Genomic DNA, 66,672 nt, shown 5'->3' on the forward strand with positions numbered 1-66,672 from the left:
ACCTCTCCCAAAGTGTGGCCAGAGATATGGAAATGTCTGGAGAAGCCCTTGTGAAGATGCCACTTCATCGAAAGATGCCCTTGCTGGAGACCATCCCAGCCCTGAAGTAGAATTGGTAGAGCAGCACTGGGGATTTCGAGGTAGGATGGGACACCAGGAGGCAGAGGAAGGGACTCAACAGTGCCCTTCTAATTCATCCCAAGACAAGTGCACTGCTCCCAGCCTCTCTACCTCCAGGCAGCATAGCCAGGCACTCACCTGCATGGGGAGTCATGTTCTTTCCACCAGGGACTTTAAGATGAGGAGCTGCAGAGACAGCAACTGCAAGAGAGTATAGGGTGAAAATGTTCATTGCTTCCCTGGGCAGAGGAAGACCCGTCCTTGTCTCATGCCCTACTTGTCACAGGGAGGTCTCACAAAGAGGTGAGACACTCCTCTTGACCATACAGAAATGAGGGAATTCTCACAATGACCTGTCACCCCTCCTGGCATCTTCCTCTGAGCCCATTCTTTGAAAGCTTTCCATTCCCCACAATATATATAAATATTTATAAAGCTTTCCATTCCCCACAAACAGCAATACACTCTGCTGGAGTAGGATGCCCCTGACATCATTGAGGTGTGCCCCTAGGATCAAATCCATCCCTTCTCAAAGGCTAAGTCTTCTGCTGTGGACAAGAAAAGGGCTTCTGTGGGTTACTGGCTCAGAGGAGCAGACCCCACAGGGGCTCTCATCTCTCCACAGTGATCCATCCCACCTGAGATGTTCCTAAAGATGACCGCAGTCAAGAGGAGTGGGAACCTGCATACTTACCTAACTGCTGATAAAACTCTATTAGCTCTTGGACACTACGGCTCTCGATCCCAAGTTCTTAGCATAATGTTCATATGAAAAGAGATAAAAGAGGCAATTTAGCAAAGACCTTTCCCAAAGGAAAAACAAGAAATGATTAGCACAGCTTCTGGGGGAGAACATATGATGTTGGCAGGAAATGTGGGCCTGATAGCAATGCCATGGGTTTGGACCAATGTTTCCTACTGTGGAGCCCCACTCATGCTCTCAGGGCCATGAGGCTCTCTCAGCTGCCCCAGAGCCTAAGTGCAGCAGCCCATGGTATTTGCTAGGAAGGTTTCAGGGGGCTCATGTTGCTCCTTCCTTTGAGGACACTCTTACGAGAAGTTCGCAGGATGGTTTCCCTGTGGACCAGCTTTCGCTTTCAGGCAGTTGAAGGCCTGCTTGGGGATGGCTCTGCTCACCTGGCTCCTCCATATGTTCCACTATCTTCACAGAACAGGGTCTCTCCACAGCCTTCTGCATCCCTTCAGGAGTGCTCCTGGTCTTCACCGTCAATTTTGTTTCTGTGAAGAAACAAAAATTGCTGAGACGCTGATAGCACATCCTGGAAGTTGAGACCCCCTTTCTGCAATGAGGATGTCCAAAGACTCTGAAATTCTGTCCTTCCCAGGGGATTCCCACTTAGGTCTCTCTTGTGGGTGTGTGGTTGCCATATGTTCTCTTGTTTCACCTGGAGCAACAGTATGAGCCTCGGGCAGGTAATGAATGCCCATCCTTTTCCTTAGCTTTTGCTCTTCTCTGCGCAACAGGCTTTTCCCCTAGAAATATTAGACCAAGCTGGAGAATGGTCCAAGTGTGATCTGGGTGTTACCCAGGCACACGCTTCTTTGTGTGCCACCTCAATTCTTCCCCTTCCCAGAACAAGCTCTTTGAGACAGAGGTGTTCTCAACAGTGACCTGTGCTCAAAGACATGTCCAGTCTCTGTTCTGATGTAAGCTGATCTCTTCTGATTTTATAATCAGCTGAATGAAATGGTTAACATCACAGCTGAGCTCCACTCACATCTTGCTGCTCCTAAGGAAATCATTACTTTGATTAGCTCCTCACCTTACCCACAAGGACTTGGCTCTCCTCTGCAGCTGATGACCCTGATTAAAATTCAAAGGAAACCCATTCCTCACAAACCAAAGTCACATCCATAGAGGGGGATCCCAGGCATGCTAATTGCCAAGCCTTTCTCCAGGGAAGAACCTGTTTTGCAAGTGTTGTGGTTTAACCCGGCCGGCAGCTAAACGCCTCACAGCCTTTCACTCACCCTTCCCCCTCCCTCTCTGGGATGGGGGAGAGAAACGGGAAAGTGAAGCCTGTGAGTTGAGATAAAGACAGTTTGTTAAGACAGGAAAGTAATAATAACAATAATAATAATAACAATAATGATAATAATACTACTACTAATAATGGGTACGAAACAAGTGATGCACAGTGCAATTGCTCACCACCCACTGACCGATGCCCAGCCTATCCCCGAGCAGCTGGCCCCCCCACCCCAGCTAGCCACCCCTATATATATTGTTTAGCTTGACGTCAGATGGTATGGAATACCCCTTTGGCCAGTATGGGTCAGCTGTCCTGGGTCTGTCCCCTCCCAGCTCTTGCTGCACCCCCAGCCTGCCCGCTGGCAGGGCAGAACGAGAAGCTGGAAAGTCCTTGGCTTAGTGTAAGCACTGCTCTGCAACAATTAAAACATCAGCATGTTATCAGCACTCTTCTCATCCTAATCCAAAACATAGCATCCTACCAGCTACTAGGAGGAAAATTAACTCTATCCTAACTGAAACCAGGACAGCAAGCATCCCCCCTGGAAGGAGCAGAGGAAAGAGAAGATCTTGCCTTACAGCTGAGGGAAGAAGGCATTCCACACCGTCCAGGCTGTCCTGCTCTGTGCTGGGAAATTGCACTGCTTGGGAAGCTCTGCACACTGGTAGCCTGGGGTCCAACTTATTTACACAGGGAGATCTCATATGACAAAGAACTTGCTGGAGGTCCTTGGAAGTAAGAATTTCTGGAGCGGTAAGCTTCTTTCATTTCCCTGCTGTGAGCCCTCAGGCAGCCCTCCACACACTGTTCTTGCCAGGACAGATTTGCTTTGTGGGTAGTTCGGATGAGCCTTGGCCCTCCCCTGCAAGGCTGTCCAGGTTTTCTCTGGGATAGAGTTACTTTTCTTTCTGGTAGCTTGTCTGGTGCCGAGTTTTGGACTGAGGATGAAAATGGAGTTTGGGCTTTACCTATTCATCTCTCTTTATCTCAATGCACAAGTTCCTACACTCTTAGCTTTTGGATTCTCTCCTGCATCCCACTTGGGCAGAGTAAGTGCATGGCTGTGTGGTGTTTAGCTGTCAGCCAGGGTTAAAACACAACCAAGATGAGTCATGCCCTGACTGTATAGGACAGCAGAGCATTTGGGAAGCTCCTACCTGCAAGACGGGTTACAGTGGAGAAAGTGCACTAACTTGCTGGTGCAGGGAATGAATCTCACATGCAGTCTTGACCTGTTTATTTGATAGGACCCTCACACTAAGGAGAGAGATTCCTCCTTTGCTGTCTGAGCGAAAAGGAACAAGAGAAGTGACATGCCAACTGCCCAGCATCTTCACATGAGCTCATCATGGGAAAGCCTTCCACTACCCATCACAGCAGTACACTGTATTAGAATAGGACATGTATGATGTCAAAGATGCGTGCTTGATCCAGGACTTTGGTAGGGACTGTGTGTGGGACGGTGAAAGTTCCAGACAAGAACGTGGAAAAGTTCGTCAGGCATCTCTGCTAAGGCTAGCAACTATTTCGCTCGTGATCTGGCATCTTCTGCCAGTGTCCAGGAATGTCTGACCCTCGTCTCTCTTCCTCTATGCCTTCAAACGTTAGAGCTCTTCCTTGCCTTTGGTGTTCATTTTTGCATGGTGGTCCTTCCCGGAGGGTTAGTCAGCCCCCCCACGGGTTCTCTCCAGGGGCATGACCATTCCTGACACGTGCACAGGTATAGCTGACTGCAGAAGGGGGAAGTGCTGTGTGCTCAGGACAGCCGATAGGGAAGGCTCACTGTGCTCTTTCCAAGAGCAATGGCTTCATGATGCTGGGGTGGGCCTTTAGCATGATAGACCTCCACAGGTTCCTCCTTTCTGGCAGTGTCCCACACCAGCTGCCATCCCAGAAGGAGCAGCAAGTGCACAAAGAGAGCCGGGAGGGGGCGGAGGATGCCCAAGCCTTCCGTGCCAACGTGACCTCTCCCAAAGTGTGGCCAGAGAGGTGGAAATCTCTGGAGAAGCCCTTATGAAGATGCCAAATCTATGAAAGCTGGCCTTTCTGGAAACCTTCCCAGCAGTGAAGTATGACCCGTGAAGCAGCACTGGGGATTTTGAGGTAGGATGGGACACTAGGAGGTAGAGGAAGGGACCCAACAGTGTCCTTCTAATTCATCCCAAGACAAGTGCACTGCTCCCAGCCTCTCTGCTTCCCTTTGCCTCCAGACAGCATGCATGAAGGCAGGCTCTCACCTGCATGGGGAGTTTTCTTCCTTCTGTCCAGGACTGCCTGCTGAGGAGCTGCAGAGCTAGCACCTGCAAGAGAGTTTGGGGTTAAAAATGTCCATTGTTTCTCTGGTGGCCCCTAGGCATTTCTATGACAAATCCAAAGGTAGGGAACACCAGTTGGAACTCTGACCCTGTCTCACTGGCTCACTTGATCATGGTGCAGGTTCAGGGTCATCTGCCGTTGCTGGTGTGGCTGTTCTGACTTGCCACCTCCAAGGCCTGTATCCCCTCAGGGAAACCTTGTGGGCAATTAGAAAGACTCACCCTACATTGCTCAGAGTTCCTCTGCACAGTCACCGTGCACACCAGAGAAGAAGAAAACAAGTCAGGTCAAGACACATGAGTTAGAAGGCAGTGCCTTCTTGGACTGTCCACCTCAATGTGGCACAGCAGATGCCTCTGAGGGAGGTCTTGGATCATGCCCCTTCCAACTACCCCTAGCACCCCTCTGACTCTGGTAGGGATCATTGTCACCAGCCCAATCCTTGCACCTCACCAAATGAAGCAGGGCTGCTTGGTGAACCAGGCTCTCCACCTCCAGCCACCACTTCTCAGACTTCCCTCCACATCCCCTTCCCTCACTCTCGCTCCTACTCCAAAGCCTTCCGCCACAAACGACACCACCAGCAACACTATACCACTGCCCCAAAATCTCTGCATCATATGGTGTGCTCGACCTGCAGACAGATGTCCACACTCAGCATTCTCTTTCTTCAGGGACTCTCTAATAGACAGTGGGAAGGAAGGACACGTTGTTGAGCACCCCATCCCACAGAAGATGTATATACTCAGACTTATCAATCCACCCAATCCATCCCAATCCATCCTATTTTCTATGAGAAATAGTGTGGCCAACAGGACTAGGGAATAGATTGTCCCTCTGGTGAGGATGCAGCTTGAATACTGTGTTCAGTTTTGGGCCCCTCGCTACAAGAAGGAGGGTTTGTAGTGTCGGGGGGCTCATGCTGCTTTTTATTTTGTATATATTTTTTGTATATATTTTGTATATATATTTTTTGTATATAATATATATATCTAATAATATATAATATATATATTTTATATAATACATATATATAGTATATATTTTGTATATTTTTTTGCATATCATAGAATCATAGAATCATAGAATATCCTGAGTTGGAAGGGATGCATAATGATCATCAAGTCCAGCTCCTGGCACCACACAGGTCTGCCCAAAAGTTTAGACCATGTGACTAAGTGCACAGTCCAATTGTTTCTTAAATTCACACAGGCTTGGTTCAGTGACACTCCTCATCATACAGCAAAGGAAGGAAATCTCACAATGACCTGTCACCCCTCCCAGCATCTTCCTCTGAGCCTATTCTTTGAAAACTTTCCGCTTCCCACCACGGCAATACACTCTGCTCGAGTAGGATGCTCCTGACATCAGCGAGGTGTGATCCTAGCATGAAATCCATCCCTTCTCAAAGGCTAAGCCCTCTGCTGTTGGCTGGAAGGGCTTCTGTGGGTAACTAGCTCAGAGAAGTCTACCCCACAGGTGCTCACTTCTCTCCACAGTGATCCGTCCCACCCCAGATGTTTCCAAGGATGACCACGGTCAGGAGGAGTGGGATCCTGCATACTTACTTGGAGGCTGAAATCTTTTCCTTAGCTCTTGGATGCCTTGTTGCTTGCTTTCAGGTTCTTAGCACAATGTTCATATGAAAAGATAGAAAAGACAATATTTAGCCAAGACTTTTCCTGAAGGAAGAACAAGAAAGGATTTGCACAGCTTTTGGGGAAGAACAGGTCATGTCAACAGCCCAAGAATCCTAGGGTCCTGTGAAATATGCGCCTGATAGCAATGTCTTGGCTTTGGACCAATGTATCCTACCATTCATGATCATTCATGAGACCACTCATGATCTCAGGGCCATGATACTCTGTGAAGTGCCCCAGAGCCCACGTGCAGCCTCCCATGGTCTTTGCTGGGAAAGTTTCAGGGGACTCATGCTGCTCCTTCCTTTGAGGACACACTGAGGAGAAGTTCCCAGGATGGTTTCCCTGTGGACCAGCTTTTGCTTTCAGGCAGTTGAAGGCCTGCTTGGGGATTCCTCTGCTTACCTAGTTCCTTCTCCATCTTTTTCACTATCTTCACAAAAAAGGGTCTCTCCACACAACCTCCAGCATCGATTCAAGTGTGCTCCTATTGTTTGCCGCCACTTTCGTTTCTGTGAAGAAACAACAATAACCTGTGCTCAAAGACATGTCGTTTCTGTTCTGATGGAAGCTGATTTCTTCTGATTTTATAATTAGCTGATTACAAAATAAGTTCTTCTTCCAGAACTGCTCATCATGGTTCCTCTCCATGGCATTCAGTTTCCATCACCTGTAGCTGGCTGGAACAGGCTCTGTCTGAGAAAAGGCCGACACTGGTCTCATCCCTCAGAGGCCACCCCTGCATTCCCTGCAGGGGTGGAATTCCTAACAATGAATCAAACTCCAAGGATGTGTTTGTGAAATTGAATGTATGTGTCTGTATGTAGGCAACTGGTACGGAGCCATCTCAGAAGAATCTTCTCTGTGTCGTGTCTGAACTCTGATTTCCTGATATGTGCTTTGTGCAACCTGCAGGGGAGGCAGGAACTCTGGCTTCCACGAGATATTTCCTAAAATACACCACTTATATGTCATAACATCAATTTTCCAGACAGAAAAGGCAGCACAGAATTCCACCTAGTTACAGCACGAGATGGGAAGGCAAATTTGAAAGAAAGCCAGTCCCAGAGGACAGCACAGTCCCAGAGGATGCAATTGCACAAACTTCCTTGATCTAAAGAACAAGTGATGAAAATGTATAATGTATACATATGAGCAAACACATAAGAAGCAGGGCTGCAGCTCACAAGTGTGTTTTTATTGAAGGGAGGAAGAGGAACCCTGAAGAGGAGCCTCCAGAGTCCGGGTCTCGTGGATTACTGAGTCAGACCTGCCAGGCTCCTGAGGAGGTCTCCAGTAACCAAGGGCCTCCCAAAAGATGCCAGACCCCCATGGTAGAGATATGAACTGCACCCCTGCAGGTGAGTTAGTGGCTCTGCTTGCTCAAGCGTGTAAACCTCTGCACACAGTCCCAGGAAGGACATCCTGAGAAACATGTTCTCCTCATGGAGATACTTTAAGTCCCAGGCCCAGAGACATAAGTCCTCCTCAGGGCAATTAATGCCCAAAGTAACCATGACAGGAAAGAGCATGACAAAGGTAAGATACTTCCCATCTCAGTATTTCTGAAAGCAACAGAAACTCCCACAAACAGCTGACAAAAAGACCTGAAAATAACTTTGTGGAAACAGTTTCAAGCACAGTATCTTCTTCTGCAACCAGAGTTCCCACCCTGAGCAAGTGAAACTTTTCTGCAAGGTGAACTGACACTTTGAGGGAGAAATCCCCTATGAGAAATAGAGGAAAGAATTGTTCCCCTCATTGATTTTGCATTCATGCCTTGCCATGCCTTGGCTTACTTTTTGTCATGGACAAACAACCTATGATAGCAAGTGTGTGTACTTCTGATCGTCTTTCTTTTCACTCTTCCGTTTCATTTTCAAACCCGAAATTGAAAATGTCTTGAAATCCAATATATATATAAGCACTAGACATGCTTGAACACAGCTAGTGAAAGCTGTATTCCTTTAAACTTCTTAATAATTAATCAAGTTATTTATTTATTTTGCAATATTTATTTTTATATATTTATTAAATATTTTATATATTTATTAAATATTTCATTTTTTTCATCTTTCATTTCACCCTTTCGTTTTCATTTTCAAACTCGAAATTGAAAATGTCTTGAAATCCAATATGTATAAACACTAGACATGCATTAACACAGCTAGTTAAAGCTGTATTCCTTTAAACTTCTCAATAATTAATCACAGAATCACAGAATCATCTAGGTTGGAAGAGACCTCCAAGATCATCTAGTCCAACCTCTGACCTAACACTAACAAGTCCTCCACTAAACCATATCACTAAGCTCTAAATCTAAACGTCTTTTAAAGACCTCCAGGGATGGTTCCTGAACCACTTCCCAGGGCAGCCTATTCCAATGCCTAACAACTCTTTCAGTAAAGAAGTTCTTCCTAATATCAAGTTATTTATTTATTTTCCCATAGCCAGAAAGGAAGAGCAAAGGTAACCTAGCACACTCTACATTTTCAGGGATTTTTTTTTTTTTCCTGGAAACAGTACAACAGAGTGATACATTCTTAAAGAATAACTGTGGATATATACAAAAATGCCATAACGTACCTTCAGAAAATCCTCATCTCATCTGTGTCTCTCCTGAGCTGACTGGCTTTCACTTGCTGTATGACGGCGCAGTTACGGGCAGCCTTCAGTGCCCTTGGACTTTACACAGTTACAGGGAAGAAGGCTCTAAATAAAGCGTTGACACCTTGGCACCTGACCGGCAGAAGATTATTTACCACCCTTGGAAATCTCACCCTTGGATAAGATTTAGTGTTGTGACTCTCTTTCAGGAATGCCTACAGGCAACCTGAGGAAGAAAGGTTGTAGGACATACATGATGTGTGTGCTTGGAGTTATCTTGAATATGCCTCTGGTACCGATAACATATGAACGGCTCCTACCCAAGGAAGATTGGTCACTAAGAGCAAGATAGCTGTACTTTCGGGAACGGCTTACCCCTCTGATATCACCGTAGGAGACAAATCACTTTTTGAAAAGAAACCTCTTTATTGTGCATTGTTAGGGATGCCTCTGTTGGCCAGATAGGGCCATATCTGCCTTTTTCTGTTGTTCCCTTTACAGAACATCGTAGCACATTCAGTGGTGAAAGGGACTTTTTAGGTTCAGAATAATTTGTGAATCAGGTCTAAGAAGCTTTATCTTGCCTATGCAAGCAGTGATTTCCAGTAGTAGCATGTCAGCAGCTCTGTTCTAGATGTCTTCTGTAAATAAGAGAAGATTGTGCTCTTTTGAAAGTGACATGGGTTGCCACTTGTAGGTTTTATAGCCCTATCTGAAATCTACTGGTATTTACTGCCGTATCATACCTCCTCTTGAGGAACTATTTAAAGTACAAAAGTCATTTGTAACACTTATCAGGATTTCTTAGATTTTTTTTTCCTGGACTTTTGATGGTAATTTGATGAAATATTAACTTATGTTGTGGATTAGTCTGTCAGGCAGCTAAGCAACAGAGAGTCATTTGCTCAGTCCCTCCCTGAAGTGGGACAGGGGGGAGAATCTGGAAAAAGAAATGCAAAACTCATGAGCTGAAATGACGTTTAATAGGAAATAGAATGACAGAAAACAAGTGATGCACAAAGTAATTGCTTACCACCAGCCAGTCTCCGAGCAACTGCAGCCCCCTTGGACAAGTCCCTCCGGATTACATTGTTCAACATGATGTTGTGGAATATCCCTTTCATTAGTTTGGGTCAGCTGTCCTTGCTGTCTCCACTCCCAGCTTCTTGTGCATCCTCATCCTCCTCACAGGCAGGGCAGCAGAAAAAGCAGAAAATTCCTCGACTTGGTGTAAGCACTGCTTTGCAACATTTAAAACCTCAGAGTGTTATGAACATTATTCTTAACCTAAATCCAAAACACAGCACCGTACCAGCTACTAGGAAGAAAAATAACTATTCCAGTGGAGACCAGGACCTTTGGCAGCCTCATACCAACCTGACTTGCTTCTCCCCCCACAGCCTCCCACACCCCTTTCCCCATCCAGGGCACTAGAATTTTCTGTTCAGGAACATTAGCCCTTTAGAAAGCAGGAATATTTTTACAAGATAAGATCAGTAGCAAGTGTTAATATGTGAACTTAATGCAACAATACCTCCAGAGTTTTCAACAATTCTCGGTACAGAGTAGTTGTTGAGAACTAAGTGAGGTTTGTGTATTTGCTGTTGGTGCTCATTCTGAAGTTGTTTTTAGAAACATGATCATCAAGGAGATAGTAGGATACAGAGGGACTGGGATACACACATATGTAGGATGATATTGAGATTGGAATGAGCTTGAGATTGTCCACCAGTCCTTCTGTGGGACAGGCTGCTAAGAAATGTGTCTTCCCTCCCTACGGTCTTTTTACAGGTTCCCTGAAGGAGAATGGTGATTGAGGACATCTGCCTGGAGTCTGAGTATGCCAGCTAATGCAGAGGGATTTGGGTCACGGTATAGTGTTGCTGGTGGTGTTGTGTGTGGGGTAGGCTTTGCAGCAGGAGCGAGAGTGGGGGAAGGGGATGTGAAAGGAAGTCTGAGAAGTGGTGGCTGGAGGTGGAGAGTCTGGGTCACTGTTGTGGTTTAAACCTGGCAAGCAGCTAAACCGCTCACTCACTTTCCCCAAGTGGGATGGGGGAGAGAATCAGAGAGGCAAAAGTGGCCAGCCCGGGTCACCTATCTTGGCTCTGTCCCATCCCAGCTTCTGATGCACCACCCCACCTCCACCACCACCCACCCCCGCCCTGCTTCCAATTTGTGAAGGGGAAAAGGGCAGGCCTGCTTGAGAAGGGGAAAAGTTCTTGGCTCTGTATAAGCACTGTTCTGCAACAACTAAAACATTGGTGTGTTATCAGTACTATTTCATCAAAAAACCCACACACAGCATTGTGAGCCTCTATGAAGAACATTAACTCTGTCCCAGCCAAAACCATGACAGAGGCATAGTGTTAGGGAGCACTTGCAGGTGGGACCACTTGCATGCAAGAGACGCTTGGAGCAAGCCTTTTGCTCCCATAATCTTAATGTTTTATTTTTGAATCCATCTATTATATACATATATATGTATATATTTATTTATTGGCCCTGAGAATATGTTTTTGTAAAGATGAAAAGACAGTCATGAATGTTAAATGTAGGGAAGAGTGTATCAGGGATGGGGCACTCCTGGTCTCTTCTTTGCACAAGCATTCAGTCAGAATGACTGCAGGGATGGACTCATAGCTTTTGGACACCACTGCTGAGCGTGCTCCTTTGTGAGTGCTTAATGGACCTGATGCTGAGTCAAGACTTAAAGCAGTATCTCAGTTGAGCGAGTAACCCTGAGGAAAGGGAACTCCATGTGCTGGGATGTAGGGAGTGGCCAGGCTGAATCCCCCATGCAAGCAAGAAGGCCTAAGGGTGCTGTGTTACAGACATTGCATATTCTTGTGTGCAAGGGTCTGGCCAAGCAGAGGTGCCATATCCCTCAGCAGCTCAACTGCCAACAAGGGCACATCGCTGTCATGCCCATGCAGACAGACACATTGCAGGCCATGTGTGCCAGGCGTGGCCATTGCCTAGGGTTTTGGAGAGTTGCTGGGAGTGCAGTGGGGCTCTCCAGGTCTTGATGCTTTACTTCCCAGAGTCCAGGGAATATGGTATGTCTTTCTGCTTGCCCACAAGCTTTCCATGTGAAAGTGATAACATGCTTTGGAGAACATGACGAGGGCTGTTCCAGAAATGCCAAGCTCCTCATAGACAGCACCCTGATTGAGCCTGCCAGTGCCATAGTCTCAGTGTTCCAGCTTGTGCTCTTGAGTTTTGGCTTTGCCAAGGCAGTGCCTCTTCGCCACCTGTAGACTGTCTTTTACCTTTCCTTTCTGGAGCTGCAGGGCTCCACTAAGCAGAAACAGTGGACTACCTGTTATAAGTAAACAGTTGGTGTTTTCCCAGCTTGTTTTTTTCTTCTTTGTCATGGAAGATCTTCTGATTAGCTTTCTAGGCCTTTTTTCTTTAGGCCTTCTGATTAGCTTTCTGACCTGTAGAAGAGACATGCTACCATAGAAGATTATGATTTTCTACCAACAGCACAGTATGTTAGTTAGGTCACTGTACACTTGATCTCCTGAAAAAGACTCGTTATACTTTTCTTGTTTTCCACAGAATTGCTGCATGTACAACGATACAAAGGTAAGAAAAGAAACCAAATCGTGCTGGATTCTACTACTTGGAGCTTCAATGCAGTTCTTTAAAAATTTTGCCCTTCTCAGCTAATAGTTCTGAATTTAACAGCACATTAGTAAAAATAAATAAATAAATAAATGGAATGTCTTTTATTCATTTGCTATTCTGCAAATTTCACAAAGTCTTTGCTCACTGGAGCAAAATTCCTTTCTGGAATGTGAAACAATGTTATTTCTTCTCCAGAAGAAAAGGGTGATAATTTGAAAGAAAAAGAAAATTTGAAATTTGAAAGGGTGAGAATTTGAAAGAAAAAGATGAACACCTCATTTCAGGGTGTTTAGCTGGAGCATTTCTACTGCAAGGTGTACACTAACATAGTGTATTTCCAAACAGTCTTGGCCAATAGAATTTCTCCCCATTCTCATGTTAGAGGAGTTTATGATTCTAGTTATACTCTAGTTATATATAAGACAAGTTCAGTGCCAAAGCATGGCTCTTATCCTCTCGTCACCTCTATACAGTTTCTGTGATTAAGGCAAAGGCTTGTAATCTCCTCACATTCCTCTTTGAAGCTACAGACCATTTTCAAGACAGTGTCTCTATGAGTTGCTTTGCATTTTCTGATTGTTAGCCTCTCTCACAGAATGCCATAGATGAGAGACAAGGGATATGGGAGATCTGGAATGGCAGAAGGTGGAAGGATCCTGGTCAAAGAAACTTCCTAGGGCCCATCAGAGTGGAGATCAAGGCATGGCAGGGGAACAGTAAATGTGTAAGGTCAATGAATAGAAAGTTTAAAAGCCCTTTACTACTTAACTAATTACTTGCTTATTGCAGTTGATGTCACCCTTGATGCTGACACGGCTCATCCGAGGCTGCAAGTGTCAGAAGATGGGAAGAGTGTGACTGACACTGGTGCAATCAGAAGGGTGCCCAGCAAGAAGGAGAGATTTGATTCCCATGCCTTTCTGTTGGCAAAGGAAGGTTATGCATCTGGGAGACTCTACTGGGAAGTGAATGTTGGAAAGAGGAGAAACTGGATCTTGGGTGTTGCCCAGGAGACTGTGACACGCAAAGGAAAAGTGGTTCTGTCTCCTCAGAATGGCTTCTGGGCCATAGCATTAGCAGATGGGCGAGACTATTGGGCTTACACGGATCCTTGGACCCGTTTGACTGTGAGTGGTAGACCACAAAAGATTGGGATCTTCCTGGATATCTCAGCCAAGAAGCTGTCCTTTTACAATGTCGACGAGAAAAATCCTTTGTACGCTTTTTCCTTTGATAATGACTGCAGCCAGGAAGTGAAGCTCTTTCCTTTCTTCTCGATGGGTTCCACTGCAACAAAGGTTGACACTGAGCCTCTACAAATTGCACAGGGGTTTGATGATGATGAGAAGTGAAGGGATGAAGTGAGAATGCATGATTAATGTATGTCTGAAATCCAGAGCCTGAGGTCTGACTACACAGTATGTGCCAACACATTAAGATTGAATAGCTAACTCATAAAATATGCTTTCACCACTGCTTGCTAAGTCTTCTGTGAGCCATTTCTGTAGGAAGACCTGGACTTCAGGCTGCTAAGTCACTGGGTAGGGACAGTCACCAAGTATTCCAAGAGCCTACAGAAAGAAAAGAATTCTCAGACTGGGAAATTGGGAAATTAAAAATATTCAGTAGTGGATTTTTGTTTGTGTGTTTTGTGTACAAATCCTTCTGTTGGTGTGAATATGAGCATTGTTGTTTTTTGTTTGTTTGTTTTTCTGCAGACTGTACATCACAGAAAACATTTATGATATCTTTGAGCAAAAGGAGGTTACTGTTCTAGAGTGGAAGAGCTTTCTGATGAGCTGAAACCACCCTTCTTAAAAATACCTCTGACTTCTGTTTCTAGATGGTCACCAGTCATGGCAGGTCCTTCTATGTCATTTGCAAGTAAAGGGTGCCTCCTGAGAGCTACTTGCCTGACTTGTTGTCAGTGTTTCTTGAGGAGCTGCAGAAACCCCTTTCACTTGGGAAGGGTGTGAAATACAGTCCTACCCCACTGCTTTTGGAATGTAGTCCAAATAGTTCTGGGGAATTTGTAAAGTGTGAATATCCTCCCCTTTCTAGTGAGTAAGTGGTGCGTTAAAGGATAAGGAAGTTTGTCAGAACCTGACTTCCCTTGCATTCCAGGTTGTCCTTAGTTCAGAGGGGCTGGGGGCAGCTAGGCTTAGATTCTCAGTGTTGCCCAATTTGGCACTATATGTCCAGTCACATTCAATATATTAAATAATCATGATTGCAGATGCACAAATATCACAATACACTTTCAGTCTAGTAAATGAGCAGTGTAGTTTATTGAAGTGACAGGAGTACAGGTTCTTTTTCATTGATGGTGATTAATACACTGTCTGCAAAACACATGCAAATAATAAGAAAATGAAAAAGACAACCAACTACACACATGCTAACTTATGAAACAACACTATGGAGAATGTTATGTTTACCGGGGAAGCACTCAGTATGTGAGAAACAGTCTGCAGCCAATAACACAGGCTCAGGTGAGGATCTCAGTGAAGTAGCATTTTGATTTGTGATTGCAATGGCAGGTGTCCTGCAAGCAAGAGCGCACAGTGGAAGTGTATCATAGCGTTATATCCCCTATTACCTGATGTTTAATTCCTCCTGTTTCCCCAGTGGCTGAGTACTACATGTTCACAACCTGGTATTTGTTACCTGTATGTACAGTTTTATTTGACCAACCTTTAATTTCTCCTTTTTTTTTTTTTTTTTTTTTTTTGGACGGGAGGGGCCCATGATTTCGTAGATTCTTGTTCTTGCTGATTCTGTAACTGCTTCTTTTTTCTTAGCCACCCTCCTCATTTGGGGACAGTGGGACCTTCCGCTGTCCTCTTTATCTGCTTAACATACCCCTCGCCTTTATGACTGTGCAATCGGTTTGAATATGCAAGATTAGTGAAAGTTTACACTGCACAAATACAACTTTGATTCTTACAAGTGTAACTGAAAGTTCTGATCAACAAATAGGTGTCCCTGTGGGGGTGGAAGAGATGTTCAGCCCATCGACAGTCCCCAGAAGTCAGCGATATCCTTCCAACTTGTCTGCAACAGAGGCTTTTAAAGTGTGTGGACACAGCTGGTGAGCAAGCCAATCAGCGATAGTGCCCCCCTGGACATTTTGCTCATAAATAGGGAAGAACATTTAGGTGATGTGAAGGTTAGAGGTCATCTTGGACACATCGATCATGAATTAATGGAGTTTTTGACTCTTGGAAAAGTAAGGTGGGGGGGGGGGGGGCGGGGGGAGAAGTGGGGGTAGCAGAACTCTCACCCAGGACTTCCCAAATGCAGACTTTGACCTGTTAGGGAGACTGGTTGGCGGAGTCCTTTGGGAGGCAGTCCTGAAGGGCAAAGGAGACCAGGAAGGCTGGACACTCTCCAAGAAAGAAATCCCCACATGTTGAAAGATGAACCCGAAGACAAGAAAATCGGCTTGGCTGAAAAGAGAACTGTGCATAGAGGCCAGGAAGAAAAAAGAAGGTTTATGACCATTGGAAGAAAGGGAGGTCCACTCAGGAATACTATAAAAAAATGTAGGGAGGCTGTGCAGGAAATCAGCCATAGAATCAAAGAATTATAGAATGGTTTGGTTTGGAAGGGACTTTAAAGATCATTTCATTCCAACTCCCCTACCATGGGCAGGGACACCTACCGCTAAAGCAGATTGCTCAAAATCCCATCCAACCTGGATGCAATCTTTCTGCAGGCTGAACAACCCCAACTCTCTCAGCCTGTCTTCACAGGAGAGATGCTCCAGCCTCTTCATCATCTCTGTGGACCTTCTCTGGACTCGTTCTAATACTTCTGTGTCCTTCTTGTGCTGGGGGCCCCAGACCTGAACACACTGCTCCAGGTGGGGTCTCACAAGAGCAGAGCAGAGGGGGAGAATCCCCTCCCTCGACCTGCTGGCTACACTTCTTTTGATGCAGCCCAAGATATGGTTGGTTTTCTGGGCTGCAAGTGCACACGGCCAGCTCACACCAAGTTTCTCATAATCCAACACCACCAGGTCCTTCTCTTCAGGGCTACTTTCAATCCATTCTCCACCCAGCGTGTTTAGTTGTATTTAGGATTGCCCCAGACCGGATACAGTACCTTGCAATGGCCTTGTTCAACTTCATGAGGTTCACACTGGCCCACCTCTCAAACCTCTCCAGGTCCCTCTGGATTGTATCCATTCCCTCCAGCACGTTGACTGCACCACACAGCTTGGCGACATTGGCAAACTTCCTGAGGGTGCAATCAATTTCACTGTCCATGTCACCAACAAAGAAGTTAAACAGTGCCGGTCCCAATGCTTACCCCTGTAAGGAATGGTCCAGCAATTCTTGTCACTAAGGGATTTGAAGGGTTAACATTGAGGCCCGGGTTCAGGCGATAGGGGAACAAAGGGATTTTTTAGAGAAAAACTCCTGACTCTGCACGGGACGTGCAGTAGCTTCTGACATCCGGCCAAGAGACTACCAAATAAGGAGGAAGACCATGAGCCTTCAGCCTGAGTGACCCCCGAGAGACCACCAGAGACTGATACGCAGGCGCCCCTGGGAGGACTTCGGATTCAGGAAACCAATTATAATAACCCTGCCTCTTCTAGAAGTAGTAATGAATATGTCTAGGATACAAATTACTTTTTGATAAGAAACCTCTTTATTGTGCATTGTTAGGGATGCCTCTGTTGGCCAGATAGGGCCATATCTGCCTTTTTCTATTGTTCCCTTTACAGAACATCGTAGCACATTCAGTGGTGAAAGGGACCTTTTAGATTCAGAATAATTTGTGAATCACGTCTAAGAAGCTTTGTCTTGCCTATGCAAGCAGTGATTTCCAGTAGTAGCATGTCAGCAGCTGTGTTCTAGATGTCTTCTGTAAATAAGAGAAGATTGTCCTCCTTTGAGACTGACATGAGTTGCCACTTGTAATGTTTTATAGCCCTATCTGAAATCTACTGGTATTTATTGCCATATCATACCTCCTCTTGAGGAACTATTTAAAGTACAAAAGTCATTTGTAACACTTATCAGGATTTCTTAGATTTTTTTTTCCTGGACTTTTGATGGTAATTTGATGAAATATTAAATTGTGTTGTGGAATAGTCTGTCAGGCAGCTAAGCAACAGAGAGTCATTTGCTCAGTCCCTCCCTGAAGTGGGACGGGGGGAGAATCTGGAAAAAGAAATGCAAAACTCATGAGCTGAAATGATGTTTAATAGGAAATAAAAGAATGACGGAAAACAAGTGATGCAGAAAGTAATTGCTCACCACCAGCCAGTCCCCGAGCAACTGCAGCCCCCTTGGACAAATCCCTCCAGATTATATTGTTCAGCTTGATGTTGAACACCCAATCCAATAAAGGATTTTGATTATTTAATCTTTTCTTCAGTAACGGTTGGAGATTCTTCAACAGCCCGATGTAGGAGATCACGTTCTAGAGTATCTAAGGAACCCGAAGGTGCACAAGTCCTTGGCACCTAAGGACATGCATCCACAAGTCCTGAGGGAACTGGCAGATGGAATTGCTAAGCCACTGTCCATCATATCTGAGAAGTCGTGGCAGTCCAGTGAAGTGCACGCTGACTGGAAGAGGGAAAACAATGCCAAGACCCGGGGAACTGCAGGCCTTTCAGTCTCACCTCTGTGCCTGGCAAGATCATGCAGTAGATACTCCTAGAAACTATGCTAAGGCATATGGAAAACAAGGAGGTGACTGGTGACATCCATCGTGGATTCACTACAGGAATTCACTACACCGTACCTGACAAATCTGGTGGCCTTCTACCATGGGGTTGCAACACTGGAGGATAGAGGAAGAGCAACTGAGCAACATGAAGTTCAACAAGGCCAAGTGCAAGGTACTGTATCTGGTCTGGGGCAATCCTAAGTACAACTATACAGGTTGTGTGGAGAATGGATTGAAAGCAGCCCTGATGAGAAGGACCTGGTGGTGTTGGATTATGAGAAGCTTGGTGTGAGCTGGCAATGTGCATTTGCAGCCCAGAAAACTAACCGTGTCTTGGGCTGCATCAAAAGAAGCGTTGCCAGTAGGTTGAGGGAGGGGATTCTCCCCCTCTGCTCTGCTCTTGTGAGACCCCACCTGGAGCAGTGTGTTCAGGTCTGGGGCCCCCAGCACAAGAAGGACACAGAAGTATTAGAACGAGTCCAGAGGAGGTCCATAGAGATGATGAAGAGGCTGGAGCACCTCTCCTGTGAAGACAGGCTGAGAGAGCTGGGGTTGTTCAGCCTGCAGAAAGATTGCATCCAGGTTGGATGGGGTTTTGAGCAACCTGGTTTAGTGATAGGTGTCCCTGCCCATGGTAGAGGGCTTGGAATGAAATGATCTTTGAGGTCTCTTCCAACGCAAACCATTCTATAATTCTTTGATTCTATGGTTGTATGATTCCGTGATTCTCCTTACTCTTCTTTTTCTTGTTTAAGTATGTATAGAACAAACTTAATTGTCTTTAACGGTAGTAGCCAGATTGAGCTCTAGTTGGGCTTTGGCCCTTCTCATTTTGTTCCTGAACAGCCTCACTACACCTTTATAGTCTTCCTGAGTGAACCTCCCCTTCTTCCTATGGTCACAAAACCTCTTTTTTCTGCCTGGTCTCTATGCACAGTTTTCTTTTCAGCCAAGTTGGTCTTCTGTTCTGGCTCATATTTTGGCACGTGGGGATTTCTTTATTGGAGAGTTTCCAGCCGTCCTGGTCTCCTTTGCCCTTCAGGACTGCCACCCAAAGGACTCCACCAACCAGTCTCCTTAACAGGCTAAAGTCTGCCCTCTGGACGTCCAGGGTGACAGTTCTGCTAATCTCCCCTCCTTACTCTTCCAAGAGCCAAAAACTGCAATTAATTCATGATCGCTATGCCCAAGATGACCTCCAACCTTCACATCACACACAAGTCCTTCCGTATTTATGAGCAAAAGGTCCAGGGGGGTACCATCCCTCGTTGTCTTACCCACCAGCTGTGTCCACACACTCTAGAAACCTCCTAGACTGGTTTCTCTCCACTGTGTTGTACTTCCAGCAGACATCTGGTAAGCTGAAGTCCCCACGAGAATAAGGGCTAGCAATTTTGAGGCTTCTTACATTCTTCTTGGAGCTTCACAGAATCACAGAATTGTCTAGGCTGGAAGAGACCTCCAAGCTCATCTAGTCCAATCTCTGACCTAACACTAACAAGACCTCCACTAAACCATATCACTAAGGGCTACATCTAAACGTCTTTTAAAGACCTCCAGGGATGGCGACTCAACCACTTCCCTGGGCAGTCCATTCCAATGCCTAACAACCCTTTCAGTAAAGAAGTTCTTCCTAATATTCAACCTAACCCTCCCCTGGCACAACTTTAGCCCATTCCCCCTCGTCCTGTCACCAGGCACGTGGGAGAACAGACCAACCCCCACCTCTCTACAGCCTCCTTTAAGGTACCTATAGAGAGCGATGAGGTCTCCCCTGAGCCTCCTCTTCTCCTTCATCACTGCCTTCCTGAAAAATCAATAATTGTTAATAGTCAGAGGGCCGAACCAGGACAGGGAGCTTTCTCTTCATAGCCCTAATCAGGGCCCCATAGATGCAGCAGACTTCCCTATAAAGTGGGTCTGGTCTGTATATTGGATGTATATATGGATGGATGGATGGATGGATCCATATAGTTTTGGTCAATGGTTCTATATCAAGGTGGAGGTCAGTGATGTGTTGTGTCCCTCAGGGGTCTGTCTTGGGACTGGTGCAGTTTAAAATCTTTACCAATGACACAGATAGGGGGATCGAGCGCACTCTCAGTAAGTTTGCAGATGACACCAAGCTGAGTGGTGCAGCTGATACATCAGAAGGAAGGGATGCATCGAAAGGGATCCAGACAAACTTGAGAAGAGGGCCTGCGCAAACCTAATGAGGTTCAAGTCCAAGTCCAAGTGCAAGGTGCTGCACCTGGGTCAGGGCAATCCCAGACATGAGGACAGACCTGGAGCAGAACACATTGAGTGCAGCTCTGCAGAGAAGGACTTGGGGGTTCTAGTGGACAAAAGGCTCAGCATGAGCCAGTAGTGTGTGCTTGCAGCCCAGTAGGCAAATTGCATCCTGGCCATACATCAACAGAGGAGTAGCTTGCAAGTTAAGGGAGGTGATTGTCCCCCTCTGCTCTGCCCTTGTAAGGCCCCACTCGCAGTACTTCATCTAGGTCTGCGGCCCCCAGCACAAGTAAGATTTGGATCTGTTAGAGTGGGTGAACAGAAGGGTTGTGAAGATGATCAGAGGGCTGGAGCACCTCTTCAGCCTGTAGAATAGAAGGCTCTGGGGAGACCTTGTTGTGGCCTTTCAGGACTTTAAGGAGGCATATTGAAAAAAAAAAAAAAAAAAACTGAGAGCAATTTTTACATGAGCAGATAGTTATAGGACAAGCGGGAATGGTTTTAAACTGAAAAAAAGGGGAGATTTAGTTTAGATGTTTGGAGGGAATTAGATTTAGATGGTAAGACATTGGAAGAGGTTGCCCAGTGAAGCTATGGATACATCATCCCTGGAAAAGGTCAAGTCATGCTTGGATGGGGCTTTGTGGGAGGTGTCCTTACTCATGTCGGTGGGGGGGTGGATGTAGGTGAAGTGTTTTTCACTTAATCCTGTTACCTGTAATGGAAGCTGTGCCCAGTATTTGGGTCTGAACTTTCTACAGGCTTTTGCCACAGAAATGACAGATCACAGAAAGGTTGATGTTGGCAGGGGTGTCTGGAGGTCGTCTGGTCGAAAGCTGGTGCTCAAGCAGGTCCACCTAAAGCAGATTGCCCCGGACAATATCTTCATAAAAGGATGGTTCAAGGTCGGGTTGGATGGGACCCTGGGCAACCTGATCTAGTGGGTGTCATCTCTGCCCTTGGCGCAGGATTTGTAAACAGATGATCTTTAAGATCCCTTTCAACCCAAACCATTCTCTGACTCAATGCCGTGCAGAAGTACAGATATAGAAAAGCAGTTACTCTCTACTTCCCATCAATGAGAAACGTTCGGCCATGTCCTGGGAAGCAGTGCCTCAATACGCGTAGCAGTTATTCGGGAGGACAGACTCTTCCTCAATGAGAGCCCCATCGCTGCTTCCCCTTTCCCACCTTTTATTGCTGAGTGTGACATCATATGGCATGGAATATCCCTTTGGTCGGTTTAGGTCAGCTGCCCTAATGATGTCCCCTCCACATCACTTGCCCGATGATCTATTGAGGTCCCTTCCAACCCCTACAACTCTGTGATTCTGTGATTTTGTGATTCTGTGATTCTGATAATGGCTTTGCACTTGAAACAGAAAAAAAAAAGTGTTATATCTGGGCTATGATCAGAGCTGTCTGGCACTTCTGTGATATCCTTCCTGTGTGTCTTCAGTACCTCACGTGGGGCGCAGCAGGCTGGGAAGGGTAGCTGAAAGAATTGGGACAAGTGAAAATCCAGATAATTTCCCTAGGAGACTGCTTCACAGTGCCTTTCCTGTCAGCATTTGCACTTGTGTCTGCATTGTGCTCGTCAAGGCTGGGAGTCATCTCATGATCTGGGGGTGTGCACTTGCATTTGTGCTGCAGACAATAAGAAATTACTTTTGTGCTGAACATAAGCAGGCACCTCAAAGGAAGAACAGCTGCCCTCAGGGGAAGAACCTCAAGGGAAAAAGGAAGCACCACATTTATTGAGGTCTGGGATCTCTAGTAAGAGTGCTTCCCACATCAAAAAGCATCAGCTAAATAGTTGTGAGGGATTTCCAGAAGATTGTTGCTATATGGGAACCTAACAATCTGGGCAGGAGAGCTTTGGATCCCCCTTGATCAGCAGATTATCAGTAAGAAGAAGAAAGACAGAACAACATCAGAGCACTCAGCATCATAGGAAAAATCATTCTTTCTTACTTAATTTCATATTTTTTCCCAGCACAGTACTACATCCCAAAACCAGGAAGGTAGGACGGTGTTTCACACAGCTTCTCAAGAAACACTGGTAACAAGTCAGGCAAGAGGCCTTCAGGAAGCAAGGCATACTTGCAAATGACATAGAAGGATCTGCCATGATGGCTGAGCATCTAGAAACAGAATTCAGAAGTATTTTTAGGAAGGGTTGGTTCAGTTCATCAGAAAGCTCTCCCACTCTAGAATAGTAGACCACTTTTGCACAAAGATATCACAAGTATTTCAGTGGCCTGAAATCCAGGTCTACCTACAGAAATGGATCAGAGAAGGCTTAGCAAGCAGTGGTGAAACCATCTTTCATGAATTAGCTTTTAGGTTTTAATTTGGTGGCAAAAAGCATGGGGTTAAATACAGTCTAGTCAGACCTAAGGCTCTGGATTTCAGACATATATTAGCTGTGCGTTTTTATTTTGTCCCTTCACTTCTCATCATCATCAAACCCCTGTGCAATTTGTAGAGGCTCAGTGTCAGCCTTTGTTGCAGTGGGACCTGTCGAGAAAAAAGGAAAGAGCTTCACTTCCTGGCTGTGGCTACTACCAAAGGTGAAAGTGTGCAAAGCATTTTTCTGGTGGACATTGTAAAAGGACAAATTCTTGGCAGAGATGTCCAGGAAGATCCCAATCTTTTGTGGTCTACCACTCACAGTCAAACGGGTCCAAGGATCCGTGTAAGCCCAATAATCTTGCTCATCTGCCAACCCTATGACCCAGAAGCCATTCTGAGGAGACAGAACCACTTTTCCTTTGCGTGTCACAGTCTCCTGGGCAACACCCAAGATCCAGTTTCTCCTCTTTCCAACATCCACTTCCCAGTAGAGTCTCCCAGATGCATAAGCTTCCTTTGCCAACAGAAAAGCATGGGAATCAAATCTCTCCTCCTTGCTGGGCACCCTTCTGATTGCACCAGTGTCAGTCACACTCTTCCCATCTTCTGACACTTGCAGCCTCGGGTGAGCCGTGTCAGCATCAAGGGTGACATCAACTGCAATAGTCAAGTAATTAGTTAAGTAGTAAAGGGCAAGAAGGTTAGTACTTTGAAACTTTCTAATTGTTGAACTTGTGCATTAATTATTTCCCTTCCATGCCTTGATCTCCACTCTGATGAGCCCTAGGAAGTTTCTTTGACCAGGATCCCTCCAGCTTCTGCCATCCCAGATCTCCTATGTCCCTTCTATGTCCCATCTATGGCACACTGAGAGAGAGGCCAACCTTCAGCAAATTTAACACTCATAGAGACACTTCCCTGAAAATGGCATGTAGCTTCAAAGAGGAATGTAAGGAGATGATAAGCCTTTGCCTTAATCACTGAAACTGTATAGAGGTGACGAGAGGATAAGAGGCACGCTTATGCATAGATCTTGTCTTTGAGTAAAACTAGGATCACAAAATCCTCTTGTATGAGAATGGGGAGAAGTTCCATTGGCCAAGACTGGCACATACACCACGTTAGCATACACTTGGCAGTAGAAAAGCTTGAGCTAAACACCCTAAAATGAGCTTCTCCTTCTTCCAGTTTCTTCTGGAGAAGAAATAATGTTGTTTTACATTCCAGAAGCAGTAAACAAAGGCCTTACAGAGTTTCCAGGGCATCAAATGAAAAAGAGAGATGCAGAAACAATTTTTTTCCTGTTATTTTCAGAACTGTTACCTGAGAAGGGCAAAAATTTTACACAACTGCACTGAAGATCCAAGTAGTGGAATTCAGCAAGTTTTGTTTTCTTTTCTTACCTTTGTACCGTTGTGCATACAGCAGTTCTGTGGAAAACAAGAAAAGGACACAAAGGGTGTTTTTCAGGATACAAAGCATCCAGTGACTTAAATAACAGCCCATGCTGCTGGTAGAAGATCATGCTCTTCTACAGTAGAGTGACTCGTCTACATGTCAGAAAGTTAATCAGAAGACCATATAACCTTCCATGGTAAAGAAGAAAAAATCAAGTGAGGAAAACAACTGTTTACGTATAGGTCAGCCATAGATAAACAGGAAGTCCACAGTTTCTGTATAGTGGAGCCCTGCAGCACCAAAAATAAAAGGTGAAAGAAAACACGCAGAAAGCTTGTGGAGAAGCTGAAAGACACTTCTTATTCCTTGGGCTCTGGGCAGTACAACATCAAGACCCAACATTGGAAGAACCCCACTATCCTCCAGGCTGCTCACTATATCTCAGGGCAATGGCCCTGACTGGCACACAGAGCCTGCAACATTGCTGCCTCTAAGGCTATGACAGCCACATGCCTTTGCTAGCAGTTGAGGTGCTGAAGGACACAGCAGCTCTCCTTGGCCAGACCGTTGCACATCAGAAGCTGCACTAGCCCTAACACAGCACCACTAGACCTTCTAGCTGCCTCCCACTGGCAATTCAACCTGGCAGTTCCCTACAGCCCAGACCTTGGCGTTCCCTTTCCTTGGGGCTTTGCTCTCCTGAGGTGCTGCTTTAAGCCTTGACTCAGCATCGAGCTTTCACAAGGGAGCCCACTAAGCAACAGGGTCCCAAATGGTATAAGACCATCACAGCATCTGCTCTGATTGCATGCTGGGACCAAAAAGAGACCAGGATTGCCCCGTCCCTGATACATTCCTCCACTTAACTTTAGTGACAGTTTTAGTCTTTCCAAACACATGCAATCAGGGTCAATGAAAAATAAAAATAAACAAACAAACAAAAAAAGGATTAAAAAATTAAACATTAAGATTATGGGAGCGAAGAGCTTTCTCCAAGCAAGTGTCTCCAGTTTCTGCCAGGAATTGCTCTCCACCCAAAGGAAACAGGGCTGAGCGGTGGACCAGGCTCTCCAGCTCCAGCCACCACTTCTCAGGCTTCCGTCCACATTCCCCAGCTCTTGCTCCTGTTCCAAGGACTCCTCCACACAGGATCACTATACCATGACCCAAAAACCCCCACATATCAGCTGGCATGCTTGGCCTTCAGACAGACAGCCACACTCACCATTCTCCTTCTTCAGGGACTCTGTAAGAAGAGAGTGAGAAGGGAAGACACATTGCTTAGTATCCCGTCCCACAGAAGGACTGGTGGGCGAGCATGGGAAGCCTTCAGCAAGCCACACTCATCCTCCACCAGCACCTGCACCCAGCCACGGCTTCCCCACACACAGAGGCATGGGGGCAGTGCTGTGCACACACTCACCCTTCTCCGCATCCCCCTGCGCTCTGCCTTGCGCCTGCAGCTCCTCTGCAAAACACAGGTGGGGAGAAGGAAGAGACATGAGGGCTGTGCCAGGCAGGAGCTGCTGCCAGCAGGGGGAACAAGGGCTCCCTGGGCTCTGGGCAATATAGCACCCAGCCCCAACATTGGGAGAGCCCCAACCCACACTCCTTTCTGCTGCTTCCCACACTCACCCTCTACCAAGATCTGTACAGAAGCAGGACTACCCTGGGCACTGAGGCATGGGACCAGTATCCTGACTAAAACCTCTCTACACTTTCCTTATGTTTCACACCTGGAGTGCATCCTGTCTGCTCCCTACTTCCCAGGGGACAGTGATCCCCTTCCCTGGTTTTGATTTGTCTCAGAGTCACATGATTATAGTCTTGTCTCAGCTGCAATGCCATTGAGCTTTCACAAGGGAACCCCCTCTGAATCAGCATCCTTAATTTCACAAGAACATCCCATCAGCCGTGCCAAATGCACACTGGGGCACAAGAGAGCCCAGGCGTCTAGGAGAGTCCCAGCCCTTGCACTGTCCCTATTCCACTATGGAGCTTGCTCCATGGGCATCCATGGACTTTATACTCTGAACACTCACACTTACCAATCTTCCTCTGAGCGTTAATTGAAATGAAAAAAAATAATAACCAACCACAACAAAAAATAGTACCTCCAAGTTCCCTACTTCCCAGGGAATGGTATTCTCTTTCCCTGAGGTTCTTTTCTCATCAGTTGTCTTGCTTCACCAGTTAATTTGGCATTAATTACAATCTATATTCAGAAGTCAACCTTTCTCTGATCTGCTGTCTCCTGTCAGAAATTCTCACCATCCCTGCTGAATGTATACTGTGGTAGGAGAACAGCCTTTCGTCACAGGTGAGGACAACACTTGCATAGTCCCCTCTCCCAGTCAGAGCTCTCCCTTTGTACATCAGTTGTATGTCCTATATACTCAGACTTATCAATCCACTTGTTCTATCCCATTCTCCCTGCTTTGGTCTGTGGTATCACACCCATCAGGACCATTTCTAGCGAAGGACTGAACATCTTCTGGAAGGAAGGGGAGGAAGGTCTGTGGGCAACTGTAAACTTGTCTTGCTTATAGTACCACCCCTGTTACACTGCCATTGCCTCCTATGAGGAATGGAGTTGTCTGTCTGATGGAGGAGGGTGTTACCTGTTAGAAAGGACAAGGAAGAGACAGTTCTATTTCAGTGACAACACAACACAGCTTCACAGCATATTGTAGCATAAACCATGCAGATCATGGCTGTTGTGGTTTTTTGTTTGTTTGTTTGTTCGTTGTTTTTGTTTGTTTTGTTTTGTTTTGTTTTGTTTTTCCTGAGAAGGAAAATGTTCTGGGTGAGATGGTGCAAGGAGGACGTAATTCACACAAGGACTGATGTAGCACTCCCTATCCAATGGAAAAGAAGCAGAGCTTGCCAAAGGCCTGAGCCCAGGCTCTGTCCCTTTAGCTCTTTCTCTGATGCTTTCAGCCTCCTGTGGTAATCACTCTGAGAACAGCCCACCACCCCATGGTGGACAAGAGGACATGTCCAAGAGGACAGAAGTCAGAACAAAATTCAACTTCCCTTGCATTGGCTTGTATAAATTACATGCCAATGGAATGTGGAAAACACAGACACTATGGTCCTGCCTGATAGGTCTTTTAGTTAAAATGGAGAGTAGGAGTTGCCCTAATCTGTATCTCTAAGCAGGTTTTGTGGGCTGTGGGAGAGAAAACTCTTTGTTGATGAGGAAGATGAGTAAGTGAAAGGGAGAAACAGTAGTGGAATGTTAAGGTCAATGTTCCTAGAGCCTCAGCAGGGACCTTCACCAATGATACAGAACACTGAGAGCTCATCAAACACACTCCCTTCAAAGAAGAGGGAGAGAAGAAGGACCTTTACAACCTGCAGACACCACATCATCATTGGAACTATCTCAATAGTGAGGGAACTTGGGAACACTCTCTCTCAAAGCAAGGACTGTATTTCTCTAGCACATTCTAAGAGACCCTAAGGGCATGCTCAGTGGATGTTGTCTCTAAAGCATAATGTTGGCTTTCAGGGAGACAAAGACCTGCTGGAAAATTACTGTACTCACCTTGTTTCTTGTCGATCTCCATCTGGTTCTCCTCGGACCAGGACCTCTTTGCTGCCTCCAAATCATTGCTTCTTCTGCCCTGTATCTCTGCTCTGAGGATCTCAAGGTCTTGCTTTCTAGATGTCTCCACGTTCTGTAAAAATGTCATCAGAGATTGCATTTTTTCAGAAATTGCCTGGAGGGAAGTCTGGGTGTTGGCCAGTTCCTCCAGAGGTGGGGCTGCATGCTGTGAGACTCCCAGTTGGCTCTGCAACGCAGACAGCTTCTCACTCAGAATCCTCTCCACCTCTTGCCGCATGGATTCTATGGCCCTCGTAGTGTTTCTGTCCACGGTCCTTCCTGCAAATAAAGAGAGGAGCCACTGAGAAACTGACATTGCTTCCTGGGAACTGGGTCACAGAATCACAGAATCACAGAATCGTCTAGGTTGGAAGAGCCCTCCAAATCACCTAGTCCAATCTCTGACCTAACACTAACAAGTCCTCCACTAAACCATATCACTAAGGGCTACATCTAAACGTCTTTTAAAGACCTCCAGGGATGGCGACTCAACCACTTCCCTGGGCAGTCCATTCCAATGCCTAACAACCCTTTCAGTAAAGAAGTTCTTCCTAATATCCAACCTAAATGTCCCCTGGCGCAACTTTAGCCTATTCCCCCTCGTCCTATCACGGGGCACGTGGGAGAATAGACCAACCCCCACCTCTCTACAGCCTCCTTTAAGGTACCTATAGAGAGTGATAAGGTCACCCCTGAGCCTCCTCTTCTCCAGACTAAACAACCCCAGCTCCCTCAGACACTCCTTGTGAGACTTGTTCTCCAGACCCCTCACCAGCTTTGTTGCCCTTCTCTGGACTCGCTCCAGCACCTCGATGTCCCTCCTGCAGTGAGGAGCTCAAAACTGAAGACAGTACTCGAGGTGCGGCCTCACCAGAGCCGAGTACAGGGGGACAATCACTTCCCTAGTCCTGCTGGCCACACTGTTTCTTATACAAGCCAGGATGCTGTTGGCCTTCTTGGCCACCTGAGCACACCGCTGGCTCATATTCAGCCAACTATAAACCAATACTCCCAGGTCCTTCTCGGCCAGGCAGCTTTCTAACCACTCATCTCCCAGCCTGTAGCGCTGCTTGGGGTTGTTGTGTCCCAGGTGCAGGACCCGGCACTTGGCCTTGTTGAACTTCATACAGTTGGCCTCAGCCCATCCATCTAGACTATCCAGATCCTCCTGCAGAGCCTTTCTACCCTTGAGCAGATCAACACACGCACCTAACTTGGTGTCATCTGCAAACTTACTGAGGGTGCACTCGATCCCCTCGTCCAGATCATCGATAAAGATATTTAAGAGGACTGGCCCTAGTACTGAGCCCTGGAGGACTCCACTAGTGACTGGCCTCCAACTGGAATTAACTCCATTCACCACAACTCTTTGGGCCTGCCTATCCAGCCAGTTTTTAACCCAACGAAGCGTACGCCAGTCCAAGCCGTGATCAGCCAGTTTCTTTAAGAGAATGTTGTGAGAAACAGTGTTAAAAGCCTTACTGAAATCAAGGTAAACCACATCCACAGCCTTCATTCTTGTCTTTTTAAAGGGGGAGAGCACTTCCTCTTATAAAAGTCAGAGAAAATGCTCTTCAGATTTCAGTGCGAAGGTGGATTTCTCACTGTAGCATGAAAGGTTCCATGCCTGAGATGTTTTTTCCAGGCAAGGGATATCGATTATGGTGGGAGGAGGAAATCCACACAAGGTCTGAGAGGGCACTACTTAGCCACGGCAAGTGACGTGCAGCTTACCAAAGGCCTGAACACTAGTTCCCTCCCCTAAAATCGCTTTCTAGGGTTTTCAGTCCCTCACAGCAATTCCCCCTCATAAGTGACTCCTTCCCCATAGCCCATGGGAAGTGGGCTCTGGATGGAGGAGGACAGAATGGAGAAGATCCTTCCACCTTCCAAGCTTTGGTTTGCATAGATTGAATTCCAGAGGGATGGACAAGGAGAAGAGGCTCCGTGATCCTGCCTGAAGGCTTGTCAAAGTGCTGCTGGGTGGGATGGAGGGTAGGAATTGCTCCACTGTATCTCTCCAGGCAGGATCTGTGGTCCGTGGGAGAGATGACTCTTTGTTGATGAGCAATGTGAGTGACAAAGAGAGAGATGGTATTGGAGCCTGGAGGTGGATGTTCCTAGAGCCCCATCTGGAACTTTCACCACTTGCAGGCATCAGAGATAGACTATCAAGCCAAATCCCTTCAAAGGGGAGGGAGAGAAGAAACACCTTTACCACCAGCAAGCACTACCCTATCATGGGGCTTTGTCAGTAGAGTTGGACACAAGACCTCTCCCTAAGAAAAGGCTGTCCTTCTCACTACCATGGAGGAAACGCCGGAGACTAGCTCGTACAATGGAGTCACTGAATGACACCATTTGCCTTCAGGAGGCCATCCTGCTTTTGTCTGGGATAGGTTAACTGTCCTCATTGGAGCTGGTATGATGCTGTGTTTTGGATTTGTGATGAAAATAATGTTGATAACAGGTGGTTGTTTTAGTTGTTCTGGGCAGTTCTTCCACACAGTCAAGAGTGTCTCTGCTTGTCATGAGGCTTTGCCAGGGAGGGTGCTGGGGGTGCTCAAGATGCTGGGAGGGAGCACAGCCAGGACAGCAGACACCAGCTGCCCAAAGGAATCCCATACAACACCTTGTTCAGTATTAAAAGCTGGGGTAAAGAAGGAGGAAGGGGAGACATTCATAGTTATGGCATTGGTCTCCCCAGGAATTATCACCTCTGATGAAGCCCTGCTTTCCTTGTGATGGCTGAACATCTGTCCACTGACTAGAAGCAGTGAATGACTTCTGTATTTTGCTTTGCTTGTGCTTGCAGCATGTGTCTTGCATTGCCTATTAAACTATCTATATCTCAACCCATCTGCTTTCTCACTATTTCCTTTCCACTTCTCTCCCCCATTCCCCCACCCTCTTAGAGGAACATGCTAGAGAAACATGCTTAGAGAAACATGCTAGAGAAACATGCTTAGAGGAACATGCTAGAGGAACAGCTATGTAGTGTTTCCATGCCCACCGGGGTTAAACCACAGGATGAAGACTTGTTTGGGGATTGCTGTGCTCACCTAGTTTATTGTCGATCTCCAGCAGGTTTTCAGAGATTGCCTGGAGGGAAGTCTGGGTGTTGGTCACTTCCTCCAGACGTTGGGTTGCATGCTGTGAGACTTCCAGTTGGCTCTGCAACACAGCCAGCTTCTCACTTAGGACCCTTTCCACCTCTGCCCGCATGGATTCTAGGGCACTCGTGATGTTGACCTCCACAGTATTTCCTGCAAAGAAAGAGAGGAACCATTGGGAAACTGACATCGCTTCTTGGGAAGTGGCTCCTTGTCTTTCTAATGGAGAAAGGGGGTTGCTCTTAGAAAAGACAAAGAAAAATGCTCTACTTATGTTCCAAGGCAGACCCATCCCTGCATTATTCCTTCACAAGACCAATGAAGTTTATCCTGTGTTTTTGTTTTTGTTTTTGTTTTTTCCAGTAGAGGGGCACTTTTGAGGGTAAGATTGTGATGGGCGGAGGAAATCCACACAAGGACTGTGTACTCCTTATCCAATGGAAGGGTAGTAGAGCTTTCCAGAACTGTGAGCCCAAGCTCCCTCCATGCAGCGATGTCTACATAGGCTCTGGATAAAAGTGTACAGAAGAGAGAAGATCCTTCCACCTCCCTTGCATTGGTTTTGATGGACTGACACCAGAGTGATGGGGAAAGAACTCATGCCCCATGATCCTGTCTGAAGGCTTGTCAAAGTCTTCTGGGCTGAACAGAGCATATGAATTACCCTAGTATAATAAAATCAAAGGATATCTTGAATTGGAAAAGATGCACAAGGATCCTCAAGTCCAAATCCTGGGTCCCCAAAGGACCACCAAAATAATCAGACTATGTATCTGAGAACATTGTCCAAATGCTTCTTGAACTCCAGCAGGCTCAGTCCCATGACCACTTTCCTGGGGAGCCTATTTCACTGTCCAACCACCCTCTTGGTGAAGAACCTTTTCCTGATACCCAGTCTGAACCTCCCCGGTTGAAGCCTCAAGACGGGCCCTGTCATGGTAACCAGAGAGAAGAAATCAGCACCTGCCTCTGTGCTCTGCCTTGTGAGGAAGTTGTAGACCGCAATAATGTCTTCCCTCATTATCCTCTTCTCCAGGCTGAACAATCCAAGTGACTCAGCCGTTCCTCATATTTCTTCCCCTCCAGAATCTTTACCATATTTGTTGCCCTCCTCTGGACACTCTCTGACAGCTTTATGTCTTTCTTCTATACTGTGGCACCCAAAACTGCACACAATACTTGAAACACTAGCGCAGAGCAGAGCAGTACAATCACTTCCCTTGACCGGCTAGCAATGCTATGCTTGATGCACACCAGGTTACGTTTGGCTCTCCTGGCCACCAAGGCACACTGCTGGCTCATGGTCAGCTTGCTGTCAATGAACACCCCCAGATCCCTTTCTGCGGGGCTGCTCTCCAGCATCTTGTCACCCAGTCTGTACGTATAACTAGGGTTGTCCCTTCCTCCTGGAAGAATCCAACACTTGCTCTTGTTAAACTTCATCTTGTTGGTGATTGGCTCTCTAATTTGTCCCTAACTCTCTTGAAGGCCTCACCATTCTCGAAGGAGTCAACAGCTCCACTCAATTTGGTATCATCTGTGAACTTGCTCAGAAACCTTCCAGACCCACATACAAATCATTTATGAAAACGTTGAAGAGAACTGGTCCTAAAATGGAGCCCTGGGGAATCCCACAAGAGGCAGATTGCCAGCCTGATGTAACCCCATTTACAAGAACCCTTTGGGCCTTACCTGTCAGCCAATTCTTCACCCATCTTATTATGCTTGTATCTAACTGTATACTGGTTATTTTGTCCAGAAGGATACTGTGAGAGACAGTATCAAAAGCTTTACTGAAATCACAGAATTGTAGGGGTTGGAAGGGACCTCAAGAGATCATTGGGTCCAACCCCCCGCCAAAGCAGGTTCCTTAGAGCAGGTTGCACAGGTAAGTGTCCAGATGGGCCTTGAACATCTCCAGAGAAAGAGACTCCACAACCTCCCTGGACAGCCTGTTCCAGTGCTCCATCACCCTCACCGTGAAGAAGGTCTTTCGCATGTTGGTGCAGAACTTCCTGTGCTCCATTTTGTAGCCTTTGCCCCTTGTCCTGTCCCCACAAACCACTGAAAAGAGGTTGGCAAAATCCCTCCATCTCCCACACTTAAGATATTTGTAAACATTAATAAGATCCCCTCTCAGTCCTCTTTTCTCAAGGCTGAACAGACCCAGGTCTCTAAGCCTTTCCTCATAGGGGAGATGCTCCAGGTCCCATATCATCTTTGTGGCCCTCTGCTGGACTCTTTCCAGGAGATCCCTGTCTTTTTTGTACCAGAGAGCCCAGAATTGGACACAGTACTCCAGGTGAGGCCTGAGCAGGGCAGAGTAGAGGGGGAGGATCACCTCCAGAAAGATTATTTTGACTGGCTTCCTTTGGTCATCTAGCTGGGTGATCTTGTCGTAGAAGCAAATTAAGTTTGTTAGACATGACCGTCCCCTAGTGAACCCATGCTGGCTCTTACCAATGACTGTGCTGTCCTTCATGTGGTTTTCAATAACTCCCAGAATAATCTTTTGCATATATTTAGTAGGGACTGAAGTGAGACTGACAGGCCTGTAATTACCAGGGTCTTCTTTCTTGCCCTTCTTGAAAATTGGAACCACATTTGCCCACTTCCAGTCAGCTGGGACCTCTCCAGATTCCCAAGACCATTGAAAATTAATTGAGAGAGGTCCTATGATGACATCATCCATCTCTCTGACTACTCTGAGATGAATCCCCTCAGGCCCCATAGACTTGTATGCATCCAGGTGGAGCAGAAAATCCCGCACAAGTTCAGGGTTGACTGGAAGTTTATCGTTTCTGCAGTCATGGTCCTCCAACTCAGAGCAGATGAGACCCCATCATGGGTGTTGAAGACAGAGGCAAAAACTGCATTAAATGTCTCTGCTTTGTCTATGTCCGTTTGTTAGATGACAGTCCTCATCAAGTATTGGACAAATGTTTGCTCTGGTCCTCCTTTTCCCATTAACATACTTTAAAAAGCCTTTTTTATTGTCCCCCATTATTCTGGCCAGCTTCAACTCTTATCAAGCTTTGGCAGCCAAGATTCTCTCTCTACAAATGTGAGCAGCATCCCTCTAGTCCTCCCATGTCTTCTGACCTTGCTTCCAGAAGCCACACACTTTCTTTTTCTGCCTAAGCTCTTGAAGAAGATCCCTGCTCAGACAAGTCGGCCTTCTGCCCCTCTTGCTTGACTTCTGACACTTTGGAATTTTCTGTTCCTGTTCTCTTAGGAAGTGGTGCTTAAAAACTAACCAGCACTGATGGACCCCAATGTCTTTAAAAGCAGTTTCCCGGGGACCTTACTAACTAGTCCCTGGGCAGTTTGAAGTCAGCTCTCCCCAAACTCAGTGCTGAAGTTATGGTGGCAGTTTTCCTCCTATCACAAAAGATTTTGAATTTGACTAGCTGTGGTTGCTATGGCCAAGGTGACCACCTATCACCACATCACCCACCAGACCCTCCCTGTTTACAAGCAACAGGTCCAGGAAGACACCTTTCCTAGTAGGTTCCCTTAGTATCTGTACCAAGTTTTCATCAAGGTGCTTCAGGAATCTCCTGGACTTGTTTGTCTCAGTGGTGTGATATTCCTAGCTGACATCTGACAGGTTGAAGTCCCCCATAAGGATAAGGGCAGCTGATCTAGAAGTATCTCTCAGTTCTTTAAAGAATAGTTCATCGGTGTCATTGTCATGGCTGGGTGGTCTATAGATGACTACCTCAACGACACCCCTTTTATTTGCTTGTCCCTTGATCCTCACCCAGAGGTGCATTGTCACTGACTGCAAGCTCTGTACAGTCCAGTGCCTCCATTATATAGGGTGCCACCCTCCATTTCGGCTGCCCTGTCTGTCCCTTCTGAAGAGCCTGTAACTGTCCACCGCAACACACCAGTCACAAGCCTCTTCCCACCAGGTTTCACATGCCAATGATGTCGTAGTTCTGGGACTGGGCCAACGCTTCTAGCTCCTCAAGCTTCTAGCTCCTTGTTTCTCACACTGCATGCATTTGTATAGAAATAATTCAGGTGTCCAACTGAACCAAGCCACTTGTGGGGCAGACTGAAGGTTCTCAGTAGCATGCAGTCCCTCAAATATTGGCAGGCACTTCTACAGCTTATCACTGCTGGGAATACTCATTGAGAACAACCCTGTGGAGAGAACTTGGGGGTTACAAAGGGCTACAAAGATGATTAGAGATCTGGAGCACATCTCCCATGAGGAAAGGCTGAGAGAGCTGGGGATGTTCAGCCTGAAGAAGTGGAGGCTCTGGGGAGAGCTTGTGGTGGCATTTCAATACATAAAAAGGTCTTATAAAAAAGATGCAGAGGGACTCTTTACTTGGGTAGATAATGATAGGACAAGGCAGAATGGTCTTAAACAAAAAGAGGATTGAAATAGATTAGATATTAGGAAGAAATTCATTACTGTAAGGGTGCTAAGGAACTGGAACAGGTTTCCCAGAGAAGTTGTGGATGCCCCATTGCTGGAGGTGTTCAAGGCCAGGCTGGATGGGGCCTTGGCCAGCCTGACAAAGTGGGAGGCATCCCAGCCTATGGCACGGGGGTTGGAGTTAGATGATCTTTAAGGTCCCTTCCAATCCAAGACATTCTATGATTCTATGATTCTAGCTCTTTGACTCTCTCCTGCATCCCAATTGAGCAGAGTGAGTGAGTGGCTATGTGGTGTTTAGCTGCCAAGCAGGGTTAAAACACAACCAAGATGAGTCATTCCCAGACTTTATTGGATAGCAGAGCATTTGGGAAGCTCCTACCTTCGAGACAGGTTCCAGTGGAAAAAGTCCACTACCTGGCTGGTGCAGTGAATGAATCTCACACGCAGCCTTGACCTGTTTATTTGATAGGACCCTCACGCTTAGGAGAGAGATTCCTCCTTTGCTGTCTGAATGAAAAGGAACGAAAGAAGTGACATGCCAGCTGCCCAGCATCTTCATACAAGCTCATCATGGGAAAGCCTTCCACTACCAATCACAGCAGTACACTGTACTAGAGTACAATATGTATGATGTCAAATATGTATCCTTGATCCAGGACCTTGGTAGGACCTGTATTGGGGGCTGATAAAAATTCGACACAAAACAATCTAAAAGGTCAGCAGGCATCTCTGCCAATGCTACCAATTAATTCACTCATTCTTAGGCAACTTCTGCCAGTGTTCAGAGACGTCTGACCCTTGTCTCTCATCTGCTATGCCTTCACGAGATAGATCTCTTCCTTGCCTTAGGTGTTCCTTTCTGCATGGTAGTCCTTCCTTGAGGACCTCATGGGTCCTCTCCAGGGGCATGACCATTCCTGACGCATGCACAGATGAAGCTGAACACAGAGAGGGGAAGTGTTGTGTGCTTGGAAGAGCCAATAGGGAAGGCTTACTGTGCTCTTTCCAAGAGCAATGGTTTCACGATGCTGGGGTGGGCCTTTAGCATAACAGACCTCTACAGGTTCCTCCTCTCTGGCAGTCCCCCACACCAGCTACCATCCCAGAAGGAGCAGCAAGTGCACAAACAGAGCCGGGAGGGGGCTGAGGATGCCTGAGCCCTCTGTGCCCAACGAGCTAGAACTGTTTGCATTGGACAGGGGAGACATGACCTCTCACAAAGTGTGGCCAGAGAGACAGAAAACTCTGGAAAAGCCCTTATGAGGAAGCCACCTCATAGAAAACTATTCTTGCTGGAGACCTTCCTAGCTCTGAAGTATAATCTGTGGAGCAGCACTAGGGGCTCTGAGGTAGGATGGGACCCCAGGAGGCAGAGGAAAGCAGTGCCCTTTTAATTCATCCCAAGACAAGTGCACTGCTCCCAGTTTCTCTGCCTCCCTTTGCCTCCAGACAGCATACATGAAGCCAGGCTCTTACCTGCATGGGGAGTCATCTTCCTTCCTCCAGGGACTGTCTGCTGAGGAGCTGCAAAGCTAGCACCTGCAAGAGAGTTTGGGGTAAAGAATTCCCATTGCTTCCCTGGGCAGAGGAAGACACGTCCTGGTGTCTTGCCCTACTTGTCACAGGGAAGTGCCACAAAGGGGTGAGACACTCCTCCTTACCGTACAGCAAAGGTAGGAAATCTCGCAAGGACCTGTTACCCCTCCCAGCATCTTCCTCTGAGCACATTCTTTGAAAACTTTCCACTCACCACCACAGCAATACACTCTTCTCGAGTAGGATGTGACTGGCATCAGTGAGGTGTGCCCCTAGCATGAAATCCATCCCTTCCTAAAGGCTAAGATTTCTGCTTTGGTCTGTAAGGGCTTCTCTGTGTAACTTGCTCAGAGGAGTAGACCCCCCAAGGGCTCACTTCTATCTGCAGTGATCCATCCCACCCAAAATGTTCGCAAGGATGATCACAGGCAAGAGGAGTGGGCTCCAGCATACTTAGGAGGCTCAAATCTTTTCTTTACCTCTTTACACACACAATTTTTTGCATCCCCCTCCACCCTGCTGTGTGACTGCAGCTCCTCTGCAGAATCCTCTGCAGAATCCTCGTCTGCCCCCCATCCCTTTTCCCCCTGCTTAAAATGAAGGAGTAAAAGCAACTACTTCGGTGGCCGATGGGCTTTTCTTTGAGAATGCCCAAGCTTGGGAGCACCAGTTGGAACCCAGACCATGGCATACTGGCAGGCTCCATCATAGTGATATTTCAGGTGCAATGGCTATTGCTGGAGCGACTGTTCTCACTCGCCACCTCCAATGCCTCTGTCCCCACAGAGAAAGCTTGTGGGCAAATAGCTCACCATACATTGCATAGAGTTCCTCTGCACAGTCACCACGGCCTCCAGAGAAGACAGGTCAGGTCAAGACACACGAGTTACAAGGCAGTGCCTTCTTGGACTGTCTACCTCCACATGGCACAGAGAATGCCTCTGATGGAGGCCTTGGCTCACACTCCTTCCAACTACCTCTAGCACCCCTCTGACTCCGGCAGGGACCATTGTCACCAGCCCAATCCTTGCACCTCACCAAAAGGAAAGAGGGCTGCTCAGTGAACCAGGCTCTCCACCTCCAGCCACCACTTCTCAGACTTCCCACCACATCCCCTTCTCTCACTCTCGCTCTGGCTCTAAAGCCTCCCCCACACATGACACCACCAGCAACACTATACCACTGCCCCAAAAACCTGGGCATTAGCTGGTGTGTTCGGATTCATGGCCCCACTCACCGTTCTCCTTCTCCAGGAAGTCTGTCAGGAGAGAGTGGGAAGGGAGGACACATTGCTTAGCACCCCATCCCACCAAAGGACTGGCAGAAGAGCACGGAAAGCCTTCAGCAAGGCACACTTATCCTCCACCAGTACCCGTACCCAGCCATGGCTTTTCCATGCACGGAGGCATGGGGTCAGGTCTCTGCACATACTCACCCTTCTCCACATCCCCCTGCTCCCTGCCTTGCACCTGCAGCTCCTCTGCAAAAGACAGGTGGGGAGAAGGAAGAGAACTGAGGGCTGTGCCAGGCAGGAGCTGCTGCCAGTACAGAGGACAAAGGCTCCCTGGGCTCTAGGTCATTCGCCATCAAGCTAACACTGGGAGACCTCCACTGCCCTCCCATGTCTCCACGCACCTTGGGGAAATAGCTCTGCCAGGCACACATGGCCTGCTATGTGTACGTCTCCATACTCATGACAGCCATATGCCTGGGTTGGCAGTTGAGGGACATGGCACCTCTCCTTGGCCACACCCTTGCACACCAGAATCAGCAGTACCCCTACCACAGCACCCCTAGACCTTCCTGCTGCCTCCCACCAGGAATTCAACCTGGCACTACCCTATATCTCAGTGCATGGCATTCCCGTTCCCTGTGGCAACTTCCTCTAGGACCATTTCTAGCAAAGGACAGGACATATTCTGTAAGGGGAGAAGGTCTGTTGGCAACTGCAAACTTGTCTTGCTTATAGTACCATGGAGCTCCCTCCCTCAAGGCAGTCTTTTTGGACAGTGTTTGGAAGAAAGACGAGGGAAAGCTGTGAGAGGTTTTCTTGAATTCAGACCTCTCTCAGCATCCTGTTTGCATTACAAACCCACATCTCCTTTCCACAGAAAGGATCATCTCACAAGAAAGCATATTCCTTATAATTTTGGAATGTATCAGTCCTACAATTTGCTAATTGCTTTCCATTGAAACAATAAAGACAGTAGAAAAGTAACAGAAACCTTGCTCCCAGCCAAAAGACATAACACCTAAATGTGAAATATATATTTGTACTTAGAAGACATAAATAAAAATAATGAAAACTCACTTGTATCAATGAATGGGTGCCAGATGATATACTTGAAAATCTGTAGTACAAATGCTAAAAACAAGACAATATTATTATCATCATGACAGAACATAAAGCATGAACAGTTAAATTTGGAATGCCATCGCCCCAGAGAGGACAGATTGGTATTCATTTTATCATAATCTGAAATCTTCCATTTGTTTTCTACAAATGCTGAGGATTTTATTTCATACAGAAATGCCCCAGAGGCTTTAAGACATTGGCATGTTTAATATGCAGAAACCATGTTCTCACTTCTGATGCTCACAAGAGCTCATTTTTCTTTTTTCCCCAAGTAATATTAAATTTTCCAAAATATATCATCTCAATTGCATCAAAGTACTAGCAAATGCAGGTTGATTTGGTGAATTCTACGCATTGTGAAGGAAGAAAAAAATGTGGACACCAGATTCCTAACATCTTTACTGATAGATGTCCAGTTAATAAAGAATATTTATTGTAGAATCATAGAATCATAGAATATCCCGAGTTGAAAGGGACCCACAAGGATCATCAAGTCCAACTCCTGGCACCACACAGGTCTACCCAAAAATTCAGCCCGTATGACTATGTGCACAGTCCAAATGCTTCTTAAACTCTGACAGGCTTGGTGCAGTGACTTCATCCATGGGGAGCCTGTTCCAGCGCATGAAAACCCTCTCAGTGATGAACCTCTTCCTGATGTCTAGCCTGAACCTCCCCTATCGCAGCTTGACACCATTCCCATAGGTCCTATCACTGGTCACTAAAGAGAATAGATCGGCACCTGCCCCTTCGCTCCCCCTCGCGAGGAAGTAGTTCATATACTATACTCGTATACATTCATATACATATACTCATGAGGAAGTAGTTCATATACTAAGCCACACACACTAACTAACTAACTAACTAGATAGATAAAAAGGTAATATGAACAAGTATGATGAGGTAATGAAAAGAACAAGTGTTTGTATCGAAGAAAACTAACTTCAGTAAGTCTGGGTGCTAGAAACACAGAGGATCTGGAAAGGGAAAGAAGGCTATTTTTATGGGGTTACGATGGAAAATGTTGATTTGTGGAGTTGAAGAGCTTTGCGGTACATTTGGAAGGCTTGGTAAATTCTTGAGTGAATTTACCTACAAAAGAATTCTTCTGAAGGAATCCAGAGCTGCTAGCTTCTTGAGAAGAATGAGTTATCTATGACATGGGATGTCTATGCCACTTTGGAGGGACAATAAATTGTTGGAAAATGTGGGTTACAATGTTTTTGGAAGTTCACTGCAAAGAAGAATTGGAAAATGGGGAGTCTAGCATGGGGGAATAGCTTACCTATTAAAATAAGGAGGAGGAGGCAAAAGAGGTAAAGAACCCAGAACCAGTCACAGTTTTCTGAAAAATGGAGAAAAAGCAATTTTAAAAAATGACATCAAATTCCTTGCAATATAACACAGACGTAGAGTGGCAGTGGGGGGGTCACACAGTCTGTCCCTTTTGGACATGGTTAGCAGAAGAACATTTTACAAAATAATTATTCATATGGAAGAGTGGTGAGGAACGCTAAAAGTTTTAAAGAAAGTCTAGACACAACCTTGGTGTTTGCATTTTATATCACTGCTCAAACAAACTGGAGATAAACTGGGAAGTATTTTTTTTTCCCCTGGGGAATTTTTAAATTATACTTTATCTTGATATTATGCCTCTATTTTTATTCAGGAGCATACCTATTTCCTACACGACCTCTGAATGGAGTGATATTGCTCTAAGTGGTATCATAAAAATACTTTAGCTTAAGTTAAGTTGATTTTCAAAGCTTTAAACAAGTAAAAACTACAGAGGAAAGCTCAGCCTTAGTCTTGCTGCTTGAAAACACCTTTCAGCCAGAATAATTCTTTAAGAGCCTAACACCGAAGTATTTCATTGCTGGTGCAGATCTCAGCATCTGACAGTCTAAAGATCTGTGAGAGAAACCTCTCTGCCGAAATCAAAACATAGAGGTCCATGCTAGTAAAAAGGCTAGAAGCACTGACCTCAGGAGCCCACTGTCTTCCTGGCTTTCCTGGCATCACCAGATGTTCTTCCCTTTTCATAAAATCATAAAATCATTAAGGTTGTAAAAGACCTTCAAGATCATCTGGTCCAACCATCACCCTGCTACCAATGTTACCCATTCAAGCATGTACCTAAACACCACATCCAACCTTTCCTTAAACATCCCCTGGACGGTGACTCCACCATCTCTCTGGGCAAACCCTGACTAATTCTGAGAAGAAATGCCTCCTAATTTCCAACCTGAGCCTCCCCTGGAACATCTTAAGGCCATTCCATCTAGTCCTATCAACAGTTACCTGTGAGAAGAGGCTGACCCCCAGCTCCCCACAACTTCCTTTCAGGTAGTGGTAGAGAGCAATAAGACCTCCCCTGAGCCTCCTCTTCTCCAGACTAAACAACCCCAGTGCCCTCAGCTGCTCCTAACAGGACTTGTGTTCCAGACCTTTCACCAGCTTCGGAGACTTTCTCTGGACACACTCCAGGGCCTCGATGAACTTGTTGTAGTGAGGGACCCAAAACTGAACACAGTACTTGAGGTGCGGCCTCACCAGTGCAGAGTACAAGGGGATGATCACCTCCCTGGTCCTGCTGGCTACGCTAGTCCTGATACAAGCCAGGATGCCGTTGGCCTTCCTGGCCACCTGGGCACACTACTGGCTAATGTCCAGTGAGCATTGACCAGCACCCCCAGATCCTTTTCCTCTGCACAGCTTTCCAGCCACTCTGTCCCAAGCCTGTAGAGCTGCATGGAGTTGTTGTAACCAAAGTGCAGGACCTGGCACTTAGCCATGTTGAACCTTATCCCATTGGCCTCTGCCCATAGACACAACCTGTCCAGATCACTCTGCAGGGACCCTCCGGCAGACCTACACTTCCCCCCAACTTGGTGTTGTCTTCAAACTTACTGACGGTGCACTCAATTCCCCTATCCAAATCATCAATAAAGATATTAAAGAGGAAGGGTCCCAACACCGACCCCTGGGAAACACTACTGGTGGTCAGTCGCCAGCTGGATTTCACTCCATTCACCACTACTCTCTTTGCCTGGCCATCCAGCCAGTTTTTAACCAAGCAAAAAGTGTACCTGTCCAAGCCATGGGCTTCCAGCTTCTCCAGGGGAATACTGTGTCAAAGGCCTTGCTGAAGTCTAGGTAGACTACATCAACAGGCATTCCCTCATTCACCAGGAGGGTCACCCGATAGAAGGAGATGAGGTTGGTCAGGCAGGACTTGCCTTTCATGAACCCATGCTGACTGGGCCTGATCCCCTGGTGGTCCTGCATATGCTGTGTGATTGTATTCAGATGACCTGTTCCATCACCTTTCTTGGCACCGAGGTCAGGCTGACAGGCCTGTAGTTCCCCGGGTCCTCCTTACAACCCTTCTTATAGATGGGCATCACATTAGCAAGTCTAAAGTCAACTGGGACCTCTCCAGATTACCATGACTGCTGAGAGATGATGGAGAGCGGCCCAGCAATCACAACCGCCAACTACCTCAGCACCCTCAAGTGGATCCCATTTGGCCCCATGGACCTGTGATGGTTCAGGTGGAGCAGCAGGTCTCTAACTGTTTCCAGCTGAACTCTGTGTGTGTGTTGTGTGGGGGGGGTTCTTCTGCTCCTCATCCCAGACTTCCAGGTCAGGAGGCTGAGTACCCCAAGGATAAGTGGTGGCTAGTAAAGAAGTCTAGTCTGATATAAAGAAGACATTAAGAACCCCAGTCTTTTCCTTATCTTCAGTAGTCATGTTCCCCCATGCATCCAGTTTTCAGCCACAGCCTGGAGGATGGGATGCCATGACTGCAGAGACATTGACTTCATCAAAGTTTTGAGCAACATGCTCCTGAACAAAGTTAACTATGGAGCATTGTTGGAAACCGAGTGAAATAATTCACAGCATTAGGCCCATCCTGTTTATTAGTGCAGGTTGATGTTAAAAGCAGGTACATTCACTTCCTCAGAGAATGTCAAAATGCAATAAATGGGTCTTAATTGCTGCATACCTGACTGTTGAGCAAAGGGTAGACTGGATTCCACATTAGTGGTCAAGAAAGAAGGAGATGGTTCTCCACAGGGTATCTCAGTGGAACTTTCTGTTGCAAAAACACTGTCCTTCTCCTGTAGAATGCTTGTCTGGGCCAGTGAAGATAGATCTTCTCCTTGGGGATTAACCCACGTGGCTTTGGGCTTTACAAAGGAACCTCTTATTCGGCTCTCGTACATACAAGTGTTCGGCTTTTGCAGAATCATTCCATTCAGGGAACCTGCAACAAAGGCAACTTACCACCACTGTATTGGGCACAACAAAGAAATGCCAACTATGCCATGAGAGAGATCTCACAAAACACCTGCACTTTTGTTGCTATTTCGTCGACAGTTAAAACCATATGGCTTTTGAGCATTTCATTTTATAAATTTCAGAAACAGCAGGAACACTTCTCTTTGTTTTCCACTCACAAATGTGTAACTTCCTGCCGAGAAGGGGTCTGATTCCCTCAGCAATGCAGATGCAAGTGTTAAAATGTTACCTACCAGTTCGGCTTATCTTTTCTTTGACTAGTGTGACTACACATTGGACATCTACATCATCACAAGGCACTGTCATGATGCTTTGCAATGCAAAAAGGTCTCTCTTATTCCAGGTTACATAGGTCTTGGCCTCCACATTTTTATTGCCTCCTCCATATTTTGTCCAAAGGACTTCAGGTTTTGGGTTCCATCCTTTTGACTTACATGTGTAGCGACACATGCCCTCCTCCTGCTGATCCCTTTCCAAAGTTGGCTTATTTCCGAGTGCTGTAATGGAGTTATTGCAATAAGGATGAAACATGAGAGTTATATAAAAATAAAGACAAACATATAGGTAAATAAAAAAATAACTACAGAAATATGGTGCTTTCAGATTTTTTCTGTTTTGGCTTGTTTCAATTTGTTTGTTAATACACAGCTCTAAATATTCATAGTACATAGAAATTGGTCATACTTGGTCAGATCAAAAGGGCCATTTAATTTGACTCCCACAAGGAAACATACTAGGGCATCTTATCACACAGAGACAGAGAACCCCAGTGAGCCTGGATGATGATTAAGTCAAGAAAAACTATCTGGGAGCTTGCAAAACAAGAGTGAGCAGTCTCCACATGACTGAGGGGGAATATGATACAGGATCATAAAAAGGAATGCTCTGGAGACAAAGAGCAAGGAATTCTTCCATCTTATCCAATACCAAAATATGAGACATCAAATCAGACTTGTCCAACAGAAGGTCGGACTTGATAAAGTGATTTCTGGCAGCATTTCCAGGTTTGCATTTAGGACAGGTCTTCCATGATGGGAAATTTCAAATGAGGAGAGAAAAGGGGTCCTTAACATATCATCGTGCTCACTACACATAGGTAAATCCCTAGTAGATCTGAGTCTTTTTTTTTTTTTTTTCATTTTACAAAAACAAACAAAGTTGAAGTTTACAAAGCTAACTGGAGAAGCTGAATATCGATAATTCCATAGTAGAAAAACACTAAAGGTACTCATACAAGGATAATCAGCCGTTCCCCATTGCACTATTTTCCACATGACAAGCCACAGGCCCCATGCCCTTCAGTATCCTGTCTTCAGATACTCAGAACTGAAGCAAGACTTCCCAGCTATTTCCTGGGTCTCTGCATATTTCCCCAGGAGAAGGTCTGAACTGTTGAGCAAGGAATAGGCAGAGCCTGAGAGCCCTGATGGGAATTGAACTCAGCATGGTAATAGCAGGTCACATTTCACTGTGACAATCTCTCTGCTTACCTGTAACATCAAGGTGAGTAACAGCCTCCTGTGAGCCAGCACTGCCACTCACCACACAAACATATTCCCCCTCATCAGCTACTTGCACTTGCTGAATAATCAGGAGAAGTGATCTTCTTTCCCAGCGCCCCTTAATCCTGCACCATTCTTCATCATGGCACTGCTCCACCACACCACCCAGGCTGGAGGAAAAGCACAGTGGAGTATCCCTTTCCTTTTCCTTTTTGTACCAAAGCAAGCATGTGTTGGAGGGGACACTGTGTGTCAACTGGCAGGACAGAGTCACTTGCTCACCAACACAGACAACTGAAGGATCAATGCTGATGGTGATAGGATCTTCACCTGCAAGGAAGAGGTGGGACCAAATGCATTATTAATTTTTTTTTCTGCAAATATACTCTTTATATTGAGAAAGCAATAAGGCAGAAAGTTATGCATTACTTTAATGCAAAACAGAAATCTGAGGTTTAGGCTAGAGTTGTCTAGTCCCCTGCAAAAATGAGGACAGGGTCTTCAGTCAATGCTACCACCTCCTTCAGGCACATACACGCATGGATTTCCACATTTCCAGGTTTCATATACATGGCAGTCATGTTATATGTTCATGGAGAAGAGGGGTATTGGGGGCAGCAATTTATTCAAGAAGACCATAGGTACACTGGTGGGAGGATTGCAAACAAAAGCTCACTGAGCTAGGAGCAAGTTACCATTAATGAGCTGCAAGGAGCTGACAATCTGATCAGCCTGAAAGCAATCTGCGTAGGTTCTTGCTCTCCACTGACCCTGGCTGTACTACCTGTGAAAGACTGACCAGGCCTCTTTCATCTGTGTGGTAAGATAATACACCTATGTTTAGTCCCTGAGATAGCCAACGCTCCAGATCAGGACTGTCGTGTCTCACCTCATCTGAGATAGCCAATGTTATCCCACACTTGGGAGTTGTCAGACATTACACAGGATCTACAGTACCTTTATTCCTTCAGGGAATGGGAATATGAACAGAAGTGCAAGTGTGATATCTTAGGAAATTGGCTAGCTGAACTGAATACTAAGTCATGCTTAAGACATGAGCAGAACTACTTGGAGCCAGCTCCTGATCATGAAGTGCCAGGCATGGGATTAAAACAAGTATCCTAAAGGTGACTCAGGCAGGGACTGGCATCTCAGTCCACAGTAATCTCATTCAGGAGTGTCCATCTACACCAAAGCTAGATTTCAATAATTGTTTCTCTCTGAGGGGCTTTTCACCCTGAACAACAACCCCTTGGTAATCAGCAACTAAAATAGTCCACAAAAGATATGCTTAACTTGGTGGTACTTACTTTTTTCTACCAATACAGGAAAAAGGGGAAAGGAAAGGTTTTTTCTTGTCTGTTCCAGCTTCCTCCATGGATCCTGCTTTCTTCATTTCATTACATGCACTGATCTTTCATAGAATTCATCATATTTATTTCTATTCTATAGCTAAAGTGAATTGCTGCATATAGTAAGGAGTTTCTTACCTGTAAACCACTTTGAAATTAAAAAACATTTTGGAAGAGCTAAGAACAGGATTGCTCTGAGATTCATTTCTGAGCACACGTCCTGAAAAACTTCCAAAAATATAATGTCGATCAAGTTAAGTTGCTAATAATCCTCCTGGAAATGACTGATGGCACAGGCTTGCCATGAGAAAGAGGAAGAATTCCTGAAAGGAATAAAACATAATGAAACATAATCTCACTAAAACAGAAACACTTTCTCAAGCAAGGCATAGAAATCCTCACTTTTCTTTAGCATGTAAAGGCTCCGCTTGACTGGGTAACTTTTGGGGGGGTGAGTCCTGGGAAGAAGAGATGGACCAGTTAGCACAGATGTTTGGCATCCTGGGTGGAAGTTATTTAGCAGGTCACCATTAGAGGGGGTAGGGTGATAAGTGGAGGTGACAACCCAGAGGATGCTGTGAATATCATAAGTGGGAAATATCCAGCACACTTCCTGATGATATTTATCCTAAGTGAAAAATGTGTGGCTTGAACAGAGGTCACATAAAGAAAATTCCTTAAGGATCTAATATGGGCCTTTTCCCCCTCATCTATTCAAGCATTTTCCAACAGACAATAAAGAAACAGCAGTTAAAGAATCACATGCAGGTTGGAAAAATCTTTCCCTCCTAGCTAAACTCATATTTCTAGCCATGTTGATTATTACTGCCTGACATAGTTCTGACTTGGTCTTAAACCACAACATGGGACTCATGAAATATTTAAGTAGATTGAAATTGTGATAAAACGCTGTCATATTTTCCCTCTTGGGCTGGGAAGAGCATTTAGGCCACTACATGGAAGCATTTTTTGCTTTGTCAAGGATGGACTTGACAACCATAGAACTGCTCAATAGAACAACTACATTTCCTGAAGGTTTAGTAATTTCTAAGGAAATGTTTAGGAAATATTTCTTTACTTCTAAACAGAGCAAACAAAATATACAGCTCTTAGAACTGATCTAGTTTTGCCCTCATTGTAGCTGAGTATTATTTTATTTTGTTATAAAATGCAGATATATCTTGTCTCTGTTGTATTGATTGTTGCAGATCTGTACTAGCCTAGGGTAAAATCCATGAGCAACAGGGGGAGCACAGACAGATCCTCATTTCTCTCCAGCCAGCATCATACTGTGTAACCGCTGGGGTCCTTCTTGCCTGCTCTGTTGGCACGAAGAATTGATCTCATCACATGGCATTCTCAGTTTTGTCATTGTCAGTGCCTAAAGTGCACTAAGGAGCCTTAACAACCCTGACCAACCTCACTTCCAACCACACTCTTTGCTTATTGCTCTTGGAAATTCATTTAAGTTTGTGTCATGGACCGCAGGCCTGTGCCTACATCTCCCTCCTTGACAGACTTTGGACCTTGTGTCCTGATGAGATTTTGGTCTCATGTTGGAACTTGTCTCTAGCCCTGTCTCTATTTTGCTCCTGGCTGGACCCCTTAGATGGATCCTACAACTGATTCATCGCTTTGCCTTGTGTAGGGCTGCTGATGGACTCCATCAGCAGCACCTGGCTCTGCCTGCTGTCTTCAGACCCTGTGGCATTGCTGGGTCATTTGGCCGAAGGGGGAATTATGCTTCCACAGCTCATAGCTCACTGTATCTGAGGGAACTGCTGTCCATCGCTGTTTCCTAACCATCCCTTTCATGGGGCATAGTAACTTTCAACTTAAAACTGATCTTGATGTCAGGCCAGGAGTAGAGGATGCCCTCTGTCAGCCCTCTACTTACATTGCTGGGCTCTCATGCAATGTATGCAAGAGCACCTGCTCTTGTTGCGTTCTTTTTAGGAAACTGGGCTGTACTTCAATACTTCCCCACCTACTTTGTTTGTACAATGGTGTGTCACATCCTGGTGCAAGAGGCACAATGTAAGAACACATCCTGGAAGTGGACGTGACACAGAAAATCCTGCTTTCACTTTGTAACAGACTAGCACGTGTAGTCTATGCATAACTGAGAGAGGGAATGACGCCTGGTCTGGTTCTCCCATAACCTCCTTAGAAACTTCTCCGGGGTCCCATCTCAGAAGACTTCAGACTCGCAATGCATTCCACAGAGTTGCAACACAGGACCTCACCTGTGCATACAGTCCTAGTCTGTTGTGACTTAACTACCACCAGGCACTCCCTTTTTTTTTCTTCACTTCCTCTCACAGCCTTTTTAAATCAATCAGCCTGTGTCTCCCAGCATGCCCCATTCCTTATCTCCGTGGGTGTTACCTTGCACCTGCAAGCCACCTTAATTACAACAGGCTTGTACTCTTGACCTTGATCACTGTGAACCACTGAAGTGTAGTAAAAGAGTTGTTCTGTAGGGCAATGAAACTGGGTGTTGTAAGGAAGCACCTGGGGAATATATCATGGCTTCAAGAGTCCGGCATTTACTCTAAATACACAGAGTATAAAGGGAGGCAATTCAACCACAGTGCAGGAAAACACAAGATATTGTTCTAATCACTTAAAAGTGAGGTTAGAGAATAATGAGCCCACACATAAGTCACCTCCCTTTGTTTTTCCAAGCAACAAAGTTGTGACAAGCTGCATGTTACAAAAGATAAACTGCATATGAAAATGCACATTAATCCACATTCTGATTGCAAGTTTGCACTTACAAGCTCTTTCCATAATACCCCATTTGAAGGACAGAGTGTTAACCTTTATGTCTAAACCATTCAAGAATAAAAAAGTATGAAAACAGCAAAATATGTATTTGTCATTCCGTATCATTGCACATTTCTCCTGCAATCCTTAATTCCTTGCTAAGATAAATGTTTACACTTGTATTATGATCATTTTAACAGATTTTTACCATTCCAAAGCAGTGTTACATTTTCAATCATTCACATCAGAACACTACATATGTTTACAAAGTAGTTCAGTGAAATAAAATAAACTACAATATAAATCTCAAAACAATACCTGATTAACTTATATAAATACTCAGAGGTTTAGTTATCAAAACATTTTTTCCTTCATAAAACTAGAATCTCTTCTACTATATTTCTTATCCTTATAGCAATCCCAAGATATACCTTGTGAAGTAGTAAAGAGAATATACTTGGACAAAACAGCATCTAGAATATATTATTTTGCTGTTTTCATTGTGCTTCCTTTTTAGCCTTTAAAAGTCTTGTGTTCTTACCTATCAGCAGAAACCTCTTGACCGCCCATTACTAAAAATGCAGGAAGAAAAAAGATGACTCATGTTCCAGGTTGAAGTAGGAGGAGCAATTCTGCACTAATAGGAAAAGGACAAGAAATGCCTCTCGCTGCTAGAAAGTAAAGTCGAGAAGACTAGTATAACATGAGAGGTAATTATAGGAAAAAAAAAAAAAAAAAACTCTTCCTTTCTGAGAGTATTGGGTGTCTGTGGAAAGGATTTGGCAGCTGGGGGGCTGCAGTGGTGACCTTTTTAGGAAACGGTGAAGGGCTGCCCCCATGTTGAGCACAGCTGGATACAGCAGTCTTCAAAATGTATCCACTGCTGAACAAAGATGAATCAATCAGTCAAGGTGGTGGCACCTCTGGGAAAACATATTTAAGAAAGGACAAAATGCTGTATGACAGATAGGAATGAAGAAAATAAATGAGAGAAACAGCTCTGTAGACAGCAAGGTCATCAAAGAAGGAGGGGGAGGAGGTGTTCCATGTCCCAGAGCAGAGATTTCCACTGCAGCCCATAGGGAGGACTACAGTGGAGCAGGTATCCACACTGCAGCTTGTGAAGAGGACCATGGTGGAGCAGGTGTCCCTGCAGCCTGTGGATGACCACACCGGAATGGATATCCACACTGAAGGGGGCAGATATCTAGATCATTTATGAAAACATTTAAGACAACTGGCCCTAAAATGGAGCCCTGCGGAACCCCACTAGTAGCTGTCCACCAGTTTGATGTTACCCTGTTTACTATAATGCTTTGAGCCCAACCCATCAGCCAATTGTTCATCCACCTGGACATTTTGTCCAGAAGGATCCTTTGAGAGATAATATCTAAAGCTTTACTGAAGTTCAAAAAATTACATGAACTGGCATCCCTTGGTCAACTATATGGGTAACCTTGTCATAAAATAAAATTAAATTCATTAAATAGGTCTCTCCCCTCATGAATCTGTGTTGGCTATGACCAATGATTGTGTCGTCATTCGAGTTTTTTTCAGTAACTCCCAGAATAATCTTCTCTATAATTTTAATAGGCACTGAAGTGAGACTGGTGGGCCTGTAATTGCCAGGATCTTCTATCTTGTCCTTCTTGAAAATTTGAACAATGTTTTCCAGCTGCTAGTCAACTGGGACCTCTCCAGATTCACAAGACCATTGAAAAATAATTGAGGGAGGTTTTGTAATGACATCAGCAAGCTCTTTGAATAGCCTAGGATGAATCCCATCAGGACCCATAGACTTATGCACATTCATCTGGAGCAGAAAATCCCACAGAAGTTTAGTGTTGGCTGGAAGTTTATCATTTTCACAGTCATGGTCCTCCAGTTCAAGACACCTGGGGTACCAGCACTCATCGTCAATGTTGAAGACAGACATGAAGAAGGCATTAAATGTCTGCTTTCTCTATGTCCCTGTTTGTGAGGTGAACATCCTCATAGGTAACGGACAGATGTTTTCTCTGGTCCTCCTTTTGCTGTTAATATATATATTTTAAAAAACCTTTTCTTATCCCCCACAGTGCTGGCCAGCTTCAACTCTAACCGATCTTTGGGTGCATTAATTTTCTCCTTAGAACAGCATACAGCATCTCTGTAGTCCTTCCATGTCACCTGTCCATGCTTCCAGTGGCCATGCACTTTCTTTTTCTACCTAAGCTCTAGAAGATACCTTCCCTGCCAAGATGACTTTCTGCCCTGCATGATTGAGTTTTGAGATTTTGGAATTGTCTGCTCCTATGCTTTTAGAAGGTGGTCCTTCAAGAGTGACCAGCACTGTTGGACCTCGATGTCATCAAAAGCAGTTTCACAGGGAATGTTACTAACCAGTTCCCTGAGCAGCCTGAAGTCTGCTCTCCCCAAACCCATTGAAGTTTTGGTGGCAATTTCCTCCTATCACCAAAGATTTTAAACTCAACTGCTTCACGGTCACTATGGCCAAGATGCCCACCAATTTCCACTTCACCCATGAGAAAAGGAGCAACAGATCTAGGAGGACACCTATACTAGTCAGTACTAGTCTTCTGGCCAATCAAGGTAAAGAGGACATTTCAGTTCTTTTTTTTTTTTTTTCTTTTTTTTTTTCACGGGCTTTTGTACACTTACGGGGAAGGGAAGCAGTCTCTGGTTACTGAGTTCATGTGAACGCTACTTATTCTGGAGAAGAATGGGAAAAGAAAACCACAGTGAAGAGCTTCCTCTGTTTCTTCTCGAGTGAACAGACCAGGTGGATCACTTCCTGTTATAAAGATTTTTATAAGGGAGGAAAGCAACTCTGAATTTACCAAGAGAAATCCAGACTTGATTTTGGACAGCTATTCAGCTACAGGGAGCTGATGAAAGAGAGACCCTGAACAGGATGGCTGATAGGGGCAAGTAAGGGAGGAAACACACCATTTGAATGTCATGTCACTTCAGCTGTTGGGTCTTGTCTAGTATCCAGAGTTTTATTCAAGAATAAACCTGAATTTGTGAACTTGCCTTCTTATCTAGATTAAGGGAATCTTCACATAAATAGTATTTTTGGAGAAATCTAGTCATGCATTCAACTCCCTTATGATGAAAATGGAGAACTTGTTATATTCTCTGTGACTAGCTGAAATGTTAAACATTCTAGTAATTCCTGTCATTCTGAACTCTAGTAATTCCATTTTCTGTGTTCATTGGGCTGGGAAAAAACAGGGAAATCAGCCCCTCATACCACATCTGTAGTCTTTTCAGAATGATATGCATGAAATCCTAGTCCTAGATATTATCTTTCTACCTCTTATCTTCAATACATGTTTCTAATAACTTTCAATAACCACAAGGTTACCAATTGTTAATTGTGGTTTGTTATTTACTCTTAGGAAAGAAAGTCAAAGAACACATGATGGCTGAGATTAGATCCAGTCAAGAGGAAATGAAGAATTTACTGGATCCTAAGTTTGTAAGTGTCCACCAACATCTCAAAACACAATTTCATGGTCCTCTTTCAGTGTTGAAAACTCAAATCAAGGCAATTGCCAGCAGTTTGACATCCCTTAAGGGAAAACCTTGGCCATGGTTTTGAAATACAACAACTTCTAGTAGGCAAGCAGCAAATGAATAGAGACTAGCTGACTCACACAAAATATCACCTAGAAACACAAACTAGAAGAAAATAACAAATAACCAATCCAATCTCACCTAAAACAAGACAATTCTTCAGGAGCATTTAGATAAATTTCCTTTTGCTACTAGCACTAACCCTCATAAAACTGCACACACACAGAAGTGTGTTTCCCTCACCATGCATCTATGTTCCTCTCTCCCATCAGCCTGTGAAAGGCCTGAAAGAATAGCTGCCTGTAAATTCTGTTCTATGAAGCAGCATGTAATCAGAATCCCTTTACTATTATTCTGCTATTTGCCTCATGCAGAGTGGTCTAGTGAAGGAAGTGCTCCAATAGGGTACAGATGACAGCCAGGAATGCAGAAGTAATGAGACACTAAGTAGAACTCTTGAAACTAAATCTGCCTAGGTAGAGTTAATTTTTTTCCTTGTAGCTGGTATGGTGCTGTTTTGGATTTAGGATGAAAATAATGGTGATAAAACACCAATGTTTTAGTTGTTGTTGAGCAGTGCTTAGACCAAATCAAGGAATTCTTGGATTTTCATACTGCCCTGCCCATGAGGAGGCTGGGGGTGCATAAGAAGATGGAAGGGGACAGAATCAAGACAGCTGATCCAAACTAACCAAAAGAATTTTCCATGACATCATGGTGAACAATAAAATCTTAGGGGAGCTTTCCAAGGGGGTTGCTGATGCTTAGGGACCAGTTGAGTGTTTGTTTTCTGTATTATTTTCTTTCGTTCTTTTTTCCTCCTTATTGTTTCCTAATAAACTTTATCTCAGATCATGAGTTTCACATTTCTTTTTCCAGATTCTGTCCCCTATTTCACCACAGGGGGGGAGTGAGCAAATGGCTGTGTGGTACTTAGCTCTCTGCTGGGTTAAACCACAACACAAGTTAATATTTCATAAAGTTCACATCAAAAGTCCATAAAAAATAATCCAAGAAATTGTGATAAGACTTACAAATGACTTTTGTACTTTAAATAGCTTATGAAGAGGAGGTATGATATGGCAATAAAATAGGTTTCAGATAGGGCTATAAAATCTTACAAGTGGGAACTCTTGTCCGTTTCAGAGGAGGACAATCTTCTTGGAGTCCTAGTGATAGGACAAGAGGGAATGGCCTCAAGTAGTACCAAAGGAGTTTCAAGTTGGAAATTAGGAGACACTTCTCAGAAAGAATAGCTAGGCATTGGAACAGGTTGCCCAGGGATGTGGTGGAGTCACTGTCCTTGGGGGTATTTAAGGAAAGATTGGACATGATGCTTAGGGACATGGTTTAGTGGGTGACATTGGTGATAGGGGGATGATTGGACCACAAGATCTTGGAAGTCGCTTTCAGCCTTAATGATTCTATGATTCTTTTATTCTGTTATTTAGAGTAGACATCTAGAAGATGTCTGCTGACATGCTACTACTGAAAATCACTGCTTGCATAGGCAAGACAAAGCTTCTTAGACCTGATTCCCAACTTATTCTGAATCTAAAAGGCCCCTTTCACCACTGAATGTCCCACAATGTTCTGTAAAGGGAACGATACAAAAAGGCAGATATGGCTCGATCTGGCCAACAGAAGCATCCATAACAATGCACAATAAAAGTCTTCCTTTTCAAGAAAGTAAATTGTCTCCTACTGTGAAATCAGTGGGGTAACCCATTCCTGAAAGTACAGCTGTCTTTCTCTTAGTGACCAACCTTCACTGTGTAGGAGCCATTCATATGTAATCTGTACCAGAGGCATATTAAAGATAACTCCAAGCACACACATCATGTATGTCCTGCAACCTTTCTTCCTCAGATTACCTGCAGTTCTTCCTTAAAGAGAGCCACAACACTAAATCTTATCCAAGGGTGAGATTTCCAAGGGTGATAAAATCTCTTCTGCCAGTCAGTGAAAGGCCTAGTGTGAAGGTCTCAATATTTTTTTAGACACAGACACAGACACAGACACAGATTTCTAGGTTGGAAGAGACCTCAGGATCATCGAGTCCAACCTCTGACCTAACACTAAGTACTCCACTAAACCATATCGCTAAGCTCTACATCTAAACGTCTTTTAAAGACCTCCAGGGATGGTGACTCCACCACCTCCCTGGGCAGCCCGTTCCAATGCTTAATAACCCTTTCGGTAAAGAAGTACTTCCTAACATCCAACCTAAAACTCCCCTGTCGCAACTTTCGCCCATTGCCCCTCGTCCTGTCACCAGGCACGTGGGAGAACAGACCAACCCCCACCTCACTACAGCCTCCTTTAAGGTAACTGTAGAGAGCGATAAGGTCGCCCCTGAGCCTCCTCTTCTCCAGGCTGAACAAGCCCAGCTCCCTCAGCCGCTCCTCGTAAGACTTGTTCTCCAGACCCCTCACCAGCTTGGTCGCCCTTTTCTGGACTCGCTCGAGCACGTCCATGTCCTTCCTGTAGCGAGGGGCCCAAAACTGAACACAGTACTCAAGGTGCGGCCTCACCAGAGCCGAGTACAGGGGCACAATCACTTCCCTAGCCCTGCTGGCCACACTGCTTCTTATACAGGCCAGGATGCTGTTGGCCTTCTTGGCCACCTGAGCACACTGCTGGCTCATATTCAGCCGACTATCAACCAATACTCCCAGGTCCTTCTCGGCCAGGCAGCTTTCCAACCACTCATCTCCCAGCCTGTAGCTCTGCTTGGGGTTGTTGCGCCCCAGGTGCAGGACCCGGCACTTGGCCTTGTTGAACTTCATACAGTTGACCTCAGCCCATCGCTCCAGCCTATCCAGATCCTCCTGCAGAGCCTTCCTGCCCTCGAGCAGATCGACACACGCACTTAGCTTGGTGTCATCTGCCAACTTACTGAGGGTGCACTGGACGCCCTCATCCAGATCATCGATAAAGATATTAAAGAGGACCGGCCCCAGTACCGAGCCCTGGGGGACACCACTTGTGACCAGCCTCCAACCAGATTTGACTCCATTCACCACAACTCTCTGGGCCCGGCTATCCAGCCAGTTTCTAACCCAGCGAAGCGTACGCCAGTCCAAGCCCCGAGCAGCCAGTTTCTTGAGGAGAATGTTGTGGGGAACGGTGTCAAAAGCCTTACTGAGGTCAAGGAAACCACATCCACAGCCCTTCCCTCATCCACCAAGCGCGTCACTTTGTCATAGAAGGAGATCAGGTTCGTCAAGCAGGACCTGCCTTTCATAAACCCATGCTGACTGGGCCTGATCGCCTGCTTGCCCTGCAAGTACCGCGTGATGACCCTCAAGATAATCTGCTCCATGAGCTTTCCTGGCACTGAGGTCAAACTGACAGGCCTATAGTTCCCCGGGTCTGCCCTCCGGCCCTTCTTATAGATGGGCGTCACAGTGGCTAGCCGCCAGTCAACTGGGACCTCCCCCGATAGCCAGGACTGCCGATAAATGATGGAAAGCGGCTCGGCCAGCTCCTCCGCCAGTTCTTTCAGTACCCTCGGGTGCATCCCATCCGGCCCCATCGACTTGCGCACATCCAAGCTCCTTAGCAGGTCGCCAACCATTTCCTCCTGAATAGCGAAGGCCACATCCTGCTCCCCATCCCCTTCCGCCAGCTCAGGGTACTGGGTATCCAGAGAACAACCGGTATTGCCGCTAAAGACTGAGGCAAAGGCGGCATTAAGCACCTCAGCCTTTTCCTCATCCTTAGTAACTAGGTTTCCCCTCGCATCCAGTAAAGGATGGAGATTCTCCTTAGTCCTCCGTTTCGCGTTGATATATTTGTAAAAGGATTTTTTGTTGTCTTTAACGGCAGTAGCCAGGTTGAGCTCCAGATGAGCTTTGGCCTTTCTAATTTTCTCCCTGCACAGCCTCGCTACATCCTTGTAGTCCTCCTCAGTAGCCCGCCCTTTTTTCCAAAGATTATAAACCCTCTTTTTTCTGCTAAGCACAAGCCACAACTCTCTGTTGAGCCAGGCCGGTCTTCTTCCACGCCGGCTTGTCTTTGGGCACGTGGGGATGGACCGCTCCTGTGCCGTTAAGATTTCCTTCTTGAGGAGCGCCCAGCCTTCCTGGACTCCTCTGCCCTTCAGAACCGCCTCCCAAGGGACTCGGCCAACCAGCGTCCTGAGCAGCTCAAAGTCAGCCAAAGTTAGAGCCCTCTTCCCTGTAACGGTGTAAAGTCCAATGACACTGAAGGCTGCGCATATCTGCACCATCATACAGCAAGTGAAAGACGGTCAGCTCAGGAGAGACACAGACGAGGTGAGGTTTCTCTGAAGGTTACTGCATTTTTGTAAATATCCACAGTTATTCTTTAAGAATGTATCACTCTATTGTACTGTTGGCAGGAAAAAATCCATGGAAATGTGGAGTGTTCTAGGTTACCTTCATTGTTGCTATGGGAAAATAAGCAAATAAGTTAGTAGCTTAAAGGGATAGAGTTTTTGTTAATCATAGAAAAGCATGATATATTTAATATATAATATATAGTATATACATTTTTATATATGTAATTATATACATACATATTTCAACTAATAGGATTTCAAGACATTTTGAAATTCAGGTTTGAGAAATGTATTGTTCCGGGGTGAAAAGAAAGCCAACCAGAAGTACAAAGAGTTGCTATCGTGAGTTGTTTAGCCATGAGAAAAAGTAAGATATGGCAAGTCTTGTCTGCAAAATCAATGAAGGGAACAATTCTTTGCTCCATTTCTCTCAAGAGATTTCTCTCTCCAAGTGCCAGTTCAACTAGTAGAAAAGTTGCACTTGCTCAGGTTGGATGCTCTGGTTGCTGAAGAAGGAATACTGAGCTTGAAACTGTGTTTCCATAAAGTTTCTTTCAGGTCTTTTTCTCAGTTGTTTGTGGCAATTTCTGTTGCTCTCAGAAGTACTGAGATGGGAAGTATCTTATCTCTGTGGTGCTCTTTCCTAGCATGGTAACTTTGGGCATTTATTGCCCTGAGAGAGGAGGACTCAGGCCTGGGACTTAAAGGTCCACTGCTAGGGCTGAGGGTCCTTCCACAGGGCTTGAGTCACTCAGAGTTCATAGTTGCACAGGCATGAAGAGAACATGTTGCACAGGGTTATCCTTCCTGGGACAATGTGCAGAGGTTTACACGCCTGAGCAAGCAGAGCCACTACCTCACCTGCAGGGGTGCAGTTCATATTTCTACCATGGGGGTCTGGTATCTTTCGGGAGGCCCTTGGTTACTGGAGACTTCCTTACGGGCTAGGCAGTTCTGCGTCAGTACTTGGTGAGACCCGGGCCCTCCTGTGGCAGCTGCTGGAGGAGAGGAGGGACAGATGATGAAGGGCATCACCAACACCTCCCAGACACCAGAAATCCAGGTAGTTAAGCTAGTGGCATTACACAACCCAGAACAGGATTCCCTTCCAAGGAAGGCGTTGCAGTGGAGTTCCCACTTCAAACGCCAATGCTGGCATAAACTGTAGACAAACATTTCAGTACCCAAGGCTGGGGTGATCTAAATGTGTGCTATTCAGTTTAGCTTGCATTCTAGAGGAGCTAGTCAGCTTAGCCAAAGGTGTGTGGTGAGGGATGTAGATCACCTTGAAGTAGTCACAGTAGGACTCCGGAGGCTCCTCTTCAGGGTTCCTTTTCCTCCCTTCAATAAAACCACACTTGTGAGCTGCTGCCCTGTGTCTTATGTGTTTGCTCATATGCACACATTTTACATTTCTATCACTTGTTTTTTAGATCAAGGCAGTTTCTGAATTTGCATCCTCTGGGACTGGATTTCTTTAAAATTTGCCTTCCCATTTGATGCTGTAACTGGGTGGAGTACCATGCTACCTTTACTGTGTAGCAAATGGATGTTATGACAAATAAGTGCTGTATTTTAGGAAATATCTCATGGAATCTACAGTTCCTGCCTCCCCTGCAGGTTGCATGGATACCACAAAGTACGCATCAGGAATTCAGAGCTCAGACATGACACTGAGAAGGCACACACAAATACATTTACTTTCACAAACATACGCATGGATCTTTTCTCACTGTTAGCACCTTCGCTTTCTCAATACTTTTGGCACGTTCAAGACAGCGACTCTGCTGACACCTAATGGTCCTTCCTGTAATTCACCAACTCTAACAAAATCCTTCTCTTTTTCATCATTGCACTTTCCAAAGAAAGCTAAAGAAATGACAAGCAGACAGCAACAGGAAAGATGACTGGGAGGGAGACGAAGAGCAGAGCACAGCAATCAGGTGTGCCATGAGCAGAAGTCCTCCACTGTAACAAGCAGATCCACCATTATTTCTCCCTTCAGCTTGGTCAGAATGATCTTCAGAGCACCTCCTTAGCTTGCTGCTCTGAGTCTCCAATGGGAGATACCTTTATCATTTGACTGTGTAGGAGAATGTATTGGCTTTATTTGGGAAGGCTTTGGTGGGGCTGGGGGGTGGCAGGGGATGAAGGGGTGGCCTCTGAGGGTTGAGACCAGTGTCTCTGCCTTTTGTCAGACTGAGCCTGTTCCAGCCCGCTCCAGCTAATGGAAGCTGAAGGCCATGGAGACGATTCATGGTGGAGCAGTTTTGGAACGACTGCATTGTTTGCAAGGGACCCCACACTGGAGGGGAACAGTGTGCGGGAAAATGATCAATGGAAATAAAGTCTATGAACTGACCAACCCCCCCATTCCCCATTCCTGTTCCCCAAGGTAGGGGAGGTAGACGAGTCATGAGCGAAAGAGTGAAGTTGAGCCTGGGAAGGAGGGAAAGTGGGGAAGGTAGTTTTAGTTTTGTGTGTTTATCTATACACCACTATATTTTTACTGGCACTGACTTAAATGAATCATCTTGAAGTCATCTGTTCTGCCCACGATGTCAATTGAGAAGCAATCTTTATGACTTCATCTTATCCATGAGATATTTTCTCACCCAACAAGCTGAGGAGAGAAAATGAGAGTGGTATAATGGCCAGTAAATGTCAACCCAACACAGCCTAGATTGGCTAGTTATCTACCTATAGATTGGTCAGGATCACCTCCAGGATTGGAGTCTAATCTGAAGGTACATACAAAATCATAGAATTGTAAAATCATTAAGGTTGTAAAAGACCTTCAAGATCATCTGGTCCAACCATGCTGATACCACCAATATCACCCACTAAACCATGTCCCTAAGCACCACAACCAACCTTTCCTTAAACACCCCCAGGGATGGTGACTACCACCTCCCTGGGCAACCCATTCTAATGCCTGACTACTCTTTCTGAGAAGAAATTTCTCCTAATTTCCAATCTAAATTTCCCCTGGTACAACTTGAGGCCATTCCCTCTTGTCCTGTCATTGGTGATGTACGATAAGAGGTCGACCTCCAGCTCCCCACAACTTCCTTTCAGGTAGTCGGAGAGAGCAATAAGGTCTCCCCTGAGCCTCCTCTTCTCCAGACCAAATACCCCCAGTTCCCTGAGCTTCTCCTCACAGGACTTGTGTTCCAGACCCTTCACCAGCTTTGTAGCCAAAGGACACACTCTAAGGCCTCGATGTCCTTCTTGTAGTGAGGGGCCCAAAACTAAACACAGTACCCAAGGTACAGCCTCACCAGAACATGAGCTGTCAGTGTGCCCAGGCGACCAAGAAGGCCAACAGCATCCTGGCTTGTACCAGGAACTGTATCGCCAGCAGGACCAGGGAGGTGATCGTTCCCCTGTACTCAGCTCTGGTGAGTCCGCACCTCAAGTACTGTGTTCAGTTTTGGGCCCCTCACTACAAGAAGGACATTGAGGCCCTGGAATGTGTCCAGAGAAGGGCTACGAAGCTGGTGAAAGGCCTGGAACAACAGTCCTATAAGGAGCAGCTGAGGGAACTGGGGTTGTTTAGTCTGGAGAAGAGGAGGCTCAGGGGAGGCCTTATTGCTCTCTGCAACTACCTGAAAGGAAGGTGTGGGGAGCCGGGGGTCGGCCTCTTCTGACAGGTGACTAATGATAGGACTAGAGAAAATGACCTCAAGTTGCTCCAGGGGAGGTTTAAATTGGAAATTCAGAGAAATTTCTTAGAAAGAGTAGTCAGGCATTGGATTGGGTTGCCCAGGGAGGTGGTAGAGTCGCCATCTGTCACCATCGGTGTTTTAAGGAAAGATTGGGCTTGATTCTTAGGGACATAGTTTAGTGGGTGACATTGGTAGTAGGGTGATGGTTGGACCAGGTGATCCTGGAGGTCTTTTCCAACCCTAATGATTCTATGATTCTATGAATACACAGAGACGATCACCTCCCAGATCCTGCTGGCCACACATCCTGTTTGGATATCAGGAAGAGGTTCTTCACTGAGAGGGTGGTTTCACACTGGAACAGGCTCCCCAGGGACGTAGTCATGGCCCCAAGCCTGTTGGAGTTGAAGAAGTATTTGGACTATGCTCTCAGTTATATGATCTGAAGTTTTGGATAGACCTATGTGAAGCCAGGACTTGGACTCAATGATCCTTATGGGTCCCTTCTTCTTGGGATATTCTATGATTCTATGATTCTATACAAGCCAGGATGCCATTGGCCTTCTTGGCCACCTGGGCACACTGCCAGATCATTTTCAGGTGAGCATTGACCAACACACCCAGATCCTTTTCCTTTGCACAACTTTCCAGCTACTCTGTCCCAAGCCTGTAGCTTTGCATGGGGTTGTTGTGGCCAAAGTGTAGGACCCAACACTTAGCCATGTTGGACCTCATCCCATTGGCCTCTGCACATCAATCCAACCTGTCCGGGTTCCTCCGCAGGGCCTTCCTACCCTCTTGCATACAAACAATTCCCCCCAACTTGGTGTCATCTGCAAACTTACTGAAGGTGCACTCAATTCCCTCTTCCAAGTCATCAATAAAGATATTAAAGCGGATGGGCCCCAAGACTGACCCCTGGGGAACACCACCGGTGACTGGTTGCCAGCTGGATTTCACTTCATTCTCCACTACTCTCTGGGCCCATCCGTCCAGCCAGTTTTTAACCCAGAAAAGAGTGTACCTGTCCAAGCCATGGGCTGCCAGCTTCTCCAGGGAGAATACTGTAGGAGACCATGTATTCGTGGCTTTGCTGAAGTCTACAGAGATTATGTCAGCAGCCTTTCCCTCATCTACCACGTGGGTCACCTGGTCATAGAAGGAGATGAGGCAGGATTTGGCTTTCATTAACCCATGCTGATTGGGCAGAATCCCCCATTTTTCCTGCATATGCTGCATGACTGCATTCAAGAGGACCTGTTCCATCACCTTTCCTGGCACCACGGTCAGATTGACAGACCTGTAGTTCCCCAGGTCCTCTTTACGACCCTTCTTATAGATGGGCATTGCATTAGCAAGTTTCCAATCACCCAGGACCTCTCCAGATGACCATGACCATGGATAGATGATGGAAAGTTTTTGAAGTGCTTCTACACCAATGCACGCAGTATGAGGAACAAACCAGAGAAGCTAGAAGTCTTGGCCCAGTCCCAGAGCTACGATATCATCAGCATAAGCGAAACCTGGTGGGATGAGTCCTGTGGCTGGTGTGTTACAATAGACAGTCACAGGCACTTTAGGAGGAACAGGCAGGACAGGTGAGTTGGGAGGGGTGGCACTGTATGTAAAGGAGGGGATGCACTGGGTGAAGCTTGCAGTTGGCGATGACAAAGTTGAGTGCCTCTTGGTAAGGATTAAGGGACAAACAAATAAAGGGGATGTTGTCGTGGGAGTCTGTTACAGACCACCCAGACAGGATGATGACACCAATGAATTATTCTTTGAGGAACTAAGAGATACCTCAAGATCAACTGGCCTTGTCCTTATGGGGGACTTCAACTTGCCAGACATTACCTGGGAATATCACACGGCCAACATGAGCAGGTCCAGGAGGTTCTTAAAGTACCTCAATGATAACTTCTTGGTGCAGGTACTAAGGGGAGCCAACTAGGAATGGTGCCCTCCTAGATCTGTTGCTTGAGAACAGAGAGGGTCTTGTGGGTGATGTGGCAATTGTCAGCCATCTTGGTCATAGTGACCATGAAGTGGTTGAGTTTAAAATTTTTGGTGACAGGAGGAAAACTGCCACCAAAACTTCAATCCTGGATATGGGGAGAGTAGAATTCTGGCTGCTCAGGGAACTCGTTAGTAAGGTCCCCTGGGAAACTGCTTTTGAAGGTATCGGTGTCCATCAGTGCTGGTCAGTCTTTAAGCACTGTCTCCTAAAAGCACAGGATCAGGCAATTCCAAAATATTGAAAGTCAAGCAGGCGGGGCAGAAGGCTGGCTTGGCTGACCAGGGATCTTCTTCTGGAGCTCAGGCACAAAAAGAAAGTGTACAGCTGCTGGAAGCAGGGTCAGGCAACATGGAAGGACTACAGAGACACTGTTCACCTTTGCAGGGAGAAAATTTGTGTGGCCAAAGCCCAATTAGAGTTGAAGCTGGCCAGGACTGTGGGAGACAATAAATAGGGCTTTTTTGAATATGTGAACAGAAAAAGAGGACCAGAGAAAACATAGGTCCACTACTTGATGGGGAAGGTCACCTCACAAAAAAGGACATAGGTCTGCTCCCAATGTGTTCTGCTCCAAGTCTGTCCTCATGTCTGTTGATAAAGATATTAAACAGTACCAGTACCAGGACAGACCCCTGAGGGACACCACTTATCACTGGCCTCCATGTGGACATTGAGCCATTGACCACCATTCTCTGCCTGTGACCAGTCTCTGCCTGTAAGCCAGTCCCTTATCCACTGAATGGTCCACCATCCATACCTCTCCAATTTGGAGACAAGGAAGTCATGTGGGACCACGTCAAAGTCCTTACAGATGTCCAGGTAGATGGCATCAGTCTTCCCTTGTCAACTGATGGAGTCACTCCATCATATAAGGCCACCAGATTGCTCATGCACAATTTGCCCTTGGTGAAGCCATGCTGGCTGTCTCAGATCACATCTTTGTCTTTCATGTGCCTTGACATTCCTTCCAGGAGGATCTTTTCCATGATCTTCACAGGCACAGAGGTGAGGCTCATGGGTCTGTAGTTCCCTGGGTCCTCCTTTCTACCCTTTTAAAAATGGGAGTAATGTTTCACCTTTTCCAGTCACTGTGGACCTTGCCTGGCTGCCAGGACTTCAAATATGATGGAGAGAGGCTTGGCAACTACATCAGCCAGTTCCCTCAGGACCCTGGGATGCATGTCATCAGGCCCCATAGTCTTGTACTTGTTTAGTTTCATCAAGTGGTCTCAAACCTGCTCTTCACTTACAGTGGGTGGGACTTTGCTTCCTCAGCCTCCATCTGTGGGTTCAGGGAAACAAGAGATGTGCAAAGCCTGACTATCAGTGAGAACTGAGGCAAAGAAGTTGTTGAGTACCTCAGCCTTCTCCATGTCTGTCATTACCAGTTCACTCTTCATCAGAGGGGGTACAATCTCCTTGGCCTTTCTTCTCTGAGCAATGTACTTCTAGAATCCTTTCCTGTTATTCTTCGCATCCCTTGCCAATCTCAGTTCCATCTGTGCCTTGGCTTTCCTTACCCCATCCCTGCACATCCGGATCGCATCCCTGTAGTCTTCCCAGGCTGCATGTCCCTGCTTCCACTGCATGTAAATTTCCTTCCTGAATCTCAGATTGACCAGCAGGTCCTTGTTCAGCCACCCTGGTTGTCTGCCACATCCACCTGCTCCGTTGTGGGCTGTTTTTGCATGTGCTGCTCCTTCTAGACAGGTAGGACATGTCAAAATACGAGAAACCTGTGGATGTCTGTCACGCTAAAGGCCACCCCAGCCTTGTAAAAACATGACATTTGGAAAGAGCACAGTAAGGCTTCCCTATCGGCTGTCCTGAGTACACACCACATACCCCTCTGTGTTCAGCTTCCCCTGGGCACAAGTCAGGAATGACCATACCCCTGAAGAGATCCCATGAGGGGTTGACAAACCCTCAGGGAAGGACCACCTGCCAAAAAAGAACACCAAAGGCAAGGAAGAGCTCTAGCTTCTGAAGGCATAGCAGGTGAAAGACAAGTGTCAGATATTTCTGGACACCAGCAGAATCTGCCTAACAAAGGGTGAATTATTAGGTAGCCTTGGCAGAGAAGCCTGGTGAATTTGACCTCTTTGTCTGTCCCTTTCACCATCCCACACACTGCCCTTTCCAAAGGCCTGGAGGAATTTCTTTATCATACCCTGCAAACCCATACAGCTGTCCTGGACAGCTCATGGTGACTAGCAGAAGGGTGTCTAGTGGATCAGAATGCAAGGCTAGGCCAGTAGTAGGTCACAGCAAGACAGAGCAGGGCAGCTTGGGCTGTGCACACATCAGCATCACATTGACCCTGATATGAAGGGAAAGTTCTTTTCCAAACTCTGTTCTTTCCAGGAGAGCTTTTTGAGGGACTCCCTTTCCTCAGGGAAGGACTGTGATGGCAATATCTGCGCTATCTCACATGTCCATGGCTTTTGTTTGAAGAGAGGACGTGTGGGGGTTTGTTGCCATTCCACTGAGATTCACTAAGTAGTGAGAAGATGCTAGTGCTTGTGGATAATGGGTTACCATGGTGTGGTGGTTTCTTTTTTTCAGGCTTTGCTCTTAAAGGAGAACAATCCTTCCGCCAAGGAAGGCAAGTCCACTCCCATGAGGGAACAAGGAGCACTACTCCAAGCTGACCAAGGGGGAAGAAGATCCAGAAGTCTGCAAAGAGGTAACTAGGAGTGACAGAGTACCGTCTCTGCAATCCTCAGAACTCATCCCAAGGTTAGCCCCACTCCTTATGTCAGAGCTATGTGAATGCATTTCTGTAGAGATTTTTTTTTTGAAGTTTACAGAGGGAGGTGATGTCCCCTCCCCACACAGTTCTGCAGGTCACATTTTCCCCTCTTATCAGAACTAAGGGTAGCTGGAACAATGTGCTACCACCTCCGCCACACACAGCCAAGCACAAACACAAGCACAAGCACACAGACACAAAAAATTGTCCTGTATTGGAGAGTTCCTCAGTTTCCTTTCATTTGCAATTGGGATTAACACACTGGCCCAGCTCTCAGATGACTGTGGGCCTACCCCATTGCAGCAGGGCTGAAGATGCACACCTGACCTCTCCTTTCTTGGAAGAGTTCAGAACCCACTCAACAGAAGCCCTGAGACGTCTGATCTGACCTCAGGGTAGACCCCGGATTCAGCAGCAGACACTGCTAAAAGACCTTCCAAGGTCCTTCCCACTCTGAACACCTATGTCACTTGGTAGAAAAAAGGCAAAAAAAAACAAAGTCCCAAGCAAGGCTGGACAAATGCAACTTACTCCTCCAGAACCTTCCAGGGCATGAAGTCGAGTTGCCTTTTACCTGCTGAGAGGAGACGGGAGAAAGCAGAGCGTCCCTGTGCAGGTTGGGAGGAGTGGAAGTGTCAGAGTGTGCCCCCTGAAACCTTCCCAGCAAAGATGCTGCACACTTGGGCTCTGGGGCAGTTTAGACAGCCTCATGGCCCTGAGAGCATGAGTGGGGCTCCACGGTAGGATACATTGGTCCAAACCCACAATGCTGCTATCAGGCCCTTGGCTCATAGAACACCGTGATTCTAGGGGAGACAGCCTACATGACTTGTTCTCTCCCAAAAGCTGTGCATATCATTTCTTGTGCTTTCCTTAGGGAAAAGGTCTTTGCTAAATTTCCTCTTTTCTGTCTTTTCATATGAATACAATGCCCAGGACACAAGGAAATATCTTGGAGTGTCCAAGACCTTAGGATGAATTTTGAGTCTTCAGGTAAGTATGCAGGACCCCATTCCTTTTTCCCACCATTTTCCTTGGGAATATCTCGGGTGGGATGGATCACTGCAGAGAGAACTGTGACCATGTGGGGTCTACTCCTCTGAGCAACTTACCCACAGAAACTCTTCCAGTCCACAGCGGAAGGCTTAGACTTTGGGAAGGGATGGATTTTTTCCCCAAAAGCTGTGCATATCATTTCTTGTGCTTCCTTAGGGAAAGGTCTTTGCTAAATTTCCTCTTTTTCTGTCTTTTCATTTAAATATTCTGTCCAGGAGGCAAGAAAATGTCTCAGAGTGTCCAAGACCTTAGGATGAATTTTGAGCCTTCAAGTAAGTATGCTGGATCCCATACCTCTTGCCCACGGTCTTCCTTGGGAGAATCTCAGATTGGAGAGAAGTGACCCCTGTGGAGGTCTACTCCCACTGAGCA

General features: G+C 45.9%; 1 protein-coding gene across 1 annotated transcript; it reads right to left on the minus strand.

The window, feature by feature from the left end:
• Positions 1-22,676: 22,676 nt before the first annotated feature.
• Positions 22,677-46,355, minus strand: LOC126913618 (butyrophilin subfamily 2 member A2-like). Its single transcript, XM_050716035.1, has 14 exons — positions 46,289-46,355; positions 44,787-45,128; positions 43,530-43,793; positions 43,001-43,261; positions 40,277-40,336; positions 38,947-39,000; positions 38,014-38,115; positions 37,873-37,893; positions 30,653-30,856; positions 27,531-27,869; positions 25,404-25,448; positions 25,206-25,226; positions 23,986-24,012; positions 22,677-23,239 (listed from the first exon to the last, which is right to left on the minus strand). The coding sequence occupies exons 1-14, from the start codon at positions 46,353-46,355 to the stop codon at positions 22,677-22,679; spliced, it is 2,370 nt and encodes a 789-aa protein (XP_050571992.1).
• Between the last annotated feature and the right edge of the window lie 20,317 nt (positions 46,356-66,672).

Source organism: Cygnus atratus, chromosome 32 (assembly GCF_013377495.2).
Source record: "Cygnus atratus isolate AKBS03 ecotype Queensland, Australia chromosome 32, CAtr_DNAZoo_HiC_assembly, whole genome shotgun sequence".
NCBI classification, from domain to species: Eukaryota; Metazoa; Chordata; class Aves; order Anseriformes; family Anatidae; genus Cygnus; species Cygnus atratus.

Excerpts from the sequence above, each read along its gene's own strand:
- LOC126913618 (XM_050716035.1), bottom strand. The coding sequence starts at position 46,355 with ATGAATCTCAGAGCAATCCTGTTCTTAGCTCTTCCAAAATGTTTTTTA. Across the intron at positions 45,129-46,288 it reads AATTTCAAAGTGGTTTACAG|GTGAAGATCCTATCACCATC; the intron begins GTAAGAAACTCC and ends TCTTCCTTGCAG. Across the intron at positions 23,240-23,985 it reads GTATGCACAACGGTACAAAG|TTGATGTCACCCTTGATGCT; the intron begins GTAAGAAAAGAA and ends TGACTATTGCAG.